The 68,816-nt window shown below is 53.3% G+C and overlaps 7 protein-coding genes across 10 annotated transcripts in view; 1 reads left to right on the top strand and 6 right to left on the bottom strand.

Annotated features, from left to right (window-relative positions):
* Nucleotides 1–11,106, top strand: part of THRAP3 (thyroid hormone receptor associated protein 3) — a gene marked incomplete at its 5' end in the record, with an annotated part of 12,096 nt that extends 990 nt beyond the window's left edge. The window contains 9 exons of one of the 2 annotated variants that reach the window (XM_079545955.1): nt 1,475–2,386; nt 3,251–3,988; nt 4,901–5,073; nt 5,633–5,744; nt 6,279–6,363; nt 8,427–8,611; nt 9,252–9,444; nt 9,930–10,076; nt 10,588–11,106. In XM_079545955.1, coding sequence (XP_079402081.1) covers nt 1,475–2,386; nt 3,251–3,988; nt 4,901–5,073; nt 5,633–5,744; nt 6,279–6,363; nt 8,427–8,611; nt 9,252–9,444; nt 9,930–10,076; nt 10,588–10,809 — 2,767 coding nt within the window. In that variant the 3' untranslated portion in view covers nt 10,810–11,106. Of the gene's footprint in view, nt 1–1,474; nt 2,387–3,250; nt 3,989–4,900; nt 5,074–5,632; nt 5,745–6,278; nt 6,364–8,426; nt 8,612–9,251; nt 9,445–9,926; nt 10,077–10,587 lie in introns of both variants that reach the window. The other variant, XM_079545954.1, reaches the window with a different exon arrangement.
* Nucleotides 11,107–13,132: 2,026 nt separating this feature from the next.
* EVA1B (eva-1 homolog B) lies at nt 13,133–13,692 on the bottom strand (the record flags this gene model as incomplete). Its single annotated transcript, XM_079545946.1, has 2 exons — nt 13,133–13,536; nt 13,626–13,692. 2 exons carry the CDS (start codon nt 13,690–13,692, stop codon nt 13,133–13,135), a joined length of 471 nt encoding a protein of 156 aa, XP_079402072.1.
* A 3,520-nt stretch (nt 13,693–17,212) lies between these two features.
* Nucleotides 17,213–27,259, bottom strand: STK40 (serine/threonine kinase 40; the record flags this gene model as incomplete). Of its 2 annotated transcripts, none has more annotated exons than XM_079546013.1 (10): nt 17,213–17,431; nt 18,144–18,228; nt 19,053–19,172; nt 19,443–19,587; nt 21,604–21,719; nt 23,479–23,531; nt 24,292–24,519; nt 25,516–25,659; nt 26,112–26,197; nt 27,145–27,259. In XM_079546013.1, the coding sequence occupies 10 exons, from the start codon at nt 27,254–27,256 to the stop codon at nt 17,213–17,215; spliced, it is 1,308 nt and encodes a 435-aa protein (XP_079402139.1). The 2 variants fall into 2 exon arrangements, with proteins under 2 accessions (XP_079402139.1, XP_079402138.1); XM_079546012.1 differs by having other exon boundaries at nt 26,112–26,221; nt 27,145–27,256.
* A 5,851-nt stretch (nt 27,260–33,110) lies between these two features.
* On the bottom strand, nt 33,111–34,054 carry LSM10 (LSM10, U7 small nuclear RNA associated). Its single transcript, XM_079545922.1, has 2 exons — nt 34,044–34,054; nt 33,111–33,710 (listed from the first exon to the last, which is right to left on the bottom strand). The coding sequence occupies exon 2, from the start codon at nt 33,611–33,613 to the stop codon at nt 33,242–33,244; it is 372 nt and encodes a 123-aa protein (XP_079402048.1). The 5' UTR covers nt 33,614–33,710; nt 34,044–34,054; the 3' UTR covers nt 33,111–33,241.
* Nucleotides 34,055–34,165: 111 nt separating this feature from the next.
* OSCP1 (organic solute carrier partner 1) lies at nt 34,166–43,936 on the bottom strand (the record flags this gene model as incomplete). Of its 2 annotated transcripts, XM_079545962.1 has the most annotated exons (11): nt 34,166–34,282; nt 34,372–34,435; nt 35,092–35,231; nt 35,922–35,991; nt 36,516–36,644; nt 36,985–37,088; nt 37,649–37,729; nt 37,934–38,101; nt 38,735–38,889; nt 42,146–42,175; nt 43,825–43,936. In XM_079545962.1, the coding sequence occupies 11 exons, from the start codon at nt 43,934–43,936 to the stop codon at nt 34,166–34,168; spliced, it is 1,170 nt and encodes a 389-aa protein (XP_079402088.1). The 2 variants fall into 2 exon arrangements, with proteins under 2 accessions (XP_079402088.1, XP_079402089.1); XM_079545963.1 differs by lacking the exon at nt 42,146–42,175.
* A 591-nt stretch (nt 43,937–44,527) lies between these two features.
* On the bottom strand, nt 44,528–50,734 carry MRPS15 (mitochondrial ribosomal protein S15; the record flags this gene model as incomplete). Its single annotated transcript, XM_079546066.1, has 8 exons — nt 44,528–44,686; nt 45,373–45,564; nt 46,717–46,775; nt 48,011–48,095; nt 48,869–48,917; nt 49,744–49,819; nt 49,985–50,047; nt 50,659–50,734. 8 exons carry the CDS (start codon nt 50,732–50,734, stop codon nt 44,567–44,569), a joined length of 720 nt encoding a protein of 239 aa, XP_079402192.1. The 3' UTR covers nt 44,528–44,566.
* Nucleotides 50,735–51,162: 428 nt separating this feature from the next.
* On the bottom strand, nt 51,163–55,763 carry CSF3R (colony stimulating factor 3 receptor; the record flags this gene model as incomplete). Its single annotated transcript, XM_079545943.1, has 14 exons — nt 51,163–51,694; nt 51,848–51,938; nt 52,056–52,196; nt 52,388–52,534; nt 52,677–52,778; nt 53,006–53,189; nt 53,304–53,522; nt 53,608–53,684; nt 53,780–53,933; nt 54,156–54,310; nt 54,725–54,894; nt 54,980–55,103; nt 55,238–55,555; nt 55,694–55,763. The coding sequence occupies 14 exons, from the start codon at nt 55,761–55,763 to the stop codon at nt 51,163–51,165; spliced, it is 2,484 nt and encodes an 827-aa protein (XP_079402069.1).
* Nucleotides 55,764–68,816: the final 13,053 nt, after the last annotated feature.

Raw genomic sequence — 68,816 nt, 5'->3', positions numbered from 1 at the left:
CCAGCTGAAGGCCCGTTCTTCCTCGGCTGTCAGGATGGCTGCCTTTTCCTTTCCTTTCAGCTGAGTGTTTTATATCTGGCAAAGAGATTGTCGTTGGGCTGGGGATAATGGGGTTCAGCTGCTTTTTCAGTAACCTTAAAGGAGTACCATTTCTGAAGCCAGTAGTTTGTAAACACTTGCAACTGTTAACAATTAGAGATTCTGAAAATGCAGAGTGAACCAAACATGCAGTTGGAGAGAGGGGGCATGACAAAACTCGGCCAGAGGCGGAGATTTCCATCAGACCAAGTTCTTTGCAGAGGGAATGCTGGAAAACTCGGTGTCATTTGGGATGATCTGCCTAGCTGTGAGGGAGCTGTGGTGGCTGAAAACAAAGGCAGCTTTTGCCAGCATGGTTGTTTCCTTCGTACTGCTGCTGAATCTACTGCTTTGTAAAGAACATTAAGTAAAGATCAGTATGGAGGGTGTTGGTGCAGACAAATCTTCTGGCGTGGTGCTGGGATGTTTGCTGAGGTGAGTCTGTGGTCTGTTGGCATAGGGATCCATTGGGTTGTGCAGCGTGGGTCACAGCAATTATTCTGCTCTTCCTTCTGGAGACCAGCTGTGTTTCTAAGTTCTGTTGCTGCGTCAGTCTGCCTGAAGGTTCTTGCTTTCTTTATGGCTTTAACTGTTGCATAGCAGTGGGTGTTCTAGAGCTGAAGCAGAATGTGTTAGCTGGCCAGGGCTAGCAGAATTGCTGCAGAAGATACACACGACCAGTGTGTGTTTGACAGAGCTGTGTGGGTCTCTTAACATAAGAAGGGAGTGTGGAAATAGCTTCAGTTCCATTTTGCAAAGTCCTTCCTCCTTAAGCCCAGTATTCTGGGCACTTTCTCTGATTTTAAAATCTCAGACTTCCAGCATAACTGTGTTTTGTTTTTGTTCCACCAGCTGGGGAATCCTTGCTGTAAAGATGGCATTGAAACCTGAGCTACTGTGGGGCTTCTGAGCAGTTACACAACTGCAGTTCTGAATTTTTGAGTGGAAGAGACATCGACACAATTCCCCCCCTTAATGTTTTGTCTTTTAAATCAATCCCCTTGCAGGCTTTGGACTTGTCTTGGGTTCAGTTCCATTCTTTCTGAATAGCCAGAGCTTTCAAATCGGGAGGAAGTGAGCAGAGGGAGTGCCAAGCATTGCCCCCTCGTGGCGTCAGGCCGTGGGGTTGCATCCCTCTGTTGGAGCATTGGAATTGTGGCAGCTGGTTTGCCTTTTGGAACTCAATCTCTAGAGCAGTGCACTGTGTGCTCCAGTGCTGCCCTTCTCTCTCATCTTTGTGTGTTGTGCTTTGACTTTCCTAGCAAAGGAGTGGTATCTCATCTCGGTCAGAATTTTAGGAGGGTACAAAATAAGTGAGGATGACAGGAGGTGGGAGATGAGACTTCAAATATTAATTGGTGCCAATAATAATAAGATGTATTTTTTTTTTTATCAGTTCTAGGTCCCGTTCAAGGTCGTATTCTCCATCTCATAACAGGGAAAGGAACCATCCAAGAGTCTATCAGAACCGGGATTTCAGAGGTCATAACAGAGGATACAGGAGACCGTATTATTTCCGAGGCCGGAATCGAGGCTTCTATCCGTGGGGCCAATATAACAGAGGAGGATATGGGAACTACAGGTCTAACTGGCAAAACTACCGCCAAGCTTACAGCCCTCGCAGGGGGAGGTCGCGCTCCCGCTCCCCCAAGAGAAGGTCTCCTTCCCCGAGGTCTAGAAGTCACTCCAGAAATTCTGATAAGTCGTCATCCGATCGCTCCAGGAGGTCGTCTTCTTCTCGGTCCTCCTCCAACCACAGCCGAGTTGAGTCTTCCAAGCGTAAATCTGGGAAGGACAAAAAGTCATCTTCCAAGGAAGCCCGAGCGTCTCAGGCCGCGGGAGAAAACCAAGGTGACGATTCGAAGGAGCAGCCGTTTTCAGGAGCAGCTGCTCAAGATGCCAAGGCGTCTGAGGGATCAAAGCCGTGGCAAGACGTGTCGGCCTACGGCAGCAGCTCGGCGTCGAGAGCTGCTGCGCCTGAGCTCAGCCCGAGGGAACGCAGCCCTGCGTTAAAAAGCCCCCTGCAGTCGGTGGTGGTGAGGCGGCGTTCTCCTCGGCCAAGTCCGTTGCAGAAGTCGAGCTCCCCGCTGTCCAACCCCTCGCAGATGAGCTCTGCCTCACAGAGCAGCACCTCCTTTCAGGCAGGGTCTCATCAGAGCCCGTTTGACCACGGCTCGTCGGGTCTGAGTCCAACGAGAAAGAGCCCTGTGTGCAAAAGTCCAACGCCCATCAGTTCCATGTATGGTGCATCTCAGAAGGAGGAAACCACGGCTCCTGGTGGGGGAGCCTTCTCCAAGAGGCAAGTGGCGTGTTCCTTTGCGTGGCAGCGCTCTGATGGGTTGCTGTGCATGGGCAGGCAGTCCCTGCACACACTGCTTGTGTCTGCAGCTGGACTGAGGTCCGGGGAGTGCAGGGGATGGGAGCATTCCTAAGTGCTTTCGAGTCGATTCTTTAAGCTGTTTTGCATCGATTCCCTCTCAGGGATGTCTGAACTTTAAAAAAGGAAAGGAGAAATCTCTGGCTTGGGTTTTCCAGAGCTCTGGACTGACGTCCTTAGGCTTTACTGCTCTTTCCTCAAAGCTCAGGTTTTGCTTAGTGACTGCTTTAAAACATGATCTTGATGCTTTAAATTAATCTTGTGATGAATTGTTCTGAGTGTTTTGTCTTCTCCCAGCAAAGTAAATATTCTCCTCTGTTAACCTTTTTGCTTTTATTTGTATTTGCAGTCTGTCATGAAATATTTAGCTTACCTAAGAAACTTGCATCCCAAATTTGAAGTAGCTTTTGAGCCTTTTATTTCCAGTATGTTGTTTAAAGCAGAACAGCCCAGTTTGAAAGTTTTGATGTGTTGTTCTCCCGAAGCAGGTTTGTAAGTAAACAAACCAACTGGGTAAGATGTTACTATTTTCCTTAAAATACATCGGTGGGTAAGCTGTGTTATTTGTTGTAAGCCTCATTTCATCAGCTCTGCATATCCATTTTCTTGTACACCTGTTGAATTTATCGACATCTGAAAGCCTCAGTCCAAGCTGAGAAATCTGCTGTACATCCTAACTGCTGAGGGCCCTCTGTACAAGCATAGCTTGGTGTTCTGTGAAATCTGGCTGCTTTTCACTGGAATGTTAGCCTCTCTCAATAAGGAAATTAACAGTGATGTGTGTTTTCTGCACAGGTATCTGGAAGAGCAGAAGACAGAGAATGGGAAAGACAAAGATCAGAAAGTGACAAATGTGGAGAAGGAAAAAAATAAAGAGAAAGGGAATTTCTCTGAGGGATCAACAGACGGAAAGGCCAAATCTGATTCCTATGCATCCAAAGCAGATTCTGAGAAGGGATACCGTGGCAGTCAGTCGCCCAAGCGCTACAAGTTCCGAGATGACTTTGACAAGCCAAAGGCACCAGAGTTCCACAAGGAGAGTCATTATGGCAAGGAGGAAACGGATGATCAGGAAAAGAAAGAAAAGGCAAAGAGCCGTAAGGATTCGGATTTTGATGATGAGCCCAAATTTATGTCTAAAGTGGTGGCGGCGTCGAGTAAAAGTCAAGAGGAGGATAGGCAAGGCAAATGGGAAGGTGTGGTGTTCTTGCCACCTGGGAAGGAGAAGCAGAGGAAGTCTGAGGAAATGGAGGAGGAGAGCTATTCGGAGAGATCTAAAAAGGAAGAGAGGCCGGCGTCCAAGAGAGCTGAGCCGGGTCACCGGGGCTTTGTTCCTGAAAAGAATTTTAGGGTGACCACTTATAAAACAAGCCAGGAAAAAAGCTCTTCTCCCCCACCGAGGAAAGCCTCCGAGGTAAAGGAGAAGCCGGGTTCCAAAGGAGACGGGCTGGCTCCTGGCAAGTCCTCCTTTTCCATCACTCGTGAGGCACAGGTCAATATTCGGATGGATTCCTTCGATGAAGATCTTGCGCGGTAAGTCGTGCTGTGGTTTGGGGCTGCTGAAGTGGTGATTTGGGCTGCCTGTTTCTGGTCTGGAGCCCCTCTGCCTGTGTGTGGGGTGTGAGGCAGGATAAATATCACATCACAATGTATGGTTTTTGTGGACGGAAGCTTGGATTTGTTCTGGCACTGGAGGACTTGTGTGGCCCCTCTGCATGGCGGGAGGTTGGAGGGGTTGCCGCTTTACAGGTGCTGAAGGTACAGTACAAAGGTTAAATAACTTTCCCTGATTTTTTTTCTACAACTAGATGTAAGGCCGTTTCAGAATGTCAATGCTTCTGCATCATTTTCTGTGTTACAGCGGCCTCTGGAAAGAGTTGGCTGCTTAGTGGCTTCTTGCTAATAGCAAATTAGAGGTACAGTGAAATGACAGTGCAGCTTAAATGGCATTTCCTCTGGAGAGCACTTACACTTATTCTCAACGTAGTATTACCGAAACTCTAGGAAGCATTGACAGCCATCTGCCTTGTTTCAAGAAATCTTAAGACAGTACAGTGTACTTCAGAGAGCGCGCTGGGACAGAAGCAGCCAGTAAGTGTTGATGTGCTCGTGTGGGATGGTAGAAGTTAACCTGGGATTTAAGAAGGGCAGCGGAGGATTGCAGCCAGCCGTGGTGTCAGAAGGAGCTTGTATTTCACTGCGTTTGTGTCCGTGCTGCCTCCAGCTACAGAGCAGCAGGTGATCTGAATTATTACGGTAACCTGGATCACTGCATTTCAGGGATTGAAATAAGCAATCTGCTTAAGCTATTGAATGCTTTTTGAGGTGATTTCGTAGCGTGACGTTACAAAAAAAAAAACGCAGTCAGCTTCTGACTTCTGAACTGTTGGTCATCTTGAACCTGATTCCTGTGTTCTGTTTTGTGTGGCCTGTTTGTTTCTCCAGTCCAAGCGGCATACTGGCTCAGGAGCGCAAGCTGTGTCGTGACCTTGTGCACAGCAACAAAAAAGAGCAGGAGTTTCGTTCCATATTTCATCATATTCAGTCTGCTCAGTCTCAGCGAAGCCCTTCTGAACTGTTTGCTCAACACATAGTGACTATTGTCCATCATGTCAGAGGTGGGTCAGAGTCTGTCCTCAAACGAAGGTTCGCTCCCCTGCGTTGCCCATGGAGTGCTTTTCATGCGCTCTGCTGAATGCTTGGACGGTTGTTCTCTACTGGATGTGTTGTAGACAACAAAAGCAGCTAATGATGGTGTGATAGAATGATTCAGGGTGGAGGTGATTCTAAGAGACCGAGCTCAGCTCGAAGCAGTGCTAGCATGTGCTTTGCATCACGATGCTGGGGTGGAATCTGGAATCCAGTTGAACTTTGAAAATCTGTGCTGTAGAGCTCAAATGTTCCAGTGCTCAGCCGCGTTCATTTCGGGGTGGGGGGTGGTGGGGAGTGCTTTCCTTGTATGTGGTCAGAACTTCTCTTGTAGCCTGTGGTAATCCTCTCTTGTCCTTTTATCATGTAGCTCTGAGAAGAGTCTGGCTGTACCTTCTGTAAAACTTCCCTTGAGGTGGTGGAAGACAACCATTGTTAGATTTGACCAAGCTGTAGGACTGACGAGCTCTTTCTTTTTACAAAAGTGGTATTAATGTTGTGGCATTGTTTACTCAAACCCTCCAACAGAGCATCACTTTGGATCGTCAGGAATGACGCTGAACGAACGCTTTACCAAATACCTAAAGAAAGGAATGGAACAAGAAGCAGCTAAAAATAAAAAGAGCCCTGAAATTCACAGGTTGGTGGTGTGGCGGGGGGGGGGGTTTCAGGTCTTAAGCTCTGCAGTCGCTGTGGAATCACTGGAGAATAGGGGAAAATGGGTGGATCTGTGCCAGGCTGAGGGGGCAGCGTGGTGTGGCTTGGTGTTGTGTCTGATCTCCCACCCAGCCCCTGATGAGACTAAGGAAGTTAGTTCTTAAATCTGGGAACAGAAGAGATGCCCTGGAGGGGAGGCAGTGCCTTGGTCTGTGGTTTGAGTTCCTGACATCTTTTAGATGTTATTGGATGAGCAGCTTGAAAAAAGTGAAATGTCTTTTTGTCCACAGCTGGAAGATACTTGAACAGATACTTAGTGAACAATAACTTCACGACAGGAGAACTCTTGGATCAGAGAACTTAAGATGCTCTGTTGTAGCTTCATCAGAAGTGGGAAAAAATGAGTTTTCAGTACCTTTGGGAATATCTGAGAGTCTCCTTTGAAGTGAATCTTGAGTCTCATGTCCGCTGTCATCCTGTAACCGAGCTGATACCTCTGTGCTTCCTTTGCTTTCAGGAGGATAGATATTTCTCCCAGTACTTTTAGAAAACATGGATTCTCTCAAGAGGAATCGAAAAGTTCCAGAGATCCCAGCTTCAAGGTGAACTGTCACTCTGATTAGTTTAATTCAACAAAATGAGTGCATTGGGCATGAACTTAACAGTGATGTTTTTGTTTAAATTACTCTCTACTTAAGTTTGTGTTTTTCTTTTAAGGATGGGCATAATTCTAAAAATGAACTACAAAGGGTTAATTTTTATTAAAAATGTATCAACAACCTTTGTGAAGTGGTTAGACTATGGTAAATGACCCCAAAGTCAATTGAGGTGAGCTTGAGAAAAATGAGAGGATTTTTGGAACAAGTGCCCATGATGAGAGAAGAGACTTTTTGTGATATGTGTCTGCTTGTAAGTATTATCAAATCAATTGTCTACATGCCATATTGCCAACCATGTTTTCAAAAAGACGTGCATGACAAAGAGAGGAGAGTAAAGCTAAATACTGAGCTAAGCCAAATGAGCTGTTAAGAGGGTGATAAATGGTGTTCTAACAACCTTTCTGTTGATTGCTGTTAGTTAACGCTCAGCACCTGCTGTCATAGAGCAGACCTTGGGGAATGGAGTGCTAGCAGCTCTGAGCAGCTCGTTAAGCCCCGGTGCTGCCTGTAAACCATCTTAGAAGTGGCTTAACACGATGTTCTGGGTTTTAACCTTTGTGTGTTCACCTTCGTGCGTGTTGACATTGAAGAGATTTTGAACAGTCCTGCTGAAACCTTACTTGTTTCATATTTGTTTTCGATTTTTTCCAAACACTTGTGGCTTGACATGGACGATGGTGAGATGGATTTGATGGGCCTGAACTCTGAGCATCAGCTTGGCAGAGTGTGTTATAAACGTGGTTTCCAAACAGCTCGCCAGCCCTCCGTGAAACAGACGTGCCCTCCCAAACCCAATAGGTGTTTGCTGTACCACATAAGGGAGCTGCTGCTGATTTTGTCACTTATCTGCCATCCACCGTGTTGGGAGCAGTTGTATTCTCAGAGTAGAAATTAAAGCTCTTTGCCTGGGGAAAGCAGAAGAGCAAAAAAAAAAAAAAGCCAAAACACCCAACCAAAACCTGCCTGCTCCCACTGCTGCGTTATTTGACATTTTTATTTAACCAAAAAAAAAGTGGGTAGAACCTCATGTAAGTAAAAAGTTTAACAGCTAGAGAATTACTAATCCTTTAGTATTTAATTCGAGGCGATTAATCTGGTTCGTGCTGCGTATCGAGTCGTGCAGTCCCTGATCAGTGCAGCAGCAGCTGCTGTGGGGCTGTGTTGTTGCTGGCAGTGTGCAGCTGGCCACCACAGCACTGCACAGTCACAGTGCTGGCAGTGTGCTGCTGCTGCTGTGCACCCAGAGCAGAGCCTGGCCCAAGGGCTGCAGCTCCCAGCGCCCCAGGGGATGCAGCTGCACCTCTCCCACAGGCACCGTTGTGGCCAGCTCTGCATTTAGCAGCCATTCCTCGAGCAAGCATCACCAGCTCGTGTAGCTGACCGTGTTAAGAGATACAGAGGCCACGAGCTGGGTGCTGCTTAGAGCAGGGTGGATTTTTGGCACCTTCCATGCCCCACGCCAGTGAGATTCTTCCACATAAACAACCTGATCGCTGCGTTTTCCAGTGGCCTCCACCTCTTAGCACTCAATGATTGCTGCCCCAGGTGTCTCCAGCTGGCAAACAGCTGCTTCTCCTTAAGTTTGTAGAGCCCTGCTGCCATGCTGGGTGCTGCTGCCCTGTAAGAAGCGTCCCCAGGCCTTCCAGCACTGCTGGCTGGAAGTCAGCCACACACAGTCCTGCCACACACACACACAGATTGGGTTTCCAAGATGCTCTCATCTCTCTGGCTGTGGTGCCCCATAAGTGTCAGCGTTCCCCTGTGAGCAGGCTGTTCTAATGCTGTTTTAAACAGGGCAAAAGTTACACATGTAGAAAGATGGGAAGCCAACAGATAAAAAACCGAGTTTGACAGTGCATCGTTTCGCACCTTAAAATGGAGCATCGATGGCACTCAGATCAACCCCTGCCCTCCACGAGTTTGTGCAGTCAGGAGTAAAGTAATGGTGCTGAGTTAGGGGTGCTGTAGGTCGGTGTGCTGAACTCTCCCCATCCCTGCCCTTGTAGGCTGAAGGGAAATATAAGGACGACCCTGTGGACCTGCGCCTTGATATCGAGCGCCGTAAAAAACATAAGGAAAGAGATCTTAAACGTGATAAATCCAGAGAGTCGGTGGAGTCCAGGGATTCGAGTCACTCAAGGGAAAGATCGGCTGAGAAAACGGAGAAAAGTCACAAAGGCTCAAAGAAAAAGTATGTAGGAAACCCCACAGGCATTTCCTTCTGCATTTCGTGTTTCTGCTGTAAGAGCTGGAGTCAGCCTCCATTTGTGGTTGTGCACCTGTGACAAAACTGCGGTGCTGTGAGTGATTTCCCTGCGTGTCTTCTTGATGCCATTGTGTCTGGAACGTAAAGTAACTGGTAAAGGTAAATGGGAAGTGGGAAGGCGCCGTGTGTCGCAGTGGGTAAGTCCCTTTTTCTTCTTGCTCCAGTTGTAGGCAGTGGCAGCATTGAAGTAACTTTGCCTCAAGTTTCATTCAGTCCTTTTCTATTTGCTTGATTTTTCCACGGGACTGGGAAACTCTGGGAATGAATGCCTTTCTCCTGGGAGGGAGACTGAGAGGAGAGAGAGGCTGTTGGTCTCAGATGCCTGCTAATCTCCTAGCAGGCAGCACCAGTGCTTTAAAAGCAGCAGAATCTTGACAGAGAAGCCCTGGGACCTCAGCTAAATCTGCACGTCACAGCTGATGTTGAACTGTGACTTTCCATAGCAGGAAAAGGAAAGCATCGCATCGATGGGGGCACTGATAAAATAGTTTGTTAGCCAGCAGGTTACTGCAGAGCGATTAATCCAGATGCTGTTCCCCACCCTTATTTCCCATCACTGAAACAGGAAACACCGACGGGTGCGTGAGAGGTCCAGGTCCAGCTCGTCGTCCTCACGCTCCTCGCATTCAGTGAAAGCAGAGGAGTATCCTGAGGAGACTGAGGAGAGGGAGGAAAGCACCACAGGCTTTGACAAGTCCCGACTTGGAACTAAGGAATTCACAGGTCCAAATGAGAGAGGAAGAGCCCGAGGGACCTTTGTAAGTGCTTCCCCAGCCCGGGTGTCAGTTGCAGGGCAGTCAGAGGCAGGCGCTGCGCTTAAAGCGTGCTGTAATGGAGAAGCCTGCAAGTCCTTGGTTGTGGATGAGCCAGAATGTGATCCCTGCAGACCTGCAGCACAAACCAGGCTGTTGGGAACGCAGCCGGGCAGCTGAGCTCAAGGTGCAGAGTGCAGCCTGGAAGCTGCTGTACGTCAGTGGGGGAGGCTGAGCTTTGTGCCTTGGGTACACAGGAGTCTGTGCGTGTTGGATGCTTTTGGGTGCTCAGGAAACACCTCTCTCCAAATGAACTGTACTGGGTGATGTCATCCGTGGGGATTGAAAACCATGAGATGCTGTGAGCTGTTATTGAAGGGTTGCAGGCGCTCCTGGCTTGCTGGGACGCGGTGCTGCATTTCTCGGTGCCTCTGAAGCAGCGCCACATCGCAGCTGTTTGACTTTCCTTCCATGTTTTGCTGTTACAGCAGTTCAGAGCGAGGGGGAGAGGATGGGGCAGAGGCAACTTTTCAGGCAACAACAACAGCAACAGTGGTGGCAACAACGACTTCCAGAAGAGAAGCAGAGAAGAGGATTGGGATCCCGAGTACACGCCGAAGAGCAAGAAGTACTACCTGGTACGTGTGGGACAGCTGAGCAGCACGGCTGGGGCTGCCCCAGTGCTTGTGAGCACCAGGAAGCTGCTGGCTCCCCGCTGAGGAGCTCTGCTCGTGGCAGCTTGCTTTGCCTTTAATTGGCCCCTAGATTCGATTAAAAGATGCCATTTCTCAGTGGCAAAGCCTTTGTGCAGCGTTGCAGGAGCTGGCCTGTGCTGCTTTTGGCCCTTCTGCCCTCGCTGAACTCCGGCTTCCTGCCTGGTGGCTCTGTGCTGTTCCTTCGTTCCTGCTGGTAGCAGGGTGTCACCCCACGGGTGGCCCTTTGACAAAGGGGAAGTTTTAAGCAGCAGAGCTCCTTTGTTTCTCTCCCCGATCTGGGGTCATTTAGATCCTCACCCTTCCATCCCGCGCCTCAGACGACCAAGCCTAGATTCCATTTCACTGCCTGCCTTCTCTCTGGGCAGCTCGGGGTCGCCTTCTCCCCGCTGCCCCCCTGCTCTGTGTCACTGCTGTCCCTGGTTTCCTCCCGCAGCACGACGACCGCGAGGGCGAAGGCGCCGAGAAGTGGGTGAGCAGAGGCCGCGGCCGCGGCGCCTTCCCACGAGGCCGAGGGCGTTTCATGTTCAGGAAGTCGAGCACCAGCCCCAAATGGGCTCACGATAAATTCAGCGGCGAAGAAGGAGAAATCGAAGACGACGAGAGCGGGGCGGAGAACAGAGAGGACAAGGACAGCCTGCCGTCGGCGGCCGAGTAGCGGCGGTGCTGGAGAGGCCCGGCAGCCCCTGAGGGCTCTGCCACGACCTGACACAGCCCCGAGTTCCCTGCCTTGTCACAGCTCTGCCCCTCCGTGCGGCCGAGCGCAGCCGCATCCCTTGTGCTCGGGGCACGGAGCGCCTCTTCCCAAAGACGTTGGGCACCGACTGAGTGCTGCGTGAGGCCCTGGCCGTTCTGCCCGTGCCCTCAGGGCATGGCTGTGTTTGTTTTGGGGGTTGATTCGATGACGGGCTTTGAAGGCGCCGCGGGGTTGGGTTTGTGCCCACCTGTAGTCCAATAGTCGATGGTTTTGTTTCTCTTTTCTAATTTGAAGTAGTACAGCTCGGGGTTTTCTCGCCCGTTCCCATTCTTCCCCCCTGTTGTGTATTCCGTTTTGTTTTTTTAATTTCATACTCTCCTTTTAGGCCTTTGTGTAGTAACATCAATTAAATGATAATTTTGGAAACTCTTTTTGGTTCTTGAAGTAAGAAGCGATGAAGCATGTGAATAAAGATCTAAATGTTAACGTGTTGGGACCAAACTGCTATGATTTTGGTTTTTTTAAATGGGGTTTTTTTTTCATGTGAGACAGCTGACTTCTGGGGCCTTTCAAAAATGACTGTTTTGTTTTGTTTTGTTTGAAAGGCAACAAAACGAGCGTGATTTTAAAGGGAAAAGAAAAGCCACCCCCTTTCTGCCTGCTGTTGGTGTGCATTTGGCCTGGTGCATTGCAGCCCCCCCTGCCCTGTCCCCCCTGCTGCCCTGACCCCCATCTAACTCTTTCCTAAGGCCCCTCAGCGCTGCCCTGGTTACAAACGGCGCAGCGCAGACGAGGATTTTTTCATGTTTTTAATTGATCTGTTGATAAAAATGAAGGCAAATCTCTGCTGCTCTGCCCGGCCGTGGCCACGCGTGGCTTTTTGGCTTCTGCTTCCAAGGAGAATCCTGGGCAGCAGCGCTGGGCTCAGGGCTCTGCTCTGCCCCCCGCTGCCCCCCGACTGCAGCTCGGTTTCTTTCCACTCGAGCAGCTCCTCGTTAGCAAACCCCTGATGTTGGTCATGCAAATAAAACGCAATAAAACGAGGCGGTGGAGCAGCTTGCTTCTGTGTTGCAGCGCTGCCCAGCCCTCCTCCCCCCTCTGCTGCATTCTGGCATTAAACCTCCGTGCCCCTCAGCCGTGGAGGACAGCATTGGTCGCCGCCGCCGCCGCCGCTGCTGCTCAGCGCGGTTTTTGCACGGCTCTCGCTGCAGAGGAAGGCGCAGCTCCGCTGTGCCCGGTGTGGGGCGATGGTTTGCGGTCTGTGTTTTCCTTCTCGCTGGAATTTGAGCCCTTAAACCGACGCTGGACAAAAGGAGCTCAGTGCTCGCTGCTCCTGCAGCTCCTGCTCCCGCCGCTGGTGGTTGGGCGCGGGGCTTTGGGCTGCAGCTGCGCCAGCTCCGTGCTCCTCTTCCATGGGTTCAGTGTCACCAACTCGGGGCCTTCGGCTGCAGGAGAATTCACTGCTGAGTGCAGAAGCCCCCCCAGCCCCCCCTGCTGCTCTGCGGCTTCTGTGCTCCGCGCAGCCCCCCGTGCTCGAGGTTGGGGCTCTCAGCTCTGCTGTGTTTCCGTAGCTCAGCGTCCCCCGCTGAAGCTGAGAGTCACGGCTGGGAGCAGAGCAGGGAGCTGCGCCTCTTCCTCCTCCTCCTCCTCTGGAACAGGCTGCCCAGGGAGGTGGTGGAGTCTCCTTCTCTGGAGATGTTCAAGACCTGCCTGGATGCCGACCTGTGCGACCTGCTGTAGGGAACCTGCTTTGGCAGGGGGTTGGACTCGATGAGTTCTGCAGCTCCCTTCCAACCCCTACAGTTCTGTGATTCCTCCTCCTCCTCCTCACCACCCCCGCTCCGTTTCCCATCCCCAGCCCTCGGCACGGTTTGGCTTCGCGCCACCGGCGTGGGATTGGGAGAACATCTGGAAAACATCTGGATCCGGCGGGGCCAGGCTGGGAAGGAGCTATTTTTGTAGATGTGGAAGGAGGGGCGGCGGGGCTGCGAGCGGCACGGGCTGGGGGGAACGAGAGCGGCTCCGAGCCCACCGGGAAACATCCGGAGCCGCGCCGGGCCGGAAAGGCCGAAGACAGCGGGCATGGAAACGGGAATGGGAACCGGGCAGGGGAGCACCGCGCCGGGGGCAGCGCCCACAGCCCTGTCCTCACCCGTGGGGCTGCTCGGCCCCCGCCCGGCTTCGTACCAATGGCTCCAAGTGCATCGCGTCCCACAGCGGCGGGCTGAGGGCGCTCCGAGGTGCCGCCCCGTCCGGCCGGCTTCCCGCTGCCCGCGGCCCCCGCTCAGTAGTAATGCCCGCGGCCCAAAGTGCCGGCGCCCAGCAGGTCGGGCTGCCCGTTGCGCCAGATCTCGCGGATGATCCGCTCCCGCTCCTCCAGGCGCTGCGCCCGCTCCAACTCCTCGGCCGACGCGAAGACGTTGATGGGCGCAGCGCCGTCCCCGGGGCTGTGGCGCTCCAACGGGATCTCGGTCATCGGCAGCAGCGACTCGGAGGCGGCGCGGTCCACCGTGTCCTCCTCTTCATCCTCATCGTCGTCGTCGTCCTCGCTGAGATCGGCGGGGCCGGGCCGCGCCGTGCGCTGTGTGCGGGGCCGGCAGGAGATGCGCAGCAGCAGCAGGCACAGCGTCAGCACCAGCCCGAAGCAGACACCCAGCACGAAGTACAGCCCGAAGCTCTCGGGGTTGGCTGTGGGATTGGAACACCGGGGCTGAGAGGGTGGACGGGAGCTGGGGTGGCCCCGGGGTCCCCGCTCGGGATGCGCCCCTTGTCCTCACCTCGGATGTGCGCATACGCAGCCATGCTGTTGCTCAGCAGCTCCATGTCCTGCTTGCGGCTCTCCATGGCTGCGCTCAGGGCCCCTGGGGACAGCGCACGTGGGGCATCTGGGGGACATGGGGTGAGTGGGGCCCGGTGCTGACCCGGCTGGGCGCTGAGCACACGGTCCCACTCCCACCCCCCTCTGCCCTTCCTGCAGGGCTGGGCAGGATGTGGTTCCTCCAGGACCCGGTGCCAAGCGGATCTGCGGTACCGGGATGGGCCTTCCGCCGTGGGACACAACCCTGAAGGCAGGACGTGGGGCTGAGCACTGAGCAGTGCTGGGTCCTCCTCACCCTGTGCTCCTCGCCCCAGGACTCCCCTGGCTCATCCCAGCGCTCCTCCCAGCTTACCATGAGCTTCGTCTATTTGCCTTGGGGCACGGGGACAAGGACGGGACGAGGGGCAAAGGCCATCGGTGGGATGAGCAGAGGGAGGGACTGGGGCGGGCACTGACCCCGTGCTGCCGTGGGACAAAGTGCTGAACTTCCCCTGGGAAAGGCCTGGGAGGGAGCACCGGGTGTCACAGAGCCACCTTCCCCCGCCCAGCACAGCCCCACGGTCCCCCCAGAATCCCCCCCCCTGCTGCTGGTGTGGGGCTGGGTCCATGCTCTGGGGCCGTGCTATGGGGTGGAGGCGATGCAGTGCTCAGGCCCTGGCAGAAAGAAGCTCTCAATTCCCAGAAACGTCTCCACGGACAGAGGAATGAGGAAAGAAATGCAGAAAATGTGACACATCAGCAGAACCATCCATGGACAGTCCAGTGCTGCATACAGTGGGGCCGGGCAGGATGAGGTGGTGGGGATACCCCATAACAGGGCTGCTGGGGCGCCCAGGAAGGTCCCAGTGCTCTCTGTGCAGAGCAGCCGCCACTGCTGAGCCCCGTAGGGTGGAGAGGCACAGCCCTGCCCTGGGGTCCTGGAGCACAAAACTGCTCTAAGACCACCACAACGCCAGCCCTGAGGCCACTGCCCGCCCAGGGGTCAGGGCCTGTGGCTGCAGTGGCCAAGAGGAAGGGGACAGATGCCCTGAGCCCCCCCAGCAGAGCCACTGGGACAGCCCCACAGCACCCAGCACTGAGCGCTGTGGTCTCCAAGCCGTGTGTCCCCAAGCACGCACTGAGCACCACCCCTGCTGGACCCAAATGCTACGAATTCAGCCTCCCCACATCCCTATGATCTGCATCCCCCAGCACTGAGTTGTAGCCCCAAGCTCTGAACTCCACATCCCCAGGCACGGAGCCCCGCAGCCCCTCAGCGCCGCGTCCCCAAGCACCGAGCGCAGCGTCCTCACTGCCCCCATCCCCAACATCACCCTCCCTGGGTAGGGGACACCACAGAGCCGTTACCTTTGGGGTGGGCAGACACGAGGAGCCCCGCCAGCCCCCAACCCCCCCAGCCCACGCTGCACTCACCGGGACGGCAGCGGAGCCTCCGCACTTTGGCTGTAGAGAGACGAGACAGAAAGGTCTGTTTAGCATTAACGCTGCAGCAACAGGAAATAGTTCGGAGGAGGCTGGCGGTCAGCACTCCCTGCTGGAGCCAATGGCAGCTCCGTCCCGCTCCCATGGGATGCACAGCACAGAGCCTGGCAGCCTTGTCCTGCTCCCAGCCATAGGCCCAGTCCCATCTGCTGCTCAGGGTGCGTTTGGAGGCACCGCTGCACAGCACGGCCGGGACCCCACGCAGCGCTGGAGCTCCCCTGCACACAGCTTTGGGGTTGAGGGGCACCTCCTGTGCTGCTCTATGAGGCTGAGGTTCCCTCCACCATAAACACAGTGAAGCGCCCACCCCTTAAAACTGCTTCTTGCAAGAGCCGAGGCTCTCCTCACCTGCACGTCCCTGCAGCACTGAGCGATGGGACATCAGCCACAAACCACTGCTGTGGGGCCGTCCTGAGCCCCAGGGCTCCCTGCACCCCGTGCTGACCAGACTCTGCCTCTGCCATCGCCATTCTGCTCCACAGCAACGGCACGCACCCCGCTGCTCCTCCCATAGGAGCCCAACAGCGAGGACCCCCAGCCTCGTACCCCCCAGCCCCACGTGGATTGGGGGCCCTACACCCCTATGGGGCACCGCTCCCCCTCGGGGCTCACTGAGCACCTGGCTCTCAGTACCAACTTTTATTGCCGACATGCAGGAGGAGGTTCGATGCAGTACAAAAATAACATCTTTATACAAATGGTTTTTTTTTTTCTTTCTCTTTTTTTTTTTCTCCTTTTCCTTACAATAGGAACCTTTCCCCACAGCGTGCCACGCACCGCTCCCCAGCGCACCACTCGTGTCCTCCCCCCCCCCTCCCCCCATTCCAGTCCACTGTAGCACAGCTGTGATCCCCCGGCGATGGCACTCCGTGTCACAGGCCCCAGAGTATTGCTTTGACTTTGGGAAATGGAAGAGAAACAGGGAGGAGAAGGGAAGGCGGTGGGGCAGGGGACAGATCCGTCAGCTCAATAAATAAGGCGAAGACTCGAAGCTACTGGCTCAGCTGGGGGCTGCGGCGAGGGGAGCAACGCCTGCTGCTCCAGCCACGAGCAGGCAGCAGCCCCACGAGGGGCAAGAGAAGGCAATGCTACACCTGAGCTGCTGCTCACCCCACAGGAGCACACAGAGCTCGGATGGACGATGGGGGGCAGCTCGTTCACATTATAACCCACGTATTAGATCTGTACCACAACCGACGTGTGAAAAGGCTAGGTCAGAATTAATGCAACTTTAACCGCACCTCGGATAAGCTAGAGGAAAAAAAAATAAAGATTAAATTGTGTATTCTTAACGAAACTAAAAGAGCTGGGGAAAGGTGGGGGAGAGGGCGAAGGCCACGCAGGGCTGAGCGCCGTGCAGCCCCCAATCAACCAGGGGCAGGGGGGGGTCTGCACAGCCACGGCCTGCAGTGACAGCTCCCATCCCTGTGCCACCGAGCGAGGGCTGCTGGTGACGGACTGCTGGGTGACGGGGGGCTGTTGGTCCTCCCAGCCACACAGCGGCACCCAGGGCAGTGCAGCAACACCAGGGGGCACGGTGAGAACAGGAAAAGATTCGATGAAGATGGGGAGGGGAGGGAGGGGGGGGGTAGAAAGTGGGAGGCTTCAGGAAATTCTTTCTTTCAAGAAACCCGGATAAATCTAAGCTTATTCAAACCATATGGAGCGAATGCAATCGGCCGACTCTCCATGCTACACAGCCGCAAACTCTCGTGCCAGCAAGCCAGCTTCACCCTGGGAGTCTCCATCCCCACGGGCTTTGCTCGGTCCAGAGAACAGCACGGTTAAAAAGACAAGAGAGGTAGATTACAGTCGTGATTAGAAGCAGATTAGTCACCTAGGCTTCGATTTAAAAAAAAAAACAACAGAGATTCCAGAAGACGCCGAGAGGCCGCTGCTTCCAAAAGGAGCTTCGTGAAAAAAAAGTCTTCTCCGTCCAGAGCGCGTCCCCGAGCAGAGCTCAGAACTGCTACATGATTCTCCGCCGTGGGACACCGGTATTGCTGCTGGGCTGCAGTGTGGGAGCGGGCTGCAGGGCGCGTTCTGCTCCCAGAGGTGTGGAAGCTACTTCCGCAGGTAGCGCTGGGCCAGGATGGCCGCGTCCAGAGGGTTCATGGGCTGCGCGTCGTGGCCCAGGCGGCGCACGGGGGGGATGTTCCCAAACTGCCGCTTCTGCAGGAAGCTCTTGGCCTCGTGCAAAGTGTTCTTCTCCTCGGCCAGGAGCAGCTGCTGCCTCATGTAGTTCTCGAATTCGTACTGTGAGCATTCCTCCGTCACCTTCGCCTGCGGGAGAGGCGGCCGTCAGAGCGCAGCCCTGCTCCCAGAGCTCGCCCTGCACGGCCCTGAGCCCCCGTGGGTTGGTGGCACATGCACACACCAACACAACACACCAACACAACACAACACACCAACACAACACACCAACACAACACAACACACCAACACAACACAACACACCAACACAACACAACACACCAACACAACACAACACACCAACACAACACAACACACCAACACAACACAACACACCAACACAACACAACACACCAACACAACACACCAACACAACACAACACACCAACACAACACACCAACACAACACACCAACACAACACAACACACCAACACAACACACCAACACAACACACCAACACACCACACCAACACAACACACCAACACACCACACCAACACAACACACCAACACACCACACCAACACACCACACCACACCAACACAACACCAACACAACACACCAACACAACACACCAACACAACACACCAACACACCACACATGCCAACACAACACACCAACACACCACACACCAACACAACACCCAACACCCACCAACACAACACCCAACGCACCAACACAACACCCACCAACACAACACCCACCATACACCAACCCACAGACACCAACACCCAACACACACACACACACCAACACACACACACACCAACACACACACACCACACCAACACACTCAGGTACCTCCTGTGGGTGTTCAGGGTTGGCCACCTGGTCGTCGATATCCGGCACCACCTGCAAAGGGCCGCTCAGCGACGACATGGACTGCCTGCAGGGACAGTGCACCATCAGGAACCCGCTGTGCAGCCGTGCTACCTCCCCCCTCCCACCCCCGGGGTTTTGCTTTTTGTTTTTAGACAGGATGTGGAACTGACGCCTCGCATAGGTGGGAGAGAAAACAGCCGCGGCTCCAAAAATCACAGGCTGAGCAGCTGACTCAACAGGCAGAACAAGAACTTGGCCTGGTGTGCTGCTTAGAGCAGACAGGAGGTCACAGGGCTGGGGAGAGGGCTGCACAAATCACACACAGACGGGATGAGTTTCTGCTGGAGCGTCCTGCTGGAACCTCTCTGGCTGTTGGTCCGTGCCAATCCTGGCACCAGATTTATCCTTAAAAGGCCTCTCACCCTGCAGTGTAGTGTGCTCCTCTGCAGCAGTGTCTCCTGCTCTTCTCTTCTTGGAGACCTGCTTGCTTACACTTAGGGGCAGTGCAGAGCCCCTCACAAGCTTACGGGAAGAGCCTAGATTTGGCTGCATGTACGTGTGTGATATTCCTGACCACTCAGATTTAAGAGTCAAATATGGGGTGAGTTGGGGAGCACAGCAACAAAACTGTGCAACTCCACAGAGTGCGGGCTGTGTGACAGCATGGGCTGTGTGACAGCATGGGCTGTGTGACAGCATGGGCTGTGTGACAGCATGGGCTCTGACTGTGCTGGCTACACCCATCAGCAGCCCCCAGAGCTTCACACACAACATTTAATGCTTTTCTGCAGCTCCCACAGCGCATCCTCTGGTGCCCCGTGCTTGGCAGCAGCCTGCTGCCCACAGGTGCTGTAACGCAGCTCAAGGAGCGCATCCTCTGCAACGTACCAGGATGCTATGATGGAGCTGAGGGAATCCAGCACTTCAGAAGCTGTCAGGCGCTGCTGCGGATCCAAGACGAGCAGTTTTCGGATCAAGCACACAGTGTTCTCTGAGACCCGACCATCCCTGGGGAGAGAACGTGCGGTGAGGCCGGGTCTGAGGCGGGCAGCGCCAGCAGCAGGAGGCGTGGGGCAGAGCTATGAGAGCTCTGAGCCAAGAGAGGCAGGATCAACCCGGGGCTGAATCCCCAGCCCTGCAGCACGAAGCCTTCCTCGCTCTTACAGCACATCCCAGCTCTGCTGCTGCTTCCCAACCTGTGGCCTCTGCGCTCGCACCAGCTGTGAGCCTGGGGGGCTGAGCCCACCCGTGGGGGAGGGGGCTGAAGGCGGTACTCACTCAGGGATGGTGTACTCGGCAGCCTTGATTTTGCGGAAGAGCTCCTGAGGTATGCTGTCATAGAAGGGGAACTGGCCATAGAGCATGGTGAAGAGCACGACGCCCAGCGCCCACATGTCGCTGGGTTTGCCACGGTACGGCCGACCTGCAGGGGGGGGAGAGGAGGTGAAAGCACCAGGGTTGGTTACTCTGCAGCACGGGAGGATCACATCCTGGGCTGCTCCACCTTTGGAGGCGTTGCACCCTCATGCAGCAGCACCTGGCACCTCTGGAAGGTGCCAACAGGCAGAGCACAGCTGCCAACCCTTCCTCTCCCAGGAGGGCTTTCCACACACCAACAGCTCTGATGCCATCACAGATGAGAACTCAGGCACCTTTTGCTGCACTGACACCCGGCAGCATTCTTGCAGGGAAGCTGCCCACCCGGCAGCCACGCAGCACTGCTCAAACTGAGCACACAGCACATCAGCCAACAGAAGCCAGTGTGAGGCTCAGAACTTGAACTCCAGCGCTGCACCGCAGCATAGGATGGAGGGAACGGCTTCCTCTGAGTCACGCAGTGAGTCACTGCTGCAGCATTTGTTATTTGTACTAATTATTCTCCGCTTTATACGCTCAAAAAAAGGCACCTCTCCCTCCTCCCCCAGCTTTTCCTGCGGTGACATTTCGGCAGCCATAAAACACAAGCCATCTCTTCGCAGAAGACAGCTTCTCCCAGCAACTAAAACAATGATTAATTCTCCAGGCCTTTCAGCTTCCCCTTGCCCAGGAGTATTAGCAACACAGACAGAGGGATGCTCAGATTCTGCAGATGGTGAAGCCTGAGATGTCCCCAAGTAACTTCTGCCTCCAGAGGGAATTTGCAGACTGAGCCACTCTGGGGCAGTTTTGAGGGATACAGGAGCCCCACAGCAATTGCACAGAGGCCATTCAAAGCACCAGCACAAGCCATCAGATGCAGCCTGGCTGCTGACAGCAGGCCAGCAGGACTGCGTGGTACCCCAGGCTGGCAGGAAGGAGCAGCTCTGTGCACCCTTCAGACACCCTCCAGCTGAGCAGCAACCGCTCCAAACTCCTGCAAAGCAGTTGGCTTGCATCACCCATCTGGTTCCAGGGGCCTCAGGATATCCTGCAGAACAGGAAAGGTCTGCAAAAAGCATGAATTCCATCTCCCTGTCAGCCTCTGCCTCCCTTCCTGGCCTAGGAGGAGAAGGGAAGCAGCCTCAGACCTGCCTGGCAGATGGTGATGGAAGAGCTCAGTTGCGTTGGCTTCTGCTGCCTGTAAACCTGAGCGTGAATTTACTGGGGTGGCCTACTGGGCCTTGCACACTGAGCAGAAAAGACCAGCTCCCTGTGAGGGTATCTCTATATAGGACTGCTTGGGAGATTGCAGTCTGGTAAGGGATGACTCAAATCTTCTGCAGAGGTGCTCTCAGTGCTCAAGAGAAAGAATGGCAGGGATTCTGTGAGGGCAGCTGCCCTGCACTGCAGACTGGCACAGGAACGCTGGCTGCTGGTGTTCAGGTTTTAGGCAGTTTCCCATCCTAACACGTGAGGCTCTACAGACAGACAGCTCCAAACAAAAGCAATTCTATCTGCAGTCAGTGGGAAGACTCCACAATGTGAGCTAATGCTTAGTAACCAGAGTCTACACAAAGAGAAACTTCTAACACGCGGCCCCAGCTGTAAACGCAGCCACCAACACCACAGGTCAGCTCAGCTGGAGGAGAGCAAACCCAGAAGCCCAGTGCCTGCTTGAGCCACTGCTCAGCTACAGGCAGCACACAGCCAGCAGGGCAGATCTTACTGCCTACAGAACCTGCTGCAGCAGCTGAACAGGAACCCCATCTGCTGCTGGAAGTTCCAGGCACTGAAAACAGTTAAACGCCATCAGGGAAAGCTGCTTTCCCTCTCCTGAGGAGCAGACAAGCTGCAGGCCAAGGACAACGCTGCCCTGATCATTTTATTTTTAAGCAACTCCTCGCAGTCAGCCCAGCAGCTGCCCACAGGGTCAGCAGATCCCTGCAGGGAACACGGAGCTGCTGCAGCACCTGCAGCTCAGGGATCAGCTGCCCTCACAGCAGGATTAAGAGGCACAGAAAGCGGAAGATGCGTTAAAGCAGGGCTGTGAAAGCGGCAGCACGAAGGACACGACGCCTACCGCTGAGCACATCGGGGCTGATGTAGGCAGGGCTCCCCCGCTGGTCCTTCAGAAGGTCATCCTCACTCACCAGGTGCTTCCCCAGGCAGAAGTTCGTTATGGTTATCCGATGAGTCCTGGGAAGAAGCAGAGGGATGGGTGAACAAGGAGCACGTGTGATGGGCCCCAGGAAGCCTCCTGCACTGTGAGCACGGGGTTGGCAGCAGCAGATAATATGATTTTCAAGGGAAGGTGAACTCGTTCTGGGATGACCACCACGTTTCAACTTCCACGTCACTCAGTTTGGCTCTTAACGCACAACTCACTGGACTGAGCAGAAAAGCTGCCTTCTTGAAAAAGACACCGACTTCTGTGTTCTTGAGCAATATCACACCATGGGAATCGACAAGCATGAATGAAGTCAGTCAAAATACCCAAGAAGCACTCCCAACAAATCTAACAGACAAATGAAATAAAACCAAGCGTGGGTTGCCAACAGAGAGCTGATTATTAAGGCGGACAGACTTGTTTCAGGAGTGCAAGAAGCCAGAAGAGCTCCCTGGCTGAACAGCAACGTGGCATTTGGGAAAGGCTGACTTAGAAGACCAGCTGTTCTGAAGGACACTGAGGTGTTCAGGGCTGCTTCCTTTCTTTCAGTGCCTCAGATGTGACCTTCTCCCATCCTTCCAGACCGCTCACTGCTTCGCAGCCTGCAGCTCTTCCTCACCACAGCTGACGTGCAGCTCTGCCTGCAGGTATCTGCACTGCATGCTCTGCCTGCAGCAGGAGGGCAGCTCTGCAGGGATCCTTTATGAAGCACCCTTTACCTGCCTGCTCCTAGCAAGGAGGCATCAAACAAGCAAGCAGAAGAGATTTTTCTTGAAGTATAGTAGCTATATAAAAAAAAATCTCAATGTGGAGGCAACCCCTCGTGGGGTGGGGAGAGCAACAAGTTCAACCTCGGTAGGCAAAACCTGCTTGCTTTCAAACAGTATTAGGGAGGAGAAAAAGAGCAAAGCAAGCTGCAAACAGGATCCACTTGCTTCCTACAGACCGGGAGCCTGAGGACCCAAAGCCTTCCAAGCTTTTATTCATTCCACAGTTAAAAAAAAAAGAGTGCGAAAAGAGGGATTCCACTCATTCCTAAGGCGAGTGCAAAATATTTAGCCAGTAATGTAATGCTGAAGAACACAGCAACGTATCTGAAGTGGAACCAGCTTGCCAGCCGAGCAACTGCACAAATAAGAGACACAAAGCTGCAAGGAGCAGCCAGCAGTGCAGCCCAGCCCGGCCGCATCCCGCTGGCACTGCGGCTGTGTCCCATGGGTGCATCGCTGTGCTGTGCTGAGCCTTGCACCAAGCAGCTGATGGGAACAAGGAAGCCACTTCAAGAGCACGTCCAGACAGAAGAACTTTGTTTAGATAAGTAAATATTTTGCTGCTAGCAAAAACACAGCAGCAGAGCAGCCAGAGGTTGAACAGCGCTGTGATTACAGTGCAGACTGCAGCGCTGGGAATTCCTGCAGCACGATGGGAAGTGAATGACACCAACAGAACCATCTCACATGTTTCAGTTCCTTCTTTTTTGTAAGAACCATTTCCCTCACAGGTTTCTGGATTACTACCAAACCTGGCTTTCAGAAGCCAGAATCCAGCAGGAAATGCTGACAAGAGGTCACCAAGTGTTACACAGACAGAACTGCCTGCATCAGGCTCGATTCATTGCTGGAGATTAGCTTATCTAACTCTGAACTGGATCTGCATTTTCCTGCAGCTCCTTTCCAAGTCCCTCAGCCTTCTCACAGCACGCTCTCAATCTGCAATGCCTCCAGCTCTGTTCCTACAAAACATCTGCTTCAGGGTAGGAACCACAAAGGGGCTCTCCAGCACACTTACCTTTTGTTTAGCACCATGTTTCCTAGTTTCAAGTCTCTGTGCACAATATTTTTCTGAAAAATACATAATTGTGTAACATGAGCAAAGGCTTTTTGGTCTGAATTTGATGCTTACATAAAAGCACTCAGCATCTTTTTTTTTTTATTTGAAATGAGGCCGTCTTCTTTCTCAGAGTACAAAAATACAGGTGGGGAACACTCACCTTCTCAGGCAATTTCTTCTAGATGTAAAGGAAGGAAGGCAGAGCTGGCTCTAATATACAGCAGAACACTGAGTGACAGCTATGTTAAAAGAACCACAACACCTGAAGTCGTCCCAGTATAAATGCATGACACCAAGAAGCTTGGAACACCCAGGCTTAAAGATGGAAGCTCCTTTCCATAGGGTCCAACAGCAGCAGAATCTATTCTTGCTGCAGGAACTCACAGTAGATAGATGGAAAACTCAACCTGAGCTTTTAGCTCAGCAGAAGCAATTCTTACAGTCAGATGCATCGTGCTTCCAAGGGAAACAGCCTGAAGTGCCTCCTGCAGCCCATCAGTCTCTGCTCTCCTCCTCAACCACCACCTTTCTGGGATCACAGCTCACCTGAGCTGCCCTGAGCCCAGCTGGCCCTTCTCCATGCTACATCATCACTGGAAACCAAAGGAGAGGGGAAGCTCCCATGGCCTGGGGCCCGAGGGCTGACACAGAACGCAGCCACTGACACACAGCTCCAACCTTTCCAACCTTCCCACCGCCCACAAGAGGAAGTTTTAAGATACCTAACATGGGAAAATCAAGTCTTCCAGCCCTGAAAGGGAAAGCTCTCACCTTATGTAATGCTTCCACCACTCGTACCACATCATAAAATATCACGACCGTCTCTCGCTCACTGAGCCTCTTCTCCTTAATGACGTAGTGCTGCAGATTGATCAGATCTGCTGTTTTGTCACTGAAATCATGAGCACAGAGGCAGTCTAACACGAGGCAAATGCGCTTCTTCATTTTTCTGACCATTCTGTTGGCTTCCAGATCTTCTATAATTTCGCAAGCTCGGTCCTGCAGGGAGGCAAACACATGAGCAATGGTTCAGGCAGCTATCAGACAGAGCACCAGAAAATAAATACAGGCTGATCCCAGAATAAGTGGAAGCAATTACAGGGCTTGATCTTGGTCCCAAGTGGGGATTTCAGAGAGATGATGCACGATCTCTGCTAGGAGAAGCCAGAGAAAGTCTGTGCTCTTTGCTCACACGTGTACAGCAGTACTGACAGCGAGACATGCAGCTTCAGGTAAAACCTAAACAAAGCCTGTGGCAGCTCAGACTGAACACTCCGGATCATTAATAAGCAGAAAAATTAGCAGATCCTTCGTAACACTAAGCAGGACACAACCAAATTGCACGTTTCCTTTATTTAAGATACAGCACAGACAGCCTGGAGTGAAAAGTCTGTTGGCAAAACGTAACCAGCACGCAAAGCAACACCAGCATCCCAGTGGTAACTCCAATCCACGAGCAGCCCTGAAGGTGGTAGCAGCACGTTCACTCACTGGGGATGCTGATCAGCACACCCAGTGGTTCATTTTAACACACCAAAACAGCTCCTTGGCACCTTACTCCTTCTTACCAGCCATCATAAAGCAGCAGAGAGACCAGAAAACACAACCTCCGTTCTGAAGGGCGCTCTGTGAGCACGAGTTAATTTGCAGGGAGTTAATAAAGCAGGGAGGCAGCCCATAAATGTCATCACACCAGGCTGACAGGCTCCAGGTGCACTATGACAGCAGTCACTGTCAAACCCTGAGTATCAGAGGGCGTGCTGAGCACCTCCAGCTGTCCTCACACTTCCCAAATCCCAACCCTGTTATGTCACACTTCACAGCCCAAAGGCCCTGCCACAAACGTGCTTGTTTGAAGCAGCGCTGAGGAACCTCGGTGTGCTGGGAACTCTGTGCACCACAAGAGGGTCAGCACCAACTGCACAACACACAAAAGCAGCTCGAGGCAGCAGCAATGGCCAGCACTGCCCTGAGCTGCACAGTGACCAGCTGTACCTGGAAGAGCCCATGGTGATGAACCACTCCTTCCTGATTGTGGAGCAGGGAAAGGAGAGAATACTCCGTGTGCAGCAGCATCTTGCCCTGTCGTTCTTCCTGTGTTTCTATTCCTTTATCCCCCCTTTCTTCTAAGGTGAGAATCTTCAGGGAAAGGGAAAAAAAGACTTTTACAACTCCCAGCAGAAAAATAAAAAAGAAATGCCCCCAAAACTCTCTCACATTTCAAGTAATCACGTGGATACTTAACATTGGGTGCAATTACGCTGGTATCTGTGCACTTGAGACAAGCCTGTCTGAATTAAGAGCTGCACAGAACGCATAGCATGAGCCTGAATAACACAAAAGAGGCTCATGTGGTTTCTGCCAATACCCCAAGAGGCCCTTCCTGCTTTGGTGCAGCATAGGAGACCATTGGGAGAGCACTGCAGAGCCTCAGCTCAGAGCTAAACCCGAGCCCAGAGCGATGCCTGCAGAGCTGCCCTGCTGAGGGTTTCAGCAGCCAATTCCCTCTGCTCAGCCTGCACCACACTGCACCAAGCACTGTCATGGGAGCAAGAGTCAGAGAAGAGCTGGAGCCCCTGCACTTTGCTTACCTTTAGCTGATAGAAGTCATCTGTCCCATCCTTCCTTGCCAAACACTGAACAATACTTGGCACAGGGGAGTTACCTAAACGTGGACCTAACAGCACAAAGCAAAAACAGACTTGTTTTCCTCAAGCAGCAATGACTAATTCAGGGTTACATCAGTATCCAAGTGTCACACAGTTTACGTTAGCTTAAATCAAGCTCCTTTTTCTCAGGACACCAAGAGTCCTTCTGCAAACCACGATCTAAGGACAGCAATGAAACCACTGTGGACAGTGCTTTAAGTTGTCAACTGCAGAACCATTAAGCAAAGAAGAAAAGTCACACATAGCACAGCTATGCTGTGGAATTCCCATTTCTGCATGCCTGAACCACACGACTTTTACATCATACTCCAACAACACCCCTGGCAACTGCTGCTACCACTCCTCCCAACCCAACCACCAGCTCTGCAGGGCTCTCAGGCACATGCATCACTCCACGCTGCAAGTTAAAATGAACAGAGGACACTGTGTCAAGTCAGCTAGCTGACTGCTGCTGGTTTCCAGCTGAAAATCCATCATTTTTTAGCACTTTGTGCAACTAGTTCCAAACCAGCAACTGCTCTAGCAGCTCTCAAAGCCAGCAGAGCAGCCTTGCCCAGGCATACATCCCCTGTAACAGTCACTGTGTTCTTGAGCTGCCTGATAGCACGTTTCAGGCAAGCTGGGTTAAACCCATCCCCAGAGCTCTGACCAAAAAGCTTCCTGAAGTTGCTTTTAAACAAACTTTAAGAACGTAGTGTAAAAAAGCAAAAAAAATAAAAATTAGGAGCAAGGGTTCCAGTTTATCTTCAAAGACAGACGTGCCTTGCTGTGCTGGTGCCACACGGGTCCCTGCCTGACTGGCTACAGAAGCCCCACGACTGCTGCCCTGTGATGCCAAGGGAGCTGCCCAGCTGTGAGGCACCAAGTTACAGCTCTGCTTTGCCTTCTGCTTTCAGTTTTGCCATCAGCAGCAATCAGCTGAAAACGAAAGATGAAGAAAACCCCCTCTGCTTACCCAGTATGAAAGGGCCTGCTCTCTTGGCATTATTTCCAGAGATCCCTGTACAAAGAGCTTTTGCCTTAGTGGATGTTTCCCCAGCTCCTCTGTCTGATGCTCGCCGCTTCATCCTTGGCTCTTGGAAGAGAGAAAAGATCACAGTTTGATGAGCGACCGAGTTCATTTCCTTCTGCTATCCCTTATTTCACATGGCAAGGCTTTTGCTTACTGATGTGCTGCCCTGCCTACTCATCCTTCTGCAAAGGAAACAAACAAAACAAACCCAAAAAAAAACCCAGCAACCAACCAACACGGCTCATTTACTGATAGGGCTGGAGGCTGGATGCACACTGAAGGTACAAATCAGCTCCGTTATTCAAAGCAACTTCTTCTAGAACAGAGGTTTGAGACATGGTGGGAATAAGTGAAAATAACGAGATCTTGCTCGACAGCAAAAACCCAGGTCTGTCAATTCACACATTCCAAACCAATGCTGCAGTTACCCTTTGCATGGGTGCCTCCTTCTGATTCAACCCAGGGAGTTCTGTGCATTCATTCTCAGAGAGGTGGGGGGAGAGGAGGAGGAACTGAGCCCAGATTCATTTCCTTCCCCTGAGCAAAGTCCCAGCCAAGCCCTGCTGAGCTCCCTACAAGCTCACTGCCGACCAAATATTTTGCCTCACACTTGGTTAAAAAAAGTCCCCGAGTTTCACCAAGGAAGAGAGTGACAAATCACCACGCTGAGGGAAGCTGAGGGAAGCCGGGCCGTTCGCCCTCCGGCAGCTCCACCCTTTGTGTGCACACAGCAGTGATCTCATCGCATCAATTAGGGAGCAGCATCTGTCACCAAGGTCAGAGATAGCAGCAAAGATAAGGTGAGAAATCCATCCTCCAGCGGATTTACAGCCCCGCGCCGTCGGGTTCCACCACAAGTTTGGATCTTTGAGCAAGAAATCTCCTCCCTGCTCCCCATCACCCCCAGCCCGGTGCTCCTCACAGCCCTGTGAGAATTTCAAGCTACAGCAGGGCAGATTCAGGCTGGACATCAGGAAGAATTACTTTTCAGAAAGGGTGGTCAGGCACTGCAATGGATGCCCAGGGAGGTGGTGGAGTCACTGACCCTGGGGGTGTTCAAGGAGAGACTGGATGTGGTGTTGAGGGACATGGTTCAGTGGGAACTGTTGGTAACAGCTGAACGGTTGGACTGGATGAGCTTGGAGGTCTTTTCCAACCTTGGTGATTCTATGATTCTATGATCCTCTGCTCTCTGCTGGCAACGTGTGAGTAAGATTTCCACTGGAGAAACCCCACTGCACAGAAACTCTGAGATAAGGAGTGTTGTGCAACGGGAGCCGGGTAGGAAGCTCTGGTGCAAACAGTGTTAGGGTAAACAAAATAATTGGAGGACTCACGTCGTTCAGCATCAACTGTGTCTTCACTCTTCTCCCAAACTAGGTTTTCCAGCGTCTCAGCAGACAGGAGTCCTCACCTCGGAGAAGCCTGGCTGGTTGGAAGGTCGAGGGCTCTGCAACATGGAATGAGATGCACCTGATGCTGTGGGCACAGCTGTGCTCCTGTATCGCCCTCCCTGCCTGCGGGAGGGACAGAGCTGTGACAGAGCCTTCATTGCTGGGAGGAATTGCTAAACCACCACAGGAGTTGATTCTTAAAGTTTGGACTTGAACAGAATAACGTTGGGAAAAGGCTGAGAATGATACATTGAGTTTTACAAATCCTCACTGCAAGTGGGTTCCTCTTCACAACCAACGGTCAGCACTACCTACCAGCTCACACCGTCCCACCAAAAGGATAAATTTAGGACTGAAATCTGATGCTCCAGAACCAGGCCTACACCATCTACACCCCCCCAGGCACACCAGCCCACAGAACCCAAAGGGCTCCGGGGGTCCCAGCAGGCACAAAGCACACAGTGCTTTCAGTGAAGGTCACGGGGCAAAGGAAGAGCACTGGGGCAGCTGCTGTGAGAGAGCAGAGCTGTTCCCTTTCCTGCACGTTGTGTAATCCTGATTAGAGCAGGGAAACTGGTCAAAGGGCCACGGCTTCGTTGTGCAAGATCCTGCTGTGCTGCAGCAGGCTGGTGTGGGGCTGGAAGGAGTGCTCTGAGCCAGGGTGGAAGGCACTGGATGCAGAAGCCATAAATGCAGAGCAGGAGGTTCCCAGCTGCTGCTTTCTGCCCACAAATCCATCTCATCCTGAGCTGCACTGATACGAAGCTCTCACTTCAAGGGGCTCCCCTGCCTGAAACACGTGCTACACAAAGCTGGTGCTGCACAGACACAAACTGCATCCTGCAAGAAGCAGCTCCACAAAAGTCCAGGCTCAGGATTGCTCCAGGCTGTGAGTGGAGACACCTCAGGGCAGGAGCAGCACGCTGGGACCCAGCTGCCCATTGCCCCACAGCTCCAAGCACAGTAAGGGATCCCAGCACGCTGAATTCCCCCTCAGACACTATGGGCACGGAGCAAACAGGCAGCACCAATCCTGCTGCAACGGAGCGATCCCAACACAGAGATGTGCTGCATGGAGGAGCAGCTCTGTGCCCATGGCAGCCTCACACTGCTGGGCTTTCCCAGCTCTTACCACTGCAAAAAACAAAACAAACCCAACCCATTTCAACCCCAGCAAAATCCATCTCAACACAGCACAACCAAAAGTCCACCAAAGAGCCAGAAGGAGATCCCTCCCAGCAGCACCATGGATGCTCACACGGTGATTCCCCACCCCCCCACAGTGCAGGAACTGCTCACAGCCCCGCTCCACCATCTGTGACACCAGCAGGCTCAGACTGTGAGGCTGCAACAGGAACACAGGAATTCATCAATGACTTCTGGTGCAGTGCATGCATCAAAACCTTACTGGGGAAGTGCATTTAGAGCTTCCTACCGCATCGTGACTTCGACAGAACTGTTAATCAAATGAATTTTAGAGGTCCAGATCTAATGTCTTTTCATTAGGTAGCTTAAGGAAATTGTCTAATTCCTGAACTGCCACGCAATGTTCCAGCGCCCAGCACAGCAACAAAGGAAAGCAAGTGGAGGAGGGCTGCCCTGTGCATCTCAGAGCAAGGAACAAGCAGGTCCTGCAGTCCTCCGTTAATAGCAGGAGCTGAAAAAATAGTACCTTTGGGGTGTGAACAGGATTACTCAGCACCGCAGAAACTAGTTAAGGAACTGGAACAGCTGACACAACCTCAGCCGTGCTTTCTGCTGCTTTATCTCACAGGGGCACAAAGTGGGTTTGTCTGTGCTTACAATTTCTGGGGGGATGAGGGAATCCCAAAGGCCGCGGAGCAGTGCTACCGAGGAGCTGATCTCTGCAAGGAAGGAAATGGGGTGACAGAGGGGAGATGGGACAGAGCTGGGGCAGTGGCAGATAACAGAGCCCAGCAGCGTCTGTTGGACAGCTTTGGGTTTTTTGGGAGCCTAACACTGCAACATTTGGTACAGAGCCGGAAAGAGCACCAAAAGCTATGGAAGTTTAGCAGTTCTGCAATAGGAATACAAAGAATTAAAGAAAAAAATCCTCTGGATGACTCAGAGCCAGCAGTACAACCAAACCGTGTGCTGTGCCGTGAGCCCTTCCGGGAAGAGCCGCCTTCTCCAGAGCACACAGCAGCCCTGAGTCACTGATTTCTTGGAAATCCAGAGCCCAGTGAGCTCCTTCCCCCTGCACCAAGTGAGCTCCAGGAAGGCACAGAGCCGGACTCACTGCACCCCAACCACAGCACTCAGAGCCCCGGGTGCAGGCAGTGCTGGGGACGCACCACCGCCCTGCAGTGCCACTTCCATGGGCAGAACCGCACAGGGAGAGGAAATCCCTTCCCAGCCCCAGCAGGGAGTTCCAAAGCGCAGGATTCCAGCGCCGTGACCACGAGCTGGCAGCAGGCTGGGCTGCTCCAAACCCTTCTGATGCATCAACACGAGGGCTCGCCAAGGACTCACGGCTGGGAGTTCCCTGCTGGGTTACACAAACACCGATTCCAGCTTCATCCCTTCACCCAGCAGCGCGGCCACGTCCCTGTGCAGCCCCACGTCCTGGGTGCAGGGGGGAGAGGCGCGTTGCTCTGGGGATTATTTTCGTTTACAGCTGACGTTGCTAGGTGCACAGCCATCCATCAGCACAGCAGGACTTTCCTCACACACACACACACACACACACACACCAGCGTGTGACTCACACGTGCTGACACTTTTACAGCAAGGTGTGGCTGCTGCTAACAATGCCCCACTCATCAGCCCCAACGAGATAGGGAGAAACACAGACGTCACCCACACGGGTGAATCCTACCACCACGTGAACGTTACTATTGCTTGCAGCGTGAAAGTACATTGATGGATGGTGTAAGTCAAGAAAAAAAAAAGAGGAAAAAAAAGCACGTTGGTAACCAAACTGGGCTATTTCATATCGAAAGTGACAGCAGCCGGGCACGATCCCAATCCGAATGAGAGCAGTGCAGGAATGCAGAGCAGCACTGAGCCTCTAAGTTCAGCGCTCAGCTCCACAGGCTGAGCACAGCTCGGGCAGAACCTGCAGGGCTGTCCTTCAATGGCTGCATTAAGTGCCTACAGGGCACCTCTGGGAGGCTTCAGGAGGAGACGATTCTGTAATGCCCCGGGGATTAGAAGCAGCCCCTCCTGGAAGCAGTAATGAGCTCTGAGGTCTTTTCCAACCTTAACGATTCTGCGATCTGGCTTTCGCACACCGCCTGCCGCTGCTGCGCGGAGCTTTCATAGGGACCGACAGCTCAGCGAGGGGACGGGCAGCGCTAAGGGACACTGCGCTGAAAACGGTCGAGAAAAGGTTTCGATAGCAAGAAAAAGTCACCGCAGCACTGAGCGCAACCACGGCGCGGAGCTCAGGCGGCTCTGAGACCCCCGGGCCACCCTCCAAGCGGAGCCGCACGGCGGCACGGAGCTGCGGAACGGCCGTGCGGAGCTGCGACGAGCCCCTGTGGAGCCGATCGCACCGCCGGCCCCACCCGCACCGGCAGACCCAGACCCAGACCCGGGGCTGTGACCCCCGCCCCACGCTTCTCCTCCGGCCTCGCAGCGGAGCCGCCGTGCCCACGCGCCGTTCCCGGTCCCTGCCCCAACGATACCGCCGGGCCGCTCATCCCCCTCACGCAGCCGCCGCGCGACCCCGCGCCCGCCCCACCACTCACCCATGGCCCCGGGGCCGGCGCGGCCGCTCCCCGCAGCCCCGCGCGGCCTCCGCTCCGCTCCGCGGCGGCCACCTGACAGCGGAAGTGACGCACGGCCCGGCCCGGCCCCGCCCCAACGGCGTCGCTCCGCCTCCTGGCTGCCGGACCGCCTCCACGCAGGAACGGCGGCGCTGATTGGGCAGCGGGACAGAAGCCGGCCGTGATTGGCAGCGACAAAGGCCTCATGGGAGGCGAGTCCTGATTGGCTGTTGCGCGGAGGAGAGAAGTGGAGATTGATTGGCCGATGCGCAATGACTCTCTCCGCTGATTGGCGCCTGCTCTGCCGGCGCATTGGTGGGCAGGTGGGAACTTACGGAGCGCTGCCATTGGAAGAAAAAAGCGTGCGTTCGCCGCAAGCCCCGCCCCGCCCACCCGCACATGCGCACTGCCCCACCGCTATGGCAACCGCGGATGGCCGCATCGTTCCGTGCGTGGTCCACTGGCCAGAGCCGGTGCGAGGGCAGCCGGGAGGCTCGGCTCCATGATGCCTGCAGGGCCAACAGCCCTGCGAATGGGGATGAAGAACAGGAACAGGGCTGGGTGGCAGCCCTGAGCAAAGCACCTCTTTTCCCCCCGCCCCGCTGCCTGCCCACAGCCCAGGTTTACCCCTGCACTGCCCTCTCCCTCCCCAGGATCAGGCCCGTGGCTCCCTGCAGCAGCCGGGTCCCAGGGACAGGGGGGCACAGTCCTGCAGAAGAGGCTACAGCCAAGGATCACTGCAGAGCCAGGCATTGTGGCCAAAAGGGCTTTGTTTGAAAGCTGAAAAACCGTAAGAAGAGGGATAGAAGAGGAGCTGCCAGTTGCACAGGGATGGAGCCGAAGATCACCGACCCTTTGAAGTTGGGTTGTTCATTAAAGAAAAACTCGGGTGTCCCACCAAGGAGGCAGCGGGGCTCATTTGTGCTTGGCACGAGGGAACTCCCTCCTGCCCTTGTCGCGGCCCCCGAAGTAGCGCACGCGGTGGATGGCCTGCAGCTGCCGCTCGATGGTGGCCCTGATGTCCACCTGGTCGGGGATGTGCACGTAGCGCACGTTCCTGCCGGCCACGAAGATCTCGTCCAGCTGTGACACCACGCCTCGCCTGTCTGTGAAGGTCACCTGGGCCAGGCGCATGTTCATGAAGGCGTCCACGTTGGCCACCCGTCCCGTGGCCGTGCTCTCATCACGGAGATCCACGGTGGTGACGTGGCCGTGCAGGCCCTGCAGCAGGATGACCAGGCTGTTCTCGGCGATGGTGCGCTCCTTGACTGAATGGCTGACCTCCATGGCGCGGCTGTGGCAGATGAACGGAGGGAGATGCTGCGCTGTGCCCCACCAGCACCTCGACCTCCAGGACTGGGCACCAGCACGTGCTTCAGTGCAGCTGTGGAAGCATGGCACGCTCGTGTACGCACACACCAGCCTGGCAGTTCCACCAGCCCGGCAGTTCCACCAGCCCTCTACACACGGGGGCACACGCTGCCTCCTCCCCGTGCACACGGAGTGCTCATTACCTCCCTCCCTTCGCATCCCGCGGTGCTCGCTGCTCCCTTCCCTCGCATAACCACCTGCGCGCTGCCCTCGCATCCCCCATCCCGCCTTCTGCACTCCCACCCCGCACACTCAGTTCTCCCATCCAAGCCGCACGCATCCCCGCACCCGCAGCGTTTGCAGCCCCCTCCCTCCGCACATCCCCATCCCCCCCAAGCCCGCTCACCGCCCGGTCCGGCAGCAGGAAGGGGCGGCCCCGCCTGCGCGCTGCCCCGCTCCGTCCCGCCCCGTTCGGCCCCGCCCCGCCCGGCGGCTCGGAGGCAGGCTGGGAGGAACGCCTTTAATGGCTCACAGCCCGTCCATCAGCGCCAGCAGGTCCTCGCCCTTCCCGCAGCTCTCCGCGCACGGCTCCGCCACCTCCAGGTCTCCCAGGATTCGCTCCAGCTCCGCTCGCCGCGCCGGCTCCTGCGCAGAGATACGGGCTCAGACCGGCCACGTGTAAAGCTCTTTAGGCGGCGGAGAGGAGCGGTTAGACTCCAAGTGAATTCACGTACCTCGGTGGCTTCGATGTTCACAACCTTGTAGGATAACTCCTCAGGTCTCGTCAGCGCCGCCTGCCTTGATTGAAAGTATGAAGAGCGCTTTACGTGATGTCATCCTGTCACATCCCACCCATCCCACAGAAGGTCAGCAGTGTTTGTCACTGGTCCGTCCTGAGGATCCTCCAGATGAGCAATCTAGACAGCATTCCTGTTTCTACCAGGCAAACTAGGATGCGGATCCTATTTTGGACATTTATCCCTGCTTTGGGCTTTGTAAACGTGGAGCAGTGGAAACACCTCCCTGCCGGGAGGGGGCTGCAGCGCTCCAGCCTAAACGCCTCCTCACCTCCCCCCAGCTATTACGTACTGCTCTCTGAAATGAGTGTCTGGGGGACAGGAAAGCTAAGGGGGCTGAAGGCGCCTAACGCCTGATCTGTGGCAGGACCTCAGCCCAGACTGAGCCGGTGACCACCAGTGTCACCTGAAGGCAGTACGAGACCCTGCATCACTGAAAAACCAGGAACACAAATCCCTTTCCTTGCTGAGTCTTTAAAAAAAGTCAGATAAACTGCTCCTCTTTTGTTCCTGCAGGGAATATCAGGACATGGATAAGAAAATACTAAAAAGGCTGCTACTCTGTCCCTAAAGCTGTTAAGGATCAGCTTCAGTCTCCAGGCCTTGTCCACATGTCACTACATCTCAAACCCCAGACCAGAACCAGCTCGAGCATACTCTTCCTCTTCATCTGTCATGAATAAATTCAGTTGAAATCCCGTCTCGCTGCCACCAGGTTTCTTGATCTCCAGACCTCCCAGCAGCCTGGCTAAGAAGTTCAGTTCTTCTTTAGCAAGAGGATTCGGGGCTACATTCTCCTGCAGAAAACAGCAATAGGTTCATTGGTCGGATTGCTAGGAAAAAGAGGGCTAACAAGGTTACCATAATCTAAAATTACATCAATATGCAGAAACACATTTATGTATTGTTAGTGGCACAGGCAACTCCTCATTATCAGTCATATATTCATAAAGTGGTTGCTTGCATTTCTAGACCCAGGACCAGACAGTTTTTCAGCTAAATCAAGGAGCTGTGAAATCAGCAAAACCTAGCTTCCCGATTTCTGAAGAAATGAAAAAGAGGAAGCAAGATTTCAGCAGACCACTTCATCAGCTTATGTCTACAATTAGTTAGGAAAACATGCCCATAGCCTCACTCAGACAGTAGTGAGAACTGAGGCTCACAGAGAACTGACGAGGTTTGGAGAGAAACAAATAGGCAGGTACCCCAGAGTACAGACTAAAATGATGCTACTGTTACATGAGAACAGAAATAAAGCAGAAGACAGCGCAGCTATCTAGTGAATGAGCTGGAGGAGAGCAGTGTGTGCTCGATCAGTGACCGCAGCTCTCAAGGGATGGAGGAAACAGAATGTGAAGTCTGATGGGTGTGGTGAAACCGCCCAGAGGAAACCCCTCTGCCCTGTGTGACCACCTGCAGACCTTGCTGACACACCTTGCTGCCAGGGTCATGAGTTTTACCAGTGACAGCATCAGAAAAGCATTAACCTTTGCACTGGAAGCCAAGGTTTTGGATGATCCTGACGTGTGTGTCTCTGCTGGCCGACTAACGCTGTACCTAGAGAGAAGAGCACACCAGGAAAAGCAACCTGTTATTTATTTGTGATACAGAAATAGCAGGGAGCAGGACCTAAAAATGACTTCAGGATATTTTTTCTGAGGATTGTAAGCTGCTGAGAGGTTACAGTTCTGTTTTACAGGGTATTGTGGCATTAAAACATGTCAGCAACAAAGCAAGAACATAACTGACTCATTCTGAAAAAGGAAGAATTACCTATGACAAATGTGAAGAAAAAAACAGTAATTCCTTGAATGCAATTAAACTGAATTTCCATTTCACAGAACTCGCAGTGCACAGTGAGCACTATTTTCAGTCATGAATCAAACTGTGGCTCCTTCTCACAGCTGTTTATGCACACTTAGCTGTGTGTTGTGTTTTACACAATGGCTTTGTGAAGTAGCCAAGCTAGCTGATAATGCCAGAGATGCAAAAAATAAATACACAAGGCTGAAGACATGCTTCTGAACAAAGCCATCATCAGTGTTCACTCTGTATTTCTATGTAGGACAAAAGTGACTTACATGTTTGTTCCAAGTTTGAGGACTCTGTCTCCATAAAGTTCAAAAGATCCTTCCCTTTGTGGAGTGACATAATTTCCAGCAGTGGTGAACTCGCTTCTTTTAACTTCATCTCCATTGCAATTAAACATCCTTAAAAACAACCCAACATTGAAACAAATTTAATAGATCTGTTCCTGGTTTTCAGCACTGTACCCTTTGCTTACAAAAGAAAAGGGAATAAAACCCTATTCTGTACACTGGTAAACACCTGTTTTAAAGGATAAAGGACTAATAGCTAATTTACTGGAATAGGGAATGGCAGACACACAGTTAGCATCTCACTGCTGGGTCACATAGTGCCAGTCTTGCCTTATCAATAGCTTACTGGAGGTTCAGCTATCCTTGCAACAGCAGAGACACTCTAAGCTTCTGGCACTAAGTACTCCTTGCTGAGCAGCCACACATGCAAGGCACTGCAAACAGTATTCACCTGATGACTCCTGGTACTTCTGTACCCCAAGGAACAGGGCCTGATATTGGCAGCACAAAGCGACCATTCGAGTTCTGCACTTTATCCTTCAGAAAGATAGAGACCTGCAAAAGAACATTCCATCCTCTAGAGAATCAGTTACATGTCTTCTGTTCCGAGTTCTCTGAAGTCTTCCTGCCTAGACTGGGATTGGTTTCCTAGAGATTCTGATGTGCCTGGGCTGAAGCCAGCAGTGTATTACTGTAGTGCAGAGGACAGGCACATTTGATCCAGTATGAAAAGAAAAGTGTGCCCTTCATGCATCTGAGTATGATCAATTAATTTACAGAGCATCAAGGCCCATGGCCTGAAGTTTGAGGTCCTTATTTCCATATCAAGTGTCTACAAAAAAACATGTACTAATGAAAACCTGAATCAGAAATTATTCTACACAGTCACCTGTGAAATAAACAGGTAATTAGGAGTGGGTTTTTTTTTTTTCCTCCAGGACATGTTAGAATTATTCAGTATTATTGTACTAGATGTGCTCAGCATGTGAAATCATGAAGACTGAAGTTACAAACACATCGAGATGACCGAAAACCTTAAGCACCAAAACCAAATGCAGTGTGATTATAATGAGACACATCCATATTCTAACCAACCAGTTACACTGGGCTCTTACCCTTATGTGCATGTCCTGAAAAAAAATGAGGAGAGTTTGCCTGATGAGCTGAAATTCACCAGCAGAGAGACAGCCGTACACCTGGAAGAGAAACAGCCCGAGGTGAGGCGTTGTGAGGGAACCATGCTGCTGCATCACGCTTGGTACGTGTAGCTCAAGCTCCACTTGAGCACATGGATCAAGCTCCACTCTCAGTGGGGCACTGCCTGATGCAGCAGTTAGTCTCTAAGACCAACCTGGAAGAGGAAAATCCGTGTGTTCCACCATCCTGCTACGGGTTCTCACCTCAATCAGCTGTCGGAAAGTTTCATCCACTTGGTTCAGAATGCCAGGGGCATCACAGATGAAATCTTTGATGGCATCCAGGTGATTGAACGTGACCAGCAGGATGTCTTTGGGCCGGGGACACAGCAGGACTTGGTACTTGAAAGCCATAGTCATGAGATCATACAGCTGCAAAGCAACACGGGAGATTTTGGTTCCATTGCAACACACACAGCAACGATTCCATGCTCATGAAGAAAGGGTTCTGAACATTCTTTTCTTTTAACACCTGCTTAAGGGTAAGGAAAGCATTTTAGCTTTGTTTCCCAATAAAATAACACCTCTACAGTGTCACTGCCTTTGCTCCCTGGGTCTCTCCAGCAGTCTTTAGCACTGCTGGCAGTTTCAACACTAGTGACCCAGGGTACAGCTCTGACAGGTAAGTGAGCTCCTGTGACTTTTTCCTTTTACCACCAGATATGCTGTTTGCAGGCAAGAGTTCTTCTGCCTGTCATTGAAAATAGTGAGTGTCAGCACAGAAATGTATATATATTTACATATATATACATATAGACTTTTTGTATATTAAAAATCTGATTAAGATTGCTTACTGAACCTCTTAAAATCACTTGCATGTGAAACTCAGAGTATTTCCACTTAAGGTGCTGAATTATCTGGAACTACTACAGATTTTCTCACCGTTTTCTCATCTTAGAGCCATTTTTACAAAGAAATCCAGTGGGAAGAGGTTTGTTACAAAGTGCTTCCAAGTACAGTGACCTGCAAACAGCACAGTGAGCACTGCACAGATCCCAGTTTTACCTTATCCATGCTGGCCTGGTTCAGTCTCATGATTGAAGCATGAGCTAGCCGGTCATACACGGTTCTCAGAGCTTTCTTGGAATAGAGTTCCTGTGGTTTAAACAGCTCTTCCATAAATTTTTTATTGAACATGGTTGTGATGATGTCATTCATAACTGCAAAGACAGAGAGTATCTGTTTCTGCTTCAGAAGCACAGCACTCACCTCATCCTTGCACACAAACCCGATGCTGAAGGCTCCCAGGACACTTTGGAGACGTGGTGCAGAGCTGCAGCAGCAGCAGGACGGGGAGCACCGTGCCTTAATGCAGGCACTTCTCTCGGTGCCATGTTGTTCTGAGCAAGCAGCAGGATTTCTGCAGACTGTCCCCTGAGGCAGAGATGTTTCTAAGCTGCAGACAACAAACCTTGTTTTGCCAGTGGGAATAAGGCTGAGTTTGTTGTCTTGTTTTTACAGCAACGGCTGGCTCTTTCCTCTTTTAAAATAATTGTGTTTACAGGCTTTGCTGGCATGTATTATCTGGAAAAGCTACAGTTCTGCTTCCTAAGACGACTGTTTTGCATCAGTCTGGGTTTTTTTACACGTATTTTTCACAAACCATAGCTACCTCTCTGTCCCTGTTCCCCCTTTTTTGCCCTTAACGCCGTCAGTCCGTTTTTCTCTTCTACAAGGAAGCCCTGGGATGATTCCAAATGCCCTGAACCAGACTGCTACCAACAGGCATGCAGGGTGCATTCGCAGCGCCGCGATCGGAGCAGGGCTGGCTGGGAGCTGAGAACAGGCACAGTTCAACAGCTGGCAGCTCTGCACTTCCTTCCTAGAGCTTCGCTCTGAAGGATGAATTCAGAGGTGGTTACACGACTTACTGAAGACTCGGTGAGGATCAGGAGCACCCAGTGTGAGGTCTGTGCTCTGCTTCACAAGCTTTCAGCGCAAAGGAGATAGAGAGCATTTTTGCAGTGATTCAAGCAGACACAGCAGCCCAGCTTTCCTGCTGGATCCCACACCTTTGTCACAAATCTGATACATTCTACGGCATCACCATAAACAAGCATTTATTTCTCTACCAAAAAACACTGAAAAAAAAAATCAATTTCAATTCACAGAGATTACTGTACAAGCGTGAATTTCCCTAAGCAGATCACTGCTACTGAAGCTTGTAATGATAGCTAATTCTTATGGATTAGGGACATCTCGGGGGAAGCAACAATGAAAAAGCAAAGCAAAGTTAATGTACCACTCACTTCATCTTTTCTTAGATGATTATTACCTCGGGAACACTGCTAGGTCTGTCAGAGATGCTGAGCACCTGGACGCTGACAGCTGTTTCTAGAGGGCGAGTGCCTTCTGAAGTGTGGATTAAAAACAAGCCTCATTACCAATGGAAAATAATTCCCTTCTCCTCCACAGATAAATTGGCCACAAAAGCACCTCTGCGTGCAGCGTGATGCAAAAATCCTCCCTTCTTCCAGTGGAGAAAAGCAAATACAATGTATTATCATGCATTCAATTCTGCATGTAGTCAATTAGGACAAAAATAAGAACTTCTGCCTTAGGCTGCAATCAGGAAGAGTTTTTGGTGAAGTTTCCCACACGTGTTGTCTGCACAAAGACTTCTCCATCTTAGGAGGGTCACTGATAACCAGCGCTGTCAGGAGACAAAACATCTCACAGTGTGCCACTGCAGCTGGAAGATACTTGGAATGGAATCAGAACTGTGTTAAGCACAGGAGAAGCCTTAAAGATTATCTTCTGAAATTAAAATCTCTTGTATTGGCTACGAAAATCACTGAGAAAGACATCAGATATCAGAGCGAAGGGCAAACCTCACGAGGTGCACTGGATAATGACAGAGACCTCGGAGCACAGGCAGTCCCTAAGGACGTGCTTACACCGTTCTAACAATGGAAAAGAGGAAAGAAAGGAGTGTAGCTCAGGGGGAACGGCACACCAAGCAACACAGCAGAGAAGCAATTTAGCAGAGGGGGATTTAATTTAGCAGAGGGGGAAACCGGGTACAGACAGTGCAATGGACGGAAGAGAAGCCGAGGCTCAGCGCGGTTTCTGTCGTGTCGCTGCACACTGACACATCTCAGCCTCCTGTGCCGTCACGGGACGAGGCTCGTATGCATGGCATGAGACTGCAGTCTGCACATCTGGATTGTGCTCATGCTTCTCCAAGGACACTCAAGACAGTGAAGGGAATGGTACGAATCCGAGGCGGTCACACATCTGTTTGCAGGGCTCTGTAGCTCCTAACAAAGCTGACACAGGCAGTGCCTCGCTGCTGCCTTTACCTGCAGCCATGGGCTCTGCTGGCTGCTCTATGTCCATGTTTCAGAGATCATCCCGAGGGCAGGACTCACAGGCTGGGCTTTTTTTCTCTCACAGGAAACACTGAATCAGCAACAAGAGATCAGTTTTTGTGCCTGTACCATCCGAATCTGATAAGGCAGGATTTTATAAAACTTATCTCTGTTTTGGATGTGATACAAGAGGGGAACACGGCATCTTTTACACTTCTGAGATATTAAATGCTGGAAAAGCACGTTCTTACAAACAGCATGCAGTGGGAGTGAAGAAGTAGGGGATAAATCCAAGGTATTACCTTCAGTAAATGTTCAAAACCCAGTAAGGACTTACTTAGAAAAAAACAAAAAGCAAATCATAAGGCTGATCTCTCTTAAAAGGGAGCTGCTTAAAGACACTGGCAGTTCACCTGACAGAAAAAAAATGGGATCATTTAAGAGATTTACTTTCTCATCCAGCTGCTTACTGCACCCTGACCCCCACCATTTGCAGGCAGAGCCTAGAAGGCAATCACAAAAACCTGCACAACCGGAGCTCAGACCATCTCCAGTGATCACTCACGTCAAGATGGGCCTGGCTGAAGCGTGGATAAATGCTCCTTTGTGGTCACTTTGCTGCAGGGATGGTGACCAGGGATGGTGTCCACTGGCAGGGATGGGTAAGCAGCTGGATGGAAGGGCCTCAAATCTCTCCTGGAGTTCACTCTTCAAAACCCTAAGCAGTGAATTAGAAATATCTCAGAGAAATGCAGCATGTAGGTGGCATTCTTGCCAGCAAGCAGAAAAACCTCACAATGCTGACACAATTATTTGCTTGCCTTGATATGATGTTAGAAAAACTAACACTAGGATAACAGGTTATGATCTCTCTACAGACATCACCTTCATTAAATTAACAAATTGCTTTTTTTTTGTTTTTTAAGTGACACGATTTGGAAATATTCCCTAAATATTTATAGCTAAAGCATCTTTTAAAGAATATCACTCCTCCCTGACACCATCACTGGAGGGCTGCAGAACAGCATACAGTATGTTCACATACAACGAGCCTCACGTGTGCATGTAGTGGTGTTATCAACTGCATGCAGCCAGATTACAGTACCTCGTTTCCTGTCCACATCTGTCCATTCATCTACACGAAGCATACAAAACAAAAACATCAGTTCAAGAAGTAAGAATGGGAGTTTCAAGGAGGAGAAAAGAAATAAAGAGAAAAAAAATATATATCTAACTATTGGTCTTTGTTTTTTTTCTCATCAGCATTCTGTGTTTAGCAAGAAAAAGCCCTGCTGTTACCTGACGCCCTTCTGCTATTTGGCATCTTTCAGTTTCAAGGACCACATAAAAGATGAAGCCCTGTTCTTCCCCTGGAAAATCCTGGTGCTTCAACAGAGTGAAAATTTCACCCTTGATTGAAATTCAGTTTTGGTTTTTTTTGGTCTTTTTTTGGTACTTATTAGTGAACAATATTTCAGTGAACAGCTTTAAGCAGTAAGAAACGCCTCAGTGAAGATGACATCTCAGTAAAATAGTAGAACTCAAGCTTTCTGCTTTTTAAATACAAAAAGACATGCAGACCTCATTCAGATACTCACTATACACAGCTACGTTTAGTCAGAGCTACAAACTGAAGGCTACACAACCAGCAGCAGGGAGGGGGAAGTGCCAGCTCCTCTTCTGAGCACAGCCAGCTCTATCCCACTGTGCACCTCTCCCAAATTACCTTCACAGAATCACAGAATGGCCCGGGTTGGAAGGGACCTCAAGGATCACGAATCTCCAACCCCCTGTCACATGCAGGGCCACCAACCTCCACATTTAATGCTAGACTCAATTTAATACTAGGCTGCCCAGGACCCCATCCAACCTGGCCTTGAACACCTCCAGGGATGGACGGGGCATCACAGCCTCTCTGGGCAGCTGTTCCAGCACCTCACCACTCTCATAGCAAAGAACTTCCCCCTGACATCCAACCTAAATCTCCCCTCCCTCAACTTCAAACCATTTCCCCTTGTCCTGCTGTTATCTCCCCTTTCAAAGAGTTGATTCCCCTCCTGTTTGTAGGCTCCCTTTAGGTACTGAAGGCTGCAGTGAGGTCACCCCGCAGCCTTCTTTTCTCCAGGCTGAACAAGCCCAGCTCCCTCAGCCTGTATTTGTAGGAGAGGTGCTGCAGTCCCCTGATCATCTTCATGGCTCTCCTCTGGACCCTCTCCAACAGCTCTCTGTCTTTCTTGTACTGGGGGCTCCAGACCTGGACACAGTAATGCAGATGGGGGCAACCTTCAGTAACACATTCCAACAGCCACTATTAGAAAAACGTTGTGAAATTTATTTCACTTAGAGGGCTTTATTTTCAGACAGCAGAAACATGTGACCAACTTCTGTGACAGAGCTGCGACACCGTGGGGTTGAAACACATCCCCAGGGCTCCTTCTGATGACACGCCGCAATGCTCTAAGGCTGAGTGATGTTCTATTGCTCTGCCCTTCCACGGTGATCGTATCTGTGCCCATTCCTGCGTTACTACGGGAGTTATTACCAACAAGCTGAGCACGTGGAAAGGAACAGCAGATCTCTGCTGGTTCGGCAGCAGCCTGACAGGAGCAGCGAGGCAGGGCCAGGCCCGCTGCTGAGTGCTTCCGGAGCCCGTCTGCTTCTCCTCACGGCCCGCTGCTGCTCGGGGGAGGCCAAAGCCCGGCCTCAACGCGCGGCCCCCGGCCCGGCCCGGTCCCCGCCCCACAGATCCGACGCGGGCAGCCGGGGCTCGGCGGGGCAGCTCACCTTTTCGGGCCTTTTCGCCTGGGATGCTCTGGGCGCGCAGCCGCTGGTCCAGGATATACAGCATCTCTCCGCCCAGGTTGAGGAACAGCAGCGGCAGCGTTCGCGTCGACATGGCGCCCGTAGCTAGCCGCCAGCCGCCGTCACCGGGCAACGGCTCAGCCAATCGGAAGGAGCCGTCTTGGCAGCGTCGGCGCGACCAATCAGAAAGCGCCGTCTTGGCAGGTGGACGTTGTGCTGAGCGCTGCGCCGCTCAGCGGGTGAGGGTGCAACGACTGCCATTGAATGCTTTTAGTGCGGAGCTCCGTGCGGTCGTGGCTGCGGCAAGGAACAGCGATGGGACGCTGCAGGAATTGGCTGTTGAACAGCACTGCCCCCCACCAGCTCAGGCTGCCCAGGACCGCGTCCCACCTGCCCCGGGCACCTGCCAGGGATGGGGCAGCCACAGCTTGTCTGGGCAACCTGTGCTGGAGCCTCACCTCCCTGTCATTTAAAAACATCGCTGCCTTCAGAAAGGCACTGGGAACACCCCAGAACTCCTCTCAGCACAGGAAAAAAAAACAGTTCAGGACATAATCTGATGAAGCAGTTCAATGCAAAGCTCTAAAACACTTAGCCACTCACTGCACTATTTTGGGTACTCACAAGGTGCAGACCATGCGTGCACGTAAACAAAGAGGCCGTGTGCCTTTTGGGAGCTCTTTATTTTTGGAGAGGCTGGCTGTATCACAGACCCAATGTGCTGCTATACAGGTGTCCCCTCACTTTGTGCCTGCTTCTCCTTTGCAGCTCTGGCTCTCTCTTGCCACTTTCTTCTCTCCTTCAGCCTCTCTTCTGCTTTCAGCTTCCGTGCCTCCTGGAAAACCTGCAGAAAGAGGGTGAGAATATGGGAGAAAGGGAAGGTCAAAGGTGTCTGTTGCCCACCACAGCCATTCCACCACCACTGCTCACTGCAACACAGAGTGGGATCTAAGTTCCTGCAGCAGAGTGTTCAGCGAGATCAGCTCCTTTGTGTCTTCCTAGGGGTCTGCAAATAGCCTGTTATTTAGGGCACCATTCTGAGGTATGGAGCAATAGCTATCCAATCTCTTATAATTTTACTGGATTGAAATTTAGTATTTCTAGACTGAGGGCATTGTTGAGCTTTTTGATTCTGCTGTTACGTCAACATATTCAGAGTAAACGAGAACAGACAATGGCCATACACATATTTCTGTTCTAACACTGCCATCATATTTAATAGTTTACCTATTACCTTTGAGGAAAAGCTACACTGAATCATACATTTCTGTGCAAACCAGCAGCTCAACTTGAGGTTCTTAAGCATGGTACACCCTCATTATGTGCTTCACCTCCCACTAAGTAACCACCTTTCACAGAGCTCTTTGCCGAGCTCTACAGTCATTATATCATCATTGTCTCCTCAAATCTAAAGCACTGACTTGAAGGCCTTTTATCTATCAGCTTCTGTCAGCTATCTGTTCCAACTGCATCCTCTACAAGATTTTTTCTGCTCCAGCTACCCAGCTTTCCCTCTGGCTCGCTCCATACCTTGACACAGAAAGCCTTCTTAACAACCCAGCGCTTGGTGACCCTCCTGAGGTAGGCAGGGCGTGGTGTATACTGGATGTTCAGCTGCTTGCAGGTGTTCTCAAAGACATCGTAGCGGACACGGCGAAGATAGGCCAGCAGTTTGTTCCGGCGATCCATGGCCATCAGCATGCGACGACGGTTATTTTTATCCTGCAAAAGACTTCACGTTCACTGGATCGCAGATAGATTGCTCTTTCATCCCAGTAAATTACTTAGAGCAGATGATGGCTAAAAGGACACAATCAGGTTAAGGACAGTATCCGAGAGCAATTTTTCTTAGCAGGTATTGCAAGAACATTAGGTCACTACAAGAAGGTTCAGGAAGACTTGATTTACTTTTCAGTGAAATTGCTTTCTCCAAGCTTCAGTGTCTTGGAGGCGAGGAACGCAGTGAAGGTCTGCTGGCTAAAAGCTCTGCTTCCCCTCAAGCGTACATTTCCAGAAATAACACAGGCTTTTACTTTTTTCTTTTTTCTTGTTTTTGCTTTTCCAGGATTTAAAGGCGAAAATAAAATCTTGGCTCTATGTGACAGTTTGATTTGTTCTTTGGAAGAGAACATGCATAGCTCGGTTCACACCACTCAAGGCTCTCTCTCATGGAAGCAATCTCCCTACACTTTACAAGCAATTCATCTAAAAATAGGCTTGATTCAAGTACTTTCAAAAGGTCTTCTCTGCTGAAACGTTTGGTACAACTTCTGTGTTCTTAAAACTAAATTCTCCTCTGTTTTAGGCTTCAAGCTTTTATGATTAGCTAATAGCTACAAACTTTTTCCAAACACAGCTGATTAATTTGCTCCTTACCTTTTCCATGGCATTAGGAATCTTCAATAGACCTTGTTCATAAAATTACACTCGTGATGTTTTGCATTTGGGCTTCAAACCCACGTAGTTTTAGACGGGGAAACAGCCATTATGAAATTAATGCAGTCCTGTCCATAAATATTTTTACAGTAGAACAGAGGAAGAATATGGCTGAAGCAATCACATTAGTAATGCTGACAGCTAAGCAATGAAACCTGATCAGTAGATTTAGCTGAGCTCTGCTCCAAGGTATCTGCTCAGCCATCTCCAACAACTCAGTAACCAAAAAGAACACATTCCACCTTTCAGTTGGTGCAAATGCAGCTGCAACTGAGCCAGCAGTTTCCCAGACTGACAGCAAGGAGCAGTTACTGTTACTTTACAGACCATCTTAGGAAAGCCAAAATCCCCAGCATTAAAATCCTTTTGTCCTTAGCTCAGAAAACAATCTGAACAGCCGCTGCCTCAGACGTGTGGGTTGGAATTACTGGTAGTTACCTTGGGATGCCTCTGAAGATGTTCCTCAAAAGTGCGGATCTTGGCAGTCAGTATGGCAGCTGTGAGGACAGATGTGAGAGCTGTGAGAGAGCAGCAGCTTTGCAGAGTGAGACAGCATCGTCTGCATTCCTTTCAAAGCACCGCTGCTGTTCTTATGGGTACCCACTGCACAACAGCAAATACTTCCACACAGCCTTCAGAGCAAATGGTAACACAAAATGCAGCCTACATAAACTCAGGTAACAACCATCACCATTATAAAGCTGACTGTTGCAATTCCAACAACTAATCACATGGTTTTCCCTGTAAGGCAGGTGCTTCACCTCATTTGAACACTGGTGACTTTATGTGGCCTTCATCTCTGCCCTGTGCTTCAGACAGAGCTTGCCTATGCAGAAAGAAATCTGGTTGCCATGGCTAAAATCTATCATTTTGTTTCAGTAATATCTTTTACAGGTGCAATGGGGAAAGTGTTGCCAAACTACATTAAGCTTTAGTGCAAGGCTAGGTATTTTATAGGGAAGAGATTAATGAATCCCTTCAAAAAGTATGGAAATTATTATACTCTATCAAGTGAAGAGTTCTGCAGCAACCCTGTCCTGGCTCTTCCCCCATCCGTTATGACTTCAGGAAACAAAGCTGTACACGGGCAGGAAAAAAAAATCATTTCCAAACTCAGAGAGTGATCTTCCAACTGCAGTTCTGCCATTTGCTTTTCCCTTCATGCCCAGTTCATTCAGCCATAGACGGAACGCTGCAGGAGCAGAAGCCATGGAAACAAAACTGACAGACGTACATCACTGTAAAAGGGCTGCAGCAGCACAGACTGTTTCAGAGAAGCCTTACCCTAACGACACAAAGCAGAGCCATAAAAGACTCCCTTACGAGCAAACACTGACAAAAGGGGCAGTTTCACATCACATTGAGTAATGACATGACAGGACCATAAAGGCTTAAGTGACTTTCCAACACGCCCAGTAAAGACCTTTGTATAGATAAATAAACCGAGGCAAAACGTTCCCGATGTCAGCAGGCAGCAAGATGCTTTCACGGCATTTCGGATGCCTTTGGCACCTCTAACAATGTACTCGAACTGCTCCCTCTGTGCTGAGTGTGTGCATTGCCTGGCACCATTCCCAAACCCTGTGCAGGCCCACCTGCCTCCCAGGTGCTCTCCTGAAAGAGATTCTCTTGGTTGCTACAGGAAACTTGAAGTGATGGGGTGGGAACAGCTGAATAAAAGCCAAGTGAACTATCATCTGCCAACCATAGGGTTCTGTTTCTTCTAACTTACTTTGCACCTCAAAGGAGCCATTGTCACTGGGAGACCTCCTGACCTTCTCTACCAGCTGCTGTATCTTTATCTTCATTTTCTCCCTCTGTGAATAACAAAAGAACTCGTCACCTTCCGAAGCACGCTGTATGTCCGAGCCATCCCAAATCTTTTCCCAAATGCCCAAATAAAGACTTTGTAGCTTTACTCCAAGTCCACCCTAAAAGGTGGAAGAAGTGCTGCAGAAAAAAAAAAAAAAGGAGCACAGCAGGGAGGGAGCACAAAAAGATTTCAGCAGAGAACAGAATCACCCTTGTTCAAAGGAAGAGCTCAGGCACACCCCTCTTCCCAACGTTGCAAGGGAGGGGAGTTGAAGAGGTCCAGCTGCTCTCTGAGCAAAAGACACAGAGCTAAAGCTGATCTCACACGGCAGTAACCTTCCATTTTTGCACTTTTTTAAGCTTAAGTGGAAAGTGGTAAGAAACAGTGAGATCTCTGTGATGCCTTTCTTGTTTGCTTCCTTGCTTTCTGGGCATATAAAAAACAAAAGTCATTTGAAGAACATCCATGGTCCAGTGTACCACTTCCTGTAAAACAACCCAACCTTCAGCAGAACCATAACACAGCTGCATCTCCTCCTGTGATTGTCTGACACTTCATTCTCTTATTTTAATACTCAATTATTATAAAAGAGAAGAGCCCAGGATAAACTTTAAGAGCATGCAAGACTTATTACCTTTGTGCATTTAACAGCCCCACAGCTGCAGTTACTGAGCAACACTTAGAAAGTAAATGTAGGGCATTTAACAATGTAGGCAAGTCTTACACGAACGTGTTTGCAACTCCATCTAGTCTTCATACAGGTGCAATAAAACTAACCTGGTTTGCCATTTCCAGTGACAATAATCTTTTCACTACGTCGTCAACACTGCAAGAAGAAGGAATATTAGTCCATCAGCTTAGAATGAAGTATAATAACATAAAGTTGGATTTTTAGAACACATTAGTTTTTCTCAACTTATTCTAGAAGTTTACAGCAACTCTCCTCCCCTCCCAAACTTGTCAGATGTAAACTATCTTTGTATTCCTAAGAAAAATAATGGTTGAGATCACACAAACATCAATTAGTTTTGCTGCTCCGGAAACAACAGCATGGAGTATTTCAAGTCACAGTGAAGTCTTATCCAATTCCAAAACAACAACGCATATAAAATGGATGCTAAAGGCTGAGCACCAAGTTAAGCAGCCAAGGACAAAATGACTTTTAAGACTTCAAAGACCTGTGAAAGTCTCATTCACGCCACTGGGGGCTCTCCCTGCACCACACATGAGCAGTTCTAGAATCAAAGCATGCAAATGCAAAACTCTGAGTCCAAATTTTAGAAGCAGTCACGCATTTTGAGTCGTTCAATTATATGCTCTTCAGCACATGAGTTCAAGACAGGCTTGGGTCATTTCTAAGATTATTATTTCTATTACATCAATATTATTTCTTTTTCTGTGCACAACAAAGTCCACAAATGTGGGCAACCAGCACTTGTGCTCAGCGTATCTTACAGTAAGAAAGCAGAAAGTGAAAGCACTGCTAATCAGTGACTGCTTCTGCAGATTGACTTTCAAAACAACTTTCCAACTGTTGTGCACAGCAGTGACCACAGAACATTAATTACTGAGCAGGTGACGGGCTGCACAAACTGCCTGTATGCATATAAAATACAAAGTTCTGAAGAGATCATTCCTTCATTCTGTCATACCTATTAACTACTGGGACATTGGCGTAATCTTTCTTCAACATTGTTGGAGGGAGATCATCCAAATGGCTGGGGATGTCTACAAAAGAAAGATCCATGTTTGAGGAACAGCAGTACAAAGCCAGAGCTCTGAATATATACGTCAGTCAGAGGAAACATGCTGCAAATAAAACAGACTAAATGCTCCAAACAAGAACCAAGAAATTAAGAGACGAAGCTGAGATGACAGGAATTGAGTGAATACCTTTCAACTTCCTTCTCACAGGTCTGGCGTAACATCTTGCTGTCTGAATAGAAGGACCACAAGCTTGAAGGAAAGAAAACAAAGATTTCATAGAATCACTGAGGTTGGAAAAGACCTCTAAGATCATCAAATGCAACACCAACCCATCTGCACCATGCCCACTGAGCACATTCCTAGCTTATTAGATTGTTTGCACTTTTCTACCTACATTCCCACCTGTCTCAGTCTGTACTAGAAAACAAGCCAGAGCACTCAGACCACAAGGTGACCCTCACGGGTCTTCTGTCCCACGGGAACAGCTCCAGGTTGGTTCTCAGAGGGACCAGCAGGAAGAGATGACAAACACCCCTCAGCAAAGCCAAGGGCCCCCCCCCCCCCCCCCCGCTGCGCTCATTTAAAGCGCTTACACCGATTAGTAATTCTACTGATTTCACACACGAGTGCCTCTCCGTTACCCTCAGCCACTGCCTGCGTGCTGGCAGCAGCGCGGCACCGTCAGCAGTGCTGACCTTTACTTCACACCGCTGCCTGCTGTGCCGCGGGGCCGCGCTCCAGGCACAGCCGTGGATGCTCTCAGGCCGCCCCAGGCCCACCGTAGGCCCTGCCTCTATCATCGCTGCACACCCAGGTCCTTCCCGCCTCCCTGCTCCCTCCACCGCCCCGCGGCCTCTCACCGGCCCCGCGGCCGACCCTCAGTGCGGTCAAGGCCCCGCGGGCCGCCCCCGCCAGGCCGCGGCCCAACGCCAGCATCGCCTCACGGCTCACGGCTCCCCGCCTCTGGGCGCCGCCATCTTGGTCCAGGCGGCGCCGCCGAGCGATTGCCGAGCGCATCGATCGGGGCGTGACTCCACGATTCTATGATTTTTTCAGACCCTTCCCCTTCCGCAGTGCCTTCAGGCCCCACCGTTGCCCTCCCCGTTACCCCACCTTCCCCCATCGCCCCGAGGAACGCGATCCGAGGAGCTGTGATCCGAGAAACCTCCGTGTTTATTGCTGGGGCGCAGCAGGGGCACCGAGCGCCTGCAGCCACGGGCAGTCCGCGGGAGGAGGGGGAGGCGGGGGGGGCGGGGGGGGTGGGAGTGGGGAAGGGCCCCTATGGGATTTCAACCCCACGGAGTGGCAGGTGGGGCTCCAGGCCCGGCTCGGCTCAGGGGATCGGGTTTGGTCCGTGGCGGGGCTCAGCAGGGTTGGAAGTCGTGGAGCTCCTCGGCCCCGCTCACCAGCAGCCCCCGCAGCAGCGGGAAGTCGAGGAGCGGCTCCTCCAGGCTCCCCCGGGCGCAGCTCTGTGCGGCCCCGCGGAACCAGAGATTCTCGTAGGATTCGGGGCTGGGATCCGAGAGCAGAGGCTGCGTGGAGCTGGAACGCAGGTAGAGGCAAGGGGCGACGCGCTGCGGGCCCCGGGAGCTGCCGCCCACCACCTGCACGTACTGCACGGGCTCTGCCCCCGGCCCCACTTTGGCCTGAAGCATGCCGGGCCCGTGCTGCTGCATGTAGGGCTGTGGCGGGGCAGGGGGCTCGGCTGGGGGCTCCTTGCCCCACGTGGGGGCCTGCTTCCCCGCTGCCTTGTCAAGCACTGTGACGGTGGAGATGGTCGCCAAGCCGGGCTCCTTCACACCGGGGGCCTGCAGGGGCTCCTGTTCTGCTGGCACCCATGTGCCCAGGCTGCTGTTGGCTGGGTCAGGGACGCTGGGCCAGAACTGCTGCTTCACCCTGGGGGTGACAAAAAGGGGTGAGGCGAACCTCGGGAAGGAGGTGTCCCCTCCCTGCTTCCTCCAGCCACACTAGGGCCAGGGCCGTGGCTGGGGCTGCCCAGCGTAGGGCAGAGGTGAGTCCCAGCCTTGCAGTGTCATTCTCAGTGTTCACCTCCCGTTCTTCTGGAAGCAGATCAACAGGATGATGAGCAGGACAAAGACCAGCACCAGGGTCAAGAAGAGGAACTGGATTTCGATGTCATCTGGGAAGCAGGCGGGGGACGGGGTCATGGCAAGAAGTGTGGCAGTGTCCCTTGTCAATGTGGGGACAGTGGTGGCACCTCTGCCACATGGTTCCATCCCCACCACTGTGGCCTCACCTAGCACAGTGGTCACCAGCGTCAGGCTGGTGCCATTGGTGCTTCCACCAGCTGTAGAGGCCATGATGTGCACTTTGTAAAGAGTAGATGGCTTCAGGCCTTGGATGGTGAAGGAGCTGAGGGAGGAATTAACAACAGCACCTGGAGAGACATGGGGGCTGGTGGAAAGGCTGGGGTGGCTCTGCTGCTCAGCCACAGTCAGGGGCACCTCCCCCCAGGCTACCCAGAGCCCCAACGGCAAGGCCTCAGGCACCTCCAGGTCTGGCTGGGGCAGGGGCTGCTGGCATCCCCCACAGCACCCAGGTGAGGCAGGGAGCAGGGCCAGGACTCACTGGAAACCTCCGCAGTGCTGTTTGCCCAGAAGACAGTGTAGTGGGTGATAAAGCCATTCTGCAGCTCCACGGCCACCGGCTCCCAGCTAAGCTCAGCCTGGGACTTGCCAATGCTTTTCAGGTGGAGTTTTGGGGCATGGGATGGTGCTGAAATGGAGCAAAACATGAGACTGGGCACAGTACATAGCTGGGCTGAGTCCTTCTGCACAGCCCCTAAATTATGGGCACATGCATGCAAGGGTGGGGTTGGTGAGCCCTCTGGGACCAAAAGGGCTGGAAGGACACACACCCTTCTGTTTGGAGTAGGCTGCTACATGAGCAGGTGTCCCAACGGCATCCTTGTAGAGGGGGTACACCGAGATGTTGTACTGCTGGAAGGGCTCAATGCTGTCTGCAACAGAAAGCAGAGGGGGGGCAGCAGGTCTGGGGGCTCTGACTGCTGAGAGCCCCACATCACCATCCTGGCTGCTCTATAACCAGTGACAGGATCCAGAGCAAAGAGGGAGCGTGAGAAGCGGGCTCAGTGCAGGCTTTATGCCACGAGCTCTGGATGCAGGCACAAGCCAGCCCTGCAGAGCCCATTGGGAGGGCTGGGACCCCCAGCAGCCCCCAGCTTACCCTGGATGAGGGTGGCAGTGGTGGTCCCATTGAGCTCCAACTGCCAGCACGCACTGCAGTGCCTGGGCTCTGAGGACACCTGCTGCCACTCCAGCACGTAGGCAACTGGTGGGACCGGTGCTGCCTCCCAGCGTACCCACAGGCTGCGCTCACCCCCGGGTACAGCTCGGAGCCCAGCCAGGGGCTGACCTGTGAGGGAATAAGCAGCCAGGGTGAGGACAGAGGAGAGCATCCCTGCTCCGCTCCCACAGCCATGGCTGTGCCATAGCTCTGCATCTCGTGGGGAGGTCGGTGCCACCTCACCTTTCCTCTCCAGTAGGACAACCTCCGTGGCTGATGACTCGCCAGCGGCATTGTAGGCTGAGAGATAGACCCTCCCCGTCCTCTCTGGCACGGTGAAATGGCACTGGGTGTCGGTGGTGTTGCAGACAGTTTGTGGCTCCTTGCCTCTCCTCCTGGACCCCAGGGTTACCCGGTACCCCAGCACATGCCCATTCGCCTCCTGCCGCCGTGGGGCCTGGATACAGGGCACAGAGCACGCCAGGGATGCTCAGTGCCACAGTGATGCTGTGCCATGCCCAGCTCTGCCTGCCTGTGCTCACCTTCCACCGCAGCTGCACCTCCATCCTGCCTGCTGCTGGCTGGGTGCTCCACCACGCGTCCAGCTTCCCTTCAGGGGCTGCGTGGGGGGACAAGGGATATGAGGGGAGAGTAGTGGTGTGCCGTGGCCATGCTACCCAGGGGTGGGCAGGATTCCTGGTGCCCCCCACGCACCTTTCTCATGGGTTGTGTAGTTCCTGCCCACGCTCCACTCACTCCAGTAGCCTCGTGCTGAGTCCCGACGGCACCGCATCTGGAAGTGGTACAGCATCCCAAAGAGAAACTTGCAGTGCTGCACAGTGCCTGCATGGCCTGGGATGCCTGTGACCTGGGAGGAACCAGAGCAGGGTTGGTACAGGGTGATAGAGCAACCAAAGGGGACACTGCCATCCCCACAACTGTCCCCTTTGAGTCACTGCACGAGTCCCACTGTCACCTTTCCCCACCAGGGCGCAAAAAGCGCTCCATAGCACAGCCCCAAGGTACAGGAATCAGGGCAGGGAACCTGGAGCAGAGGTGGGGGATTGGCTCTGCCCCCATCAGCACTCACCACATCCCAGGAGGGGTCCTCGGCGGCACGGTAGCGCAGCTCACAGCACAGCTCCATGTGTGCATTGCGTGGGGCCATGGCCCAGGTCAAGGTGATGCAGTCGGTCTGGGGAGGCACGGAGTGGATGCTCTGCAGGGTGGGGGGGTCCAGCTTGGCTGCAAGGAGAGCCACAGGACACGGGTGCATGGGAGGGACAGGAGTTGGAGTGCAACGAGGTGCAGGGATGCAGAACTGCTCTGAGCAGCCTATGCTCAGCACAGCCTCATGCTGCCCGGGAAGGTTCCTTCAATAAATAGTTGATGGGAGCTGGATATATTATTCATAGACCTCCTGAATAAATGGGTAATCAATTGCTGGAGAGAGTTGTGGAGTGCAGCAGGTCAACTGCTGGCTCATAACCCTCCTGCTCGCACCGCGCGGCTCTGCAGCGTGCCCATGGCACCTATTCATCTCCTGAAGCCATTCATCACGGCAAAATATGACCTACGAGCCCGGCATGCTTTAATGGCTCTCTAATGTCCTTCTCTCACCTCTAATTAGCTTCCCCATCCCTGATCTCTGTCACTCACCCACATCCATGGGGTCGATGCGGAGCCGCTCTGACTCGGCTGTGCCCAGCGCATTGGTGGCTGTCACCCAGAGCTCCATGGGGCGGTACAGCTGCAGCAGCCGCCGCGGCACCGTGCACTGACTGCGTCCATTTTGTGGGGTGCAGCCCGTCACCGCTGGGGATCTGCTCCTGCAGTGAGGATGGGGTGGGCTTGGGCCCGTATGATGCCCATATGAGGTTGGTTTTTGGATGAGATGGCTGGGATGTGGCTTACGTGGCACACTTGAGCATGACGTTGGTGGGAAGGTGGCCGTCAGCTCCCTGCTGCCAGCGGCACGTCAGCCCATAGTCACCGAGGTCCAGCAGGCAGCTGAGGTTGGAGGGCTTGCCAGGGGGGTCTGGGGAGAGCAGCCAGCAGAGGAGCTGGGCAACATGGCCCGGATGTGACGGCCCCAAAGCAGCCCCGCGGATAGCAACCGCTGTTCTGCATCACTGCAGAGCAGATGGGCGCGCTGCACGGCCACGCACTTACAGCCTGCTCGGATCTCAGCCATGCCGACCCGCTGCTTGGTGCCGTTCCACTCCACGCAGCACCACAGCTTGGCCTGCGGGCGGTTGAGCTGCGGCACGCTCAGCTCAGACACTTCAGTGCCCCCCACACCACGGCGCTGCCTCCCGGCCATCGGCTCGCTGTCCAGCAGCCAGGAGATGTGTGGCTGTCCATCCTCCAGCCCCCGGCACCGCTCCCGGTGGATGGTGCATGATGCAGTGATGGCTGACCCCATCGGCACCACCGGAGTGTCCACAGCCACTGAGGCGCAGTCCAGCTCTGCTCTGCTCTGCTGGGTCCCTGCAGGAGAGGAAACGTGTCAGCCCCACAGCGTGCAGGATGGAGGGGCCTCTTTCCTGCAAGGGGCCCCACGGGAGGGGAAGAGATGAGCGTTGGGCAGAGCTGCGCAGCCCCATCCTGGGACGGATCCCCACTCACCGCTTGGGCCGAGGAGCAGCAGCAGGGAGAGCCGCAGCAGCAGGGGGGTCCCAGCACCACGCCTGGCCATGCTCTGCTCCGTGCTTTGGGCATCACCTGGAATGGGGGGCAGTGAGCGGGGATGGGGCTCAGGGTCGGGGCTTGGCCTGGTGCTGCCAGGTGTTGGTGGAGGAGAACCACCTCCCCCAGTGCACGCTGTGCTCAGTGGCACCGCGCTGCCCAGTTCTGTGGCACGAGAGCCCTGTGCCCCGCTGCACCGCGGCTGATCGTATCGCAGGGATCGTTGGCTGCTGCTGGAGAGATTTGTGGTTAGAGCGAGGAGGGAGCTGAGGTTGTGCGGCAGAGATAAGCTGGTAGAAGGAAACAGATGAATGAGGGCACTGCAGCAGGGCCAGCAGTTCTGCAGGGCCTGAAGGTGCTGCCAGTGTTTCTTTGCATCCACGGCTGGTCCCGATGCCAGCTCTCCCCTTCTCACACCATCCAAGCACATCCTCCTGGTGCCAGGCTCCTGCCCTGTGCTGGCACTTGGCACTCAGCACCCAGCACAGGGGGAGAGCATCATCTGCCCCATATGGCACCCACACACCCCAGCACTCAGGGACAACAGGGACATATGCAGACAGGGTGCACCCCGCGCCCAATCCCTACCTCTGCTCCGCACCTTCTGTGCCCCACGTTGTCACTGCCCGCTCCCGGTGCTGCTCTCCATCTCCTGATGGTTTTCTGTGCGCTGCCCGCTCTCCAGCATGCTGCTCTCGCCGTTAGTTCCTCAAAACCAGTGCCGTTAATTGCTGCTCTCTGAAGGAGGTGATTGCAAAACACTTCCCTGCAGGCTGGGCTGCCTCACGCTGCAGGAAGGAGAGTGGCACGCACGCATCCCGGGGGGAGCAGCACCCAGCCCCATTCCTCTGCCCCACTACAGGACGGGGCCCCACCAGTGGGACTGCACTGAGGGTCACAGCGAAAGGACACAGCAAGGGGACACAGGGCTGTGATGTGGGGACGTGGCGATACAGCAGGAGGACACAGGGACACAGTGGAGGGACGTGGCACGGGGACATGGGCTGCCCTCCCCTTGCTGCCCACAGGCCTGGTGCTTAGGCCAGGGTTGTCAGCAGCTCCTGGCCCTGGGCTGTGCCCCACTGCAGGGCAATGCCAGCACTGCTCAGTGCTGTCTTTTCCCTGGGGAAATCCACGTCCCACGGGTCAACAAGGCATTGCCCAACTCGCCGCCTGCACCCACACCCTTCGCAACGGCGCTGGTTGTGCAAACTGTTTACTACGGGACCCGCAGCGCGTGCTGTGTTTGGTGCTCACGCAACCCCATCTGCAACCAACAGTAGGGACGGGGCTGCCAGGACAGGGCTGTGGGAATGAGATCCACACGGTGCTGTTCCCCAAAAGGCTGTGGGGCTCTGGGTACAGGATGTGTGCCTCCAATGTTGCCCGTGTCTCCCAGCATCGCTCACCATGGGGCCGGGACTGCTTTCAGCATCCCTTCCCTCAGCCCCAGCCCCAAACCTCCCCATCCCAGCGCACTGATACCTTCCTGCTGCAGGTCCTGCTCTCAGCTCTGCCTTCCAGGCAGGACCGTGGCCCCAGAGCTCACACATCCAGGGAGAAAACCCATCTGGGTGCCCCCCAGGGCCAGGCCTTGGAGTGCTGGGGTCCCACAGGTGCTGTGCCCCACTGGGGCCGTTTCCCACAGCTGCCCTTGCGACACTTTGCCCGAGTGTAGCAACCCCCGGTTCCAGCACGGACCTGGGCTCTGCAGAGGATGTTTACAGCTGGGATGGCGGTGTGGTAACCATGGCAACGCGGGCATCTCCGTGGGAACGGCGAGGGATGGCGAAAGCTGTGAGCTCTGAGATGGACAACAACAGCAACAACAACAACATGGGGAGCTGCTCTGTGCAGCTCTGGGGACGGGGACGTGCAGGTGGGGACACGCGATGCATTGGGATGCACACCCACCCCTGGGTGCACAGATGCCCACCCATGGGTTGGATCCATGGACACTTCTCCATGGGGTGCTGTGGAGCGGACGGCCCCGTGACAGCGCTCTCAGTTCCCCTCTGACACTGAGTCACATCCATACACCCACGTCTGTGGGATGAGGTGATGTGGGGGCACCAGGCGGCACCAGGGGTCAGATGTGGGTGTTCCCAATGTGTCCATGCATGGGGCGGGGGTAGAAATGATGTGACTGGGCAGCCTGGCACCCTCCAGGGCAGCACATGGGGCAGCAGCACCACTGCCATGGTGCCTCCGCACTCCGTGCCTGCAGGATGACCACTGCCCCATCCTCAGGCTGTGATCCCATCCCCTCCTGCCTCAGTTTCCCTGTGCCGCCCCTTCCCTGTGATTCCCCACACAGTTTAGGTTGGGTTGCCTCCCCCACCCCAGCTCTGGTGCTTCATCAGTGGCACTAATGAGCCCCCCCAGGTGGGGGAAGATGGGTTCCCCAGGGCCTCATTCATTCATTCATTCACTCACTCACTCACTCACTTGCTCTGGGGGTACCCGTTCTTTTTGTACCCACTGGGATTGGGGTGCAGTGCCCCATTCCTCACCTCGAGGTGGATGCGAAGTGGCACTGAATGGAGCGCTGGGGTCTGAGAGCTGGCCTTCAACACAGCCCCTGACACACTGTTGTAATCAATGAGACAGGATAATTAATTTTCCATGCTGTGAGGATCGAGGCAGTCCCCAGGGGGTGAGGGGAGGGGGCTGTGGGCCTCTGCCATCCTTCTTCCATAATCCATGAGATGCCAAAGGGATACGGAGGGGTCTGAGCTACTCATGTGCCACCTGCAGGTCCCTGTGCTGTTGTGGTGGCAGTGCAGTGATGCCCGGCCACAGCTGAGCCCTGCTACTCTGGTGGGGTTCATGAAGAGCAGTGGCAAAGTGTCCCACATTCCTGCTGTGACAGCCAGCAGCCAGGCCCTGCACCCGGCCCAGACCTCCTCTACCCACCTTCATTCCCATCTCCATCCCCATTCTTTTCCTTTATCATGTCCAGCTGTGCACAGCATCCTGCCCTACTGCTCCCTTCCCCATTGCTCCAAAGAACCCCCCAGGGACACCCTTTGGGGCTGGACCCACTTGCACCCAATGCATCCTCACTCGGTGAGCATTGCCCCATGGCACACTGGGGTCACCTCCCAATGGCACACTGGGCACCTGTGGGGCTGCAGGCACAGCGCTGTTGTTTTCCTGCTTTCACAAACACCCCTGATGATAACAGAAGAAAAAAAATCAGCTTTTAGCAGGAGAGAAACGCATCTCACAGCCAATAGCTGCAGATTGAGGCTGTGCACCCAGGCGGTGGCTGCAGACAAACGGGCACCAGGTGCTGAGCACCCAGCACAGAGCACCCAGCGTTGGGAGCGGTGCCCGCAGCACCCAGCCCTGCAGAGGCTCCGTCACGCCTCAGCTCGTCACAAAGAGCAATTAACCACTGCTTCTGTGGGGCTATAAACATCCCCAATTGAAACGCAGTGACACGCGGAAATGGGAACCGACCACGCCGCCTCCAGCTCACTTTATTTCCCATTACTTTCATTAGCAGCCTGGTAATTTGATTTGCCCGTCTCCCACTGCTGGCTTTTTCCACGGTTGACGTCCACACCTGCACGAGCTGCCTGCTGTCCCCACTGTGCCCCAAACCCATGGATGCCATGGGGACGGTGCTGGTGCTGCTGGGGCTGTGTTTCCCTGGAAGCTGTGGAGAGGAGAGCATCGCTGGCGCTGCGTTTCCTCCTCCAGAAATGAATCCCCCTTTGTATTCATTGGTATCGGTGAATGAGGCCAAGTTGTTAAGTGACAAAAGAAAAATGATTCCTGCCTCCCGGGGTTATTAAAATCGTGTTCTACAATCGGAGCAGCCGCGGGGACGCCTGGATAATGACGGATGGGGATAATCCATCTCCAGCGCCGCCTGGTCCGCAGCAACGCCGCCCGTATCTCCTGCATTGCCGCCAATTACTCAGCACATAAATGCAATGGAAATGTGCATCCATTCCAGGGAACTCCATTTGTTCCCTCCATCCCATCCCTTCCTCTCAGTAGGGACCGCAGGAGGCGGCCATGGGCTCAGATCCACTGGGTCGGTCAGTGGGGTTGGGAGGTGCCACAGTCATTGACTGTGGTCATTAAGCTTGCACAGCACCTATGGAGCCCATGGATCCCTATAGGGCATCTCAGCCCTGGGGGCAGTGGGACAGATCGGTGGGGACAGAGGGACCTGGAGTGGTGGGAGTGCTGTGGGTGGGGAGATGCGCCCATTGGGGTGACAGCACTGCTGTGCTGCGTGACATCAGCGTCACTCTGTGTCATAGGGATTTGCTAATGCAGTGCTCCACGAGGCAATCTGCCCTCTCTGGGGGCGAGCAGGAATTTGTTTCTCAGCTGTTACGGTACAGAAGCTGCTCCTCAGCGGCCATTAGAGGGAAGCTGGGGCAGTGCCTGGGTGCTTTTAGCAGAGGCTGAAGAACATTCGGCATCCTTTGAGACGCGATGCAGAACTCAGAGCAGTGTCCCTCCGGGGCTGTGTTGTGTGCAGGGACAGCACAGCCCCATTGGTGTGGGGTGGGGGCAGAGCTCACATCACCCTGCCTCACATCACCCTGCCCCACATCACCCTACCCCACATCACCCTGCCTCACATCACCCTGCCCCACATCACCCTACCCCACATCACCCTGCCCCACATCACCCTCCCCACATCACCCTGCCCACATCACCCTACCCCACATCACCCTGCCCCACATCACCCTCCCCACATCACCCTGCCCACATCACCCTACCCCACATCACCCTACCCCACATCACCCTGCCCCACATCACCCTGCCTCACATCACCCTGCCCCACATCACCCTACCCCACATCACCCTGCCTCACATCACCCTGCCCCACATCACCCTGCCCACATCACCCTGCCCCACATCACCCTGCCCACATCACCCTGCCCACATCACCCTACCCCACATCACCCTGCCCACATCACCCTCCCCACATCACCCTGCCTCACATCACCCTGCCCACATCACCCTGCCCACATCATCTTGCCCCACATCACCCTCCCCACATCACCCTGCCCCACATCACCCTGCCCCACATCACCCTGCCCCACATCACCCTCCCCACATCACCCTGCCCCACATCACCCTGCCCCACATCACCCTCCCCACATCACCCTCCCCACATCACCCTGCCCCACATCACCCTGCCCCACATCACCCTGCCCCACATCACCCTCCCCACATCACCCTGCCCCACATCACCCTACCCCACATCACCCTGCCCACATCACCCTGCCTCACATCACCCTGCCCCACATCACCCTGCCCCACATCACCCTGCCCACATCACCCTGCCCACATCACCCTCCCCACATCACCCTGCCCACATCACCCTACCCCACATCACCCTCCCCACATCACCCTGCCCACATCACCCTGCCCCACATCACCCTGCCCCACATCACCCTGCCCCACGTCACCCTGCCCCACACCCCCCCTGCCCCAGCTCCAGGCAGACCCCATGGCAGCCCATGGCTGTGCCCCCCTGCTTGCCCTGGGCTTTAAGGCCGGCGCTGCTCTGCTCCCAGCCCCAGATCTGAGGCAGTGGATTGATTTATTTGTGAGCTCTCCGCTCACCTTCAAAGCCTCTGCCTCTGCAGCGCATGGCCCTGCTCCATTCTGCTCATGCATCTTTAATCTCAAGTGAAAAAGGAGTTTTTTTCTTTCTCATTTTCTCATTTTCTTTCTTTCTTTCTTTTTTAACCATTCTGTATCACAGACTGAGATAACAAAAACTGAACTCCTCCTCAAGTGGCCCAGGGGTTGGAGCACCAAAGGGAGCCTCATGCTCCCCATGTGCTCTGTGCCACCGGGGTCGCTGTGTGTACAGGCAGAGCCCCAGCACCTGGCTGGGAGGGGAGGAATTGAGGATGTCATCGCTTTGTTTTGCTTTATTATCACTTTTTTCCAGGAGAAAAAAAAATCTCTATGGCAACTTATAGAACGGCGGAGCTGCTCCCTGTGAGTGCGCTGTGCCTCCCTTCACCTGGTGCTGCTAATCCGCAGATTTACGTTGTAATTAATGTCAAGAGGCAATCTGCACTGTGAGCAATCAGGGCTGGGCAGATGGCGCTTTGCAGTGCGGTGCAATGGAGCGCCCTCCATTCAACCCCATCATGAGCCCCATCCCATTGTATCCCATCCCATCCCATCCCATCCCATCCCCATCTTCATCCCCATCTTCATCCCCATCCCCATCTTCATCCCCATCCCCATCCTCATCCCATGCCATGCCATGCCATGCCATGCCATCCCATCCCATCCTCATCCCCATCCCCATCCCATCCCATCCCATCCCACCCCATCCCATCCCATCCCATCCTCATCCCCATCTTCATCCCCATCTTCATCCCCATTCTCATCCCATCCCATCCCATCCCATCCCATCCCATCCCATCCCATCCCATCCCATCCCACCCCATTCCATCCCATCCCATCCCATCCCATCCCATCCCATCCCATCCCATCCCATCCCCATCCCTGAGTCCTCCCCTCCCTTTGGCTGAAGCCAAACCCTTCAGAGGAGGAGAAATAAAACATCTGATCGATTTCTTCCATGTTAACGAGTCAATCACTGGGATGGTGTCTTTTTTTTTTTTTTTTTCTAATGACTCATAAGCAAGCTTGACGTGTCTGTTAATTAAACAGCCATCCGGTGCTAATCTGCTGGAAGTTAATCACTGGGGAATTGGAAGGTGTCAGTGCTGACACCTCAGTTCCGCAGCCATTAGCTTTGAGCCCCTCATAGTGTAGTGGTGTGTGAGGTCACAGGACCCTATAAGATCCACTCTCTATAGGACTCACTCTACAGGACTCTCTATGTAGGATTCTCTCTCCATAGGACTCCCTCCATAAGGCTCTCTCTGTGTAGGACTCTCTATGGGACTCTTTCTCTATAGGTCCTGCTCTACACAGGACTCTCTCTTTATAGGACTTGCTCTCTGTAAAGCTCTTACTCCATAAGACTCACTCTGTAGGATTCTCTCTCTATAGGACTCTACAGGACACTGTGTAGGATCTGCTCTCCATTGGACTCTCTATAGGACTCTCACTCCATAGGACTTTCTCTCTATGCGACTCCTCTATGGGATTCTCTCTCTATAGGACTCTACAGAACTCCCTCCATAGGATTCAGTCTCTATAGGACTCACTGTCTATACGGATCTCTATAAGACCTGCTCTCCATAGGACTCCCTCTCTCCATAGGTCTCACTCCCCATAGGACTCACACAGTAGGACTCACGCTGTAGGATTCGCTCTGTAGGACTCCACAGGACTCTCCATAGGACCCTCTCTCCGTAGGTGGCAGCAGCAGTCCGTGCTGTTGCTCCCTGCAGTGCTGGGGACCTCAGAGCTGCACTGTGGGGCTGTGGGGTGATGATGGGAGCAGCGCGTGGTGCTCGCGTTCATCCACTGGGACGCGATCAGGGCTGAAGTTTTCCTTCTGAACCCTCCCTGTGATCCCACTCTGCACGGTAATGATTTCGTGTCTGAAATTCACTTTGAATCAGCAGAGCTCCTCCTGAGCCCCTCCACCGTCAGCTGCTCTTCCTCTGTCTGAGAGTCTTACAGCACTTTGCACGGATTAACTAATTAGCTCTCCTCATAACCCGGGCGCCGAGCTGATATTCCCACGTGCATTACAAGGACAACATCGGCGAACCCATCCTTCTCCAGCAGCCCCTCCACCCCTCGCTGCCACGTGGCAACAAAAGCAACCCCAGCCCTGTGCCCCATTGCGCCCACCCGCCGTACTGGGATGTACTGGGATGTACTGGGATGAACCGGGGCTTTGGAGCTGGGGAACAGAGCAGGGTGGGAACTCCATCATCCCACCACAATCTGTCTGATTCTCCATCCCCCGATGGATGGGCAGGAAGGGGCCCATCAGCAGCGTGCTGACGTGGGGATCAGGAGTGCTTCCTTCTGAATCACCCGTTTAGAAATGATGGCCGTCCTTCTGCATCAGCATTGAGACACACAGCAGGGCTGAGGGCAGAGCAGCACCATGCATTATTCACATGTGCTGGGAGCCAGACGGCACCGAGCTCACGGCACGCAGAGCTGTCTGGGTCAGGGATGGAACTGTGTGTCCTCCAGCAGCGTGGCGTGGGCACAGCGGGACAGTGTGTGCCACAGTGGGGACCTGTGGGGTGAGAGACCCAGGAAAAAGCACTGGGGAGCATTGGGAAAGCACTGGGGGAACACTGAGAGCACTGCTGAGGACTGGGAGGGCACTGGGGAGGACTGGGAGTGTTGTGGAGGACTGGGGGAGCACTGGAGAGAACTGGGAAGCACTGGGGAGGACTGGGAGAGGACTGGGAAGGACTGGGAGTGTTGTGGAGGACTGGGGGAGCACTGGGAAGGACTGGGAAGCACTGGGGAGGACTGGGAGAGGACTGGAAGAGCACTGGGGAGCACTGGGAAGCACTGGGGAGGACTGGGGGAATACTGGGAAGCACTGGGAGTGTTGTGGAGGACTGGGGGAGCACCGAGGAGCACTGGGGAGAACTGGGAGAGGACTGGGGGGAGTACTGGGAAGCACTAGGGAGGATTGGGGGAGCACTGAGGGAGCACTGGGAAGCACTGAGAGCTCTGGGGAGAACTGGGGGTGGACTGGGCAAGGACTGGGAAGCACTGGGAGAGCCTTGGGGAGGACTGGGTTAGCGCTGGGGAAACACACAGGCAGCATGGGGCACCATGAGAACAGTCCATGCCCAGAGGTGCACGGGAACCATCCCATGTGGGATGTCCATCTCCATGGAGCTGTGCCACTGTGGGGCAGGGCTGTGGGTCCTGGGGGACTCCTAGGGGCTGGGGGTCCCTGTGGGGGTTGGGTGGGACTCAGTGATCCGAGAGGTCTCTCCTGACCTCAATGGCTGTGATTCTATGGCTCTGCACTGACCTTTCCTGCTGTCCAATCCTACACCGGCGGCGCTGACTGAAGGTGCAGGGCTGTAAATCTCAGCCTGAGGATGAGTTAGGGATGGAGATGTGATACCACAGCTCCCACGGGTGGTAAAACCCATCATAAATCTCTGCAGAGCTCATCGGGGCGGTAATGGATGGAGCTCGTGAGATTTCACAGCTCCTGGGTCTCCCAAAATGTCAGTTGGAGGGCAGAAGGACGCCGGGATGGCAGCAAGCCACGTCCCAGGAGTCCATATATCCCTTCTGTGAAACGAATGTGACAGAAGGAGAGGGCTGCTGGGAAGCAGTGAAGCCAGGATCCATCCTGCTCCCTGCAACCCCATGGCACAGGCACAGGGATGGACCCACAGCCAGCATCACAGGGATGGACCCACAGACAGCATCACAGGGATGGATCCACAGCCAGCATCACAGGGATGGACCCACAGACAGCAGCTCAGGTCCCCCCACTGCTGCATCTCCCTTTAAAAGGAGGGAACCTTTCCCTCCATCTGGTTCCAGTAAGCAGCCTGGCTTTCTGCTCCTCTCCCCGATGCCGTAACATCGCTGACCTAATGGTGTGTTTTACAGTGTTAATGCTATTATCAAACTGCTGCCGGGAGCTTTTAATTCATTAGCTCCTCTGGCTCTGGCGGGGCTGTCTGGATTTGCAGTGAGCAAACAATAAGAAACAAAATATTTAATGAAGTCTTCCAGAATTCCAATATCAGGGCATTGATTTCGTGTCACTTGGACTTCCATTGCTCAAACATTATTGCTTGCTGTCGTTACATGTTGGGGCAGTGGAGATTGAAAAGCTGCAAATGAGTGAAATTAGGGCTGTTCTGAACTTGTCGTGCCCAGAGCCACCTCCCTTTCCCCTAAGCTGTTATGCTACAGGAGAATCTATCAATGAGTGGGGCACTGTGTGGCATTCCCCCTGAAAATTGGCCCTAAAACCTCACAATCTTCCCCAAATCCTTCCTATTTATTGTTCTTTTACCCATTGCCAACACGAGGGCGGGCAGGGATGGGGCTCTGCAGACCCACCTGCAGCAGTGCTGGGTGTTACCTGGGCTGGAAATCGGCGTCAGACGGATTGAAAACAAGCTGTAGAGGAAGAATGAATGTTATTGTGCAGATCATCTCCTGCATTAAAGGAATAACATGGCATGCAAATACCATTTGTATTGTGATCATTAGCTGGAGCCGTGGGAGGTGCCTCTATCAGTTAAATTCTTCCAGGGGCTCCCACAGAGAAGAGAAGTTCTGAAGTGTGCAGTGGCATTAAGGAGATGCTGCCTGCTCCAAGCAGATGCTCTGAGGATTAGGTGGCTCCGTTTGCAAGGCAGCTCCAAATTAAAATAATAATAATAATAATAATAATAGTGCTGTGATATTTGTGGGCTGCTCTGCATCTGCTGGAGGAGCACACCATGTCTGGCAGCTGGAACTACAGGGAGGTGGCTGCAAATGCACAGAGCTCAGCTCCTCCTGGGGGGGATCCCAGAGCCCCTCGGCCCCTGTGTGGGGTGCTGAGCTCCTCTCATTGCAGGACATCCCACCAGGGCTGCCAAACTTCATCACCAGGTAATGGGGGTGAGCTGCTCCTGCTCCCCAAAAACCTCTGCTCTTTGGTGCTTGATGGCGCCGGGCCGAGGTGAGCAGAGCTCTGTATTGCTGCACAGCCTCTATAGATGGCAGCATTGGAGAGCGGGAGCAGCTCCTCACCCTGCTGAGCGTAATTAATATCAGAGTACAGCAGGCAATGCGCTACGGGCAGCCCCGAGCACAGCCCGTGCCCCACTGCCAGCCAGGAGCAGGGGTGCACAGCTCTCCCTCCTCCTGTGCTCACAGCGATGGCTGGTGGCACGTTGCAGTCTCTTGTTTTACCCAGAAAGGAGAAAACATTCATTTTTCATTTTATTTTATTATTATTATTATTATTTTCACTGAGGATGCTGGTGGAAAACAAGCTTCGTTTGCAGAAGCAATCACGTCCCATCTCTTCACGGCATTAGGTAACTTGATCAAACTCCAGTGGAGAAATATTTGCTCCTATTTAATCGTTTGTTGACTTGGCACCTCGTGAAATAAGGCAAAATGAAACCAACATGGGCAAAGGGCAGCCCACTCGCTGATAAATCCTACCCACTCCGAGCAGTTCATTACGGGAGCAACGATCCATTAGCCTGGTGCATAAATTAGTAGCACGCATTCGGTTTATGGAGTCGCAAATTGTCGGCGGCTGCCGTTGCGTTGGAAATACGCATTGCCAAGAATGAAAGATCCCTGCCTGCACTGTGAGCCCTCAGCAGATGCTGTCTGGGCAGGGTTAGGTGGCACAGAAAGCAGGAAGAACTCGGGATACGTCTGTGCTTTTTGCTGCTTGTCTAAACAAAAGCAATCAGCGTACCTGCGTGCCAACATGGGCTGGGGGTTGGTGGGGGATGCTCTATGAATCAGTGCTTTGAAACCTGCCCTGTGGTATCCATCCATCACAGCCCTGTGCAGGAATAGAGCCCTGCCGTGGCACAGAGCCTCCAGTGCTGCCCCAGGTGCGTGCTGCTGGGGCTCCTCGCTGCACTCGGTCAGAGCAGAGGGAGCAGCGCTGGTTCTGCTCCGTGTTTCCACGTCTGAGCACGGAAATGAAAGGCTGTGCTGTGATTTGTGCTTTTGCAGATCCCCAGTGCACGGCGGTAACGATGGGAAAACCAGAGCTCCCATGGGAACTGCAGTGGGAACGGGCTCTGGGATGGGCTGCCCCGCTCTGAGCAGCCTGTTGGTGCTCCCTGACAGCACCACGAGAGGTTCGTTTGCTCCATGGAAGTTTATCTCCACCATTATTTATATATACATGTGCGAAGGAACTTCTTTACAGTGAGGTGACGGAGCACTGGAACAGGCTGCCCAGGGAGGTGGTGGAGTCTCCTTCTCTGGAGATGTTCAAGACCTGCCTGGATGCCAACCTGTGCAACCTGCTGTAGGGAACCTGCTTTGGCAGGGGGTTGGACTCGATGAGCTCTGCAGCTCCCTTCCAACCCCTACAATTCTGTGATGCTGCGATTATTTCACACGCAGCCGCACAGAGGCGCGCACACACCTGGCTCAGGGGATCCCCTGCCCATGATTTAAAGCTCTGGAGGAGAAGGCACGGCCAAAGGGACGGATTATTCCATCTCTCTCCTCCAGACCCACGGTGCAGCTGAGCGCTGAGCTCCCTCCGAGGCCAAACGCAGCAGCGAGGGGCTGAGCTGTGCACTGTGACCCCCTCCTTCCCAACGTGCTCATTTAAACGGTGCTCAATAACCCCGTCTCACCTGCACGGGCAGGGAGAAGGAAAGAAAAGAGGTTGTGCTTTATTTATTCTTCTTAATGTGAAATTCATGCCCCGCTTGCCTTTGCTCTCCGCAGCCAGGCTTTGGGGAGGTGTGGGATTCAGCTCATGAATCTGAATTTGGGGAAGCTTCATCTTTTGAGCTCTCGGTGCAGGGAAAGTTACTTGATAGCCAAGGGAGCCAAGGGGGAAATACATTATTGAAAGAAAAGCTTCCTTTTTAATCTAAAATTCAGCAGGATCTTTGAGATGAAAAAGGTTATTTCCAAGAGTCTGTCCAGCATAACTTGAGGGCTTCTGCTTCCCATACAATGGTGAGTGGGAGGGAGGAGGGAGCCCCGGTCAGGAGCAGAGGCCGCTGCTTTTCTCTCAATTACACCAGAATCCCATCTCCTGACAAGGGAATAGCAATTCCCCTCACAAAGCAGCACTTGGAGGTTGGCTGTAGAAAGAGGAGAAAGTAATTACAGCAGAACTGTGCAGAGAGAGACTGCTGCGATCCCCGTGTGCTTCTCCTCTGTGGGGTTTGGGAACAGGGAAAGGAAAGCACCCAAACTGCAGCCTCATCCCTTTGAACTCCGTTTGCTGGCTGCAGGTTGGGAGGATGCTGAAGCCCAGGGGAGAGATGTTGGGATTTCTGAGCACAGCTCTGCTTCTCTGGGTTTTTTTCTGCCTTTCCCATCAATGACTGCAGGCGGGATGGAGAGGACAGCCCTGCTGCCATCCCAGCTCCCATCCCAGCTCCCATCCTGGCTCCCATCCGCCGTGCAATGGGGCAGCATGCTGCAGCCA

The sequence above is a fragment of the Tetrao urogallus genome (assembly GCF_951394365.1).
Source record: "Tetrao urogallus genome assembly, chromosome: 23".
NCBI classification, from domain to species: domain Eukaryota; kingdom Metazoa; phylum Chordata; class Aves; order Galliformes; family Phasianidae; genus Tetrao; species Tetrao urogallus.
The sequence above is the reverse complement of the archived record's forward strand: the minus strand, read 5'-3'. Positions and strand labels throughout refer to the sequence as shown.

Bases quoted from the DNA above. Each gene is read 5' to 3' on its own strand.
- LSM10 (XM_079545922.1), bottom strand. From the start codon at position 33,613: ATGGAGGTCAGCCATTCAGTCAAGGAGCGCACCATCGCCGAGAACAGC.